Source organism: Heptranchias perlo, chromosome 12, assembly GCF_035084215.1.
Source record: "Heptranchias perlo isolate sHepPer1 chromosome 12, sHepPer1.hap1, whole genome shotgun sequence".
NCBI lineage: Eukaryota > Metazoa > Chordata > Chondrichthyes > Hexanchiformes > Hexanchidae > Heptranchias > Heptranchias perlo.
In genome coordinates, this window is record NC_090336.1 from 51,143,592 (window position 1) to 51,204,539 (window position 60,948).

Genomic DNA, 60,948 nt, shown 5'->3' on the forward strand with positions numbered 1-60,948 from the left:
TAAAAATGGACAAGTTTCAATTCCCATGTTCTCCCCCGGCTGCTGACGCAAGACTAATGCCTGGCATTCACTCTTAGACTTGAATGGATGTGGGTTTCATTCTTCTCTTTATACTGTTGATTTATTGAATACGCACGAAGACTACAGCACACGTACATGGCCTCTTCCTATATAACAAAAAAAATCAAGATCATATATTTTGCAAAGGTAAGAATACCCTTACGCAACGCAGCACATTATACAACTGATCCAACAGTTCGATTGCCTTAATTGAAATAGTAGCTTTCAGATATTCAGAGTTAGCCCGGTGAGACCAATATACTGATATACACGACCTGCCATTTAAAAAAAAATCAGTAGGAACTTAAGATTTTAGTCCATTTTTTAATTATAAAAGTATGATTTTGCATTCGAATGATTTTATAAAAAATCTATGACTTTAAATGCAACCATAAGATCAAACATGTTGTAGCACCAATTAACACCAATTGGTTGATTGAAAGCTAACTCTTTGTGGTCCACGTCTCCGCCTGGTGGCTCACCCTGACACTGCTCAGACTCACAACATATATTAGAAGCAGATTGGGAAGAAATGCTATGGTGGAATGAAACCTGAGCTGATTTTTATATCAGATTTTTTTTAAATCAGATTGCGATATAATTCAATTTTTGACATTAATTTGCTGAAATCCATTAGCTCAGGAAAGAAACCTAGCACCTTCTAATTTGCATGGCTTCGTACTACCCATGTGGTGCCTTTACACACCAGGATCTCAGGGGCGAGTGCTAAGATTCTTGTTGATGGCTCCACAATGAAGCCATCAAGCCCATTGGATTACAAGAGACCATAAGAGTCCTGAATAAATATGGGGATAATATTCATTTTGGATTTTTCATTCAGTTTTAAGGTAAAACTGATCATATTCTACATAAGCATTTTAAAATGACAGTTACAATTTATGTAGGGTGGAGGCTGACTAGTAGACTGTTAGTGAATTCAAGTCTTGAGGTGTTAAAGATATGGATCATGGGTTCAGCAATGCTGGGGGATAGGGGTGAAGAGGTAGGAGCAGAAAGTGGATAATATTGCAGAGGAGGAAAAAAGTGGTCTTGGTGATGGATGAATGGATGTGGTGGAAGAAATATAGCTCAATGTTGATCAGTATATTGAGGACCCATTCGGTGGTACCAGAAAAGTTGATGCTGTTAAGGCCTGAATCATGGAGGTGGGGGCAAGAGCCGAAGATGATGGTTTCTGTTTTGTTAAAAATAAACAAGGAAATTTTGGCTTATCGAGTCATAAGGTTAGGCAGGCGGGGAAAGCGTAGGAACAGCCAATGGACCTATGGAGGAAGTGAAGAATTAAAGCTGGGTGTCATTAGCAAATATGTGGAATCTAACCCATTGTTCCCCAGTGATGTCACCAAGGAGCAGCATATCAATGATAAAGAGATAAAAGCCCACTGGAAGAGATGACTGTGCAGGCAAGTGAAAATAAACCATTTCAGTGCCTTTTTTATGATAAATGTAAGGAATCTTACAACACCAGGTTATAGTCCAACAAATTTATTTTAAAATCACAAGCTTTCGGAGATTATCTCCTTCGTCAGATGAATGAATGATAGGCATGAGTGGAACCAGAAGAGGGGAGGGGGGGGGGGGGGGCGGGGGAGTGCCATGGAGGTAGTCTGCAGAGAGAAATGTTGGAGAAGGAAGGAATGCAACAGAAAGGTCAAGGTCAATGGGAGACAGTGAATCACACTTGCTACTGTACGGCATATAATATGTGACATTGACCAGTGCTATGGGTGATGTGAAAGCAGAATAGAGTTCTCTCAAACAAGGAGTGATGGGAAAGATTGCAGATGGAGCTGAAATTACATCAATATAAGTGCATTTTTTTTATCTGAGCGTCACTATGGCTAGTTGTTTAAAGGTTGTTCAACTTATCCTGTAATTCTGAACAAATTAGTTTACATTTACAGTAATGGACATCAAAACATATCCTTCACTGACAGTGTTCCAGGCACGTAAGATTCAATCTAAGCTTTGCCCACAAAAATAGACAAGATTGTCATTTATAGAAGTACTAGTATGTTTTGATTTTAATGTGGGAGGCTAAAACAAAACCCTAGTTTTTGGCACATTCTGAGTACTGATTCTAAATTTATGATGCTGTACTGCCAGCATTGGCACCTGTACAGTTTTGGATCAGAGTGTCTAGTTTTTGATTGAGTGGTTCAGAGTTTTCTAAAATGTAAACTGTATACCAAAAAAGTTATATTTTTAAATAACTTATTACCCCCATTTATTTCTACTTTGTTACAGTTACTCACATAATAATCACTGCACTTCAAAGTCATGCTGTTACACTAAACTAAATTTGAAAATTTGTAATTGTAACATATTTTGTATATCAAATGTGGTCAGTTAGGATGAGAGACAGGTAAGCAAGCTAAAGAATGCCATACTGGAGCATTGAACCAAATTTGGGCACCCCATGTCAGAATAAAGCACTCAAACTTAAAATAGAGCACAGACCAGATCCAGTTTAAAGGGCCCTCTAATCTGCCATACTTGCCTTAATTACAACCATAGAGAAGCACCCCTATTGCACCATTTCTATTTTCCACGATTCTTATGCGTTTTCTGACAGATTGCCAATTTAGTGCTTCGATATTAGGAGTTTTGTGCTATGGGCAGAAACAACTAGGAACTGGGTTGAGACTGGTCAAATATTTCATGCATGATCTTTACAACTAGCAAAAAGATTCTTTCTTCCCCTCACTCTTGACTAGATTTTAATTCATGATGAATAGGTGAAAGGGTGGTGCACTAATGCCATTTTAACCACTCTCCTACTCCCTAAGTTGAATTTTCTAACCACGTCAATTCCATTTCCCTCTCTCTGTAGCTCTCAAAAGGCAGACAGGCCATATAACACATACCGTTCTTGTTTCCTTAAGGCCGTCTTATTGATTGTACTCATCAGTCTAACTTTTTTTTGTTGCTGTCCATATTGCACACTTTCTGGTCTCTGAAACAAACAACTATAACTGGTCTCCACCTGTGGAGTGACCCATTCCCTGAGAATAGCATTCATTCAAAGTTACTTCAGCTTCATGGTATGCATCTTACAAGAATCACCACATTTATGGTCACATGTAACTAACAGTTATTATTTTTCCAAAACATGTGTCAGGGAACAGAAGTTTCTTTATTTCTTCTATGAAAATGAAGTATATTACTGCTACACAGAACACAAGTTAAGGACCATTAAGCCATCCTTTCCATTAGCCACTGCTTAATGCTGAAGCAATAGCAGCCTTCAATGGAGATGACAAATTGGATCTGTCTAGCACAGCAGAATTTAGATTCAGAAAACACTGGGTAGAGTATTGAGCAAAACTGCTACATTTAAAATAAGTGCAGCAGAGATCCTTTAGAATCATAGAATGTTATGGCTTAGAAGGAGGCCAATCAGCCCATTGTGTCTGTGCCAGCCGAAAAAGAGCTATCCAGCTTAATCCCACTATCTAGCACTTGGTCCCGAGCCCTGTAGGTTACGGCACTTCAAGTGGTCATCCAACTACTTTTTAAATGAGTTGAGGGTTTCTGCCTCTACCACCCTTTCAGGCAGTGAGTTCCAGACCCCCACCACCCTCTGGGTGAAAAATATTCTCCTCAGCTCCCCTCTAATCCTTCTGCCAATTACTTTAAATCTATGCCCCCTGGTCACCGACCTTTCTGCAAGGGAAATAGGTCCTCTCTATCCACTCTGTCTAGTCCCATCATATTTTTATATACCTCAATTAAATCTCCCCTCAGCCTCCTTTATTCCAAAGAAAACAACCCCAGCCCATCCAATCTTTTCTAATAGCTAAAATTCTCCAGCCCTGGCAACATCTTTGTAAATCTCCTCTGTGCTCTCTCAAGTGCAATCACACCTTTCCTGTAATGTGGTGACCAGAACAGTACGCAGTATTCAAGCTGTGACCTAACCAATGTTTTATACAGTTCTAGCATAACCTCCCACCTCTTATATTCTATGCCGCGGCTAATGAAGAAAAGTATCCCATATGCCTTTTTAACCACCTTATCTACCTGTTCTGCTGCCTTCCGAGATCTGTAGACATGCACTCCACGGTCCCTTTGTTCCCCTACACCTCTGTCTCCTCCCATTTGTTGTGTACTCCCTTGCCTTATCTAACCTCCCCAAATGCATTACCTCACACTTAGAATCATAGAAAGGTTACAGCATGGAAGGAGGCCATTCGGCCCATCAAGTCCGCACCGGATCTATACAAGAGCAATCCAGCTGGTCCCACTGCCCTGCCATATCCCAGTAGCCCTGCAAATTTTTTCCTTTCAAGTACTTATCCAATTCCCTTTTGAAGGCCAAGGTTGAATCTGCCTCCACCACCCACTCGGGGCAGTGCATTCCAGATCCTAACCACTCGCTGTGTAAAGAAGATTTTCCTCATGACACCTTTGGTTCTTTTGCTAATCACCTTAAATCTTAGTCCACTGGTTCTTGACCCTTCCACCAATGGGAACAGTTTCTCTCTATCTATTCTGTGTAGACCATCATGATTTTGAATACTTCTATCAAATCTCCTCGCAACCGTCTCTGTACCAAGGAGAACTACCCCAGCTTCTCCAGTCTATCCACATAACTAAAGTCCCTCATCCCTGGAATCATTCTAGTAAATCTCTTCTGTACCCTCTCAGGCCTTCACATCTTTCCTAAAGTGCAGTGTCCAGAACTGGACACAATACTCTAGTGATGCTGAAACAGTGTTTTATAAAGGTTCCTCATGACTTCCTTGCTTTTGTACTCTATGCCTCTATTTATAAAGCACAGGATCCCGTATGCTTTTTTAACCACATTCTCAACCTGCTCTGCCACCTTCAACGATTTGTGCACATATACCCCCAGATCTCTCTGTTCCTGTACCCCTTTTAGAGTTGTGCCCTCTAGTTTATATTACCTCTCCTCGTTCTTCCGACCCAAATGTATCACTTTGCATTTTTTTGCATTAAATTTCATCTGCCATGTGTTCGCCTATGCCACTAGCCTCTTTATATTCTCTTGAAATCTATCACTGTCCTCCTCACTGTTCACTACCCTTCCAAGTTTCCTACCACTTCTCTGGATTGAATTCCATTTGCTACTTTTCTGCCCACCTGACCAGTCCATTGATATCTTCCTGCAGTCTACAGCTTTTCTCCTCACTATCAACCAAATGACCAATTTTTGTATCATTTGCAAACTTCTTGATGAAGCCCCCCATATTCAAATCCAAATAATCAATATATACCATAAAAAGCAAGGGACCCAATAGTGAGCCTTGCGGAACCTCACTGGAAACAGCCTTCCAGTCGCAAAAACACCCATCAACCTTTGCTTTCTGCCACTGAGCCAATTTTGGATCCAACCAGCGACTTTCCCTTGGATCCCATGGGCATTAACTTTTTTTTAAACCATAATGCCACGTGGGGCCTTGTCAAAAGCCTTGCTAAAATTGATGGACACTACGTCAAATGCATTACCCTTACCGACCCTCGTTACCTCCTTAAAAAATTAAATCAAGTCAGACACGACCTTCCGTTAACAAATCCATGCTAACTATCATTGATTAACCCATACCTTTCTAAGTGATGATTTATGCTGTCCCTCAGAATTGATTCCAATAATTTGCCCACCACCAAGGTTAGACTGACTGGCCTATAATTACTCGGTTTATCTCCATCACTTTTTAACCAACGGTACAATGTTAGCAGTCCTCCAATCCTCTGGCACCACGCCTGTAGCCAGGGAGGATTGGAAAATGATGGTCAGAGCCTCCACTATTTCCTCCCTTGCTTCTTTTAACAGCCTGGGATACAATTCATCCGGACTTGGCGATTTATCTTTCAAAGATGCTAAATCCCTTAATAATGCCTCTCACTATGTTTATCCTATCCAATATTTCACACTCCTCCTCCTCAACTACAATCTCTGCATCATCTCCCTGTTTTGTGAAGACAGACACAAAGCATTCATTAAGAACCATACCCACATCTTCCGCTTCCACACATAGGTTACCTTTTTGGTCCCTAATAGGACCTATTCTTTCCTTAGTTATCCTCTTGCTCTTTATATATTTATAAAACATTTTTGGGTTTTCCTTAATTTTACCTGCCAGTACTTTTTTCATGCGCTATCTTTGCTTTCCTAATTTCCTTTTTAGTTTCACCCCTGCACTTTCTATACTCCTCTAGGCTTTCTGCAGTACTGAGCTCTCAGTGTTTGACATAAGTTTCCCTTTTTTGCCTTGTCTTACCCTATATGCTCCTAGTCATCCACAGGGCTCTAGATTTGGCAGTCCCACCCTTTTTCTTTGTGGGAACATGTTTACTCTGAACCCCTTGAATGTCTCCCACTCCTCAGACATTGATTTACCTTCAAATAGCTGTTTCCAGTCCACTTTTGCTAAATCACTTCTCAGCTTAGTAAAATTCACCTTTCCCCAATTTAGAATTTTTACTCCTGTTCTGTCTTTGTCCTTTTCCACAACTATGCTAAATCTAACTGAATTAAGATCACTACCAAAATGCTCTCCCACTGATCCTCCTTCCACCTGCGCAGTTTCATTCCCGAAAACTAAATCCAGAACTGCACCCCCTGCCCCACCCCCCTCTTGTTGGGCTTGCTGGCTAAAAAAGTTCCCCTGAATGCAATTTAAGAGTTCTGCACCCTCTATCCTTTTTGCACTGATTGTATCCGAGTTAATATTAGGGTGGTTGAAATCCCCTATTACTGTCCCATTGTTTTTGCACTTCAGAAATTTGCCTACATATTTGCTCTTCTATCTCTGACTGTTTGGGGGTGTATAGTATACTCCCAGCAGTGTAACTGCCCCTTTTTTGTTCTTTATCTCAACCCATACAGCCTCATTTGATGATCCTTCCAACATATCATCCCTCCTCGCAGCCTTAATTGTTTAACCAGTATTGCCACCCTGAACCTTTTTATCCCCCTATCTATCTCATCTGAAAACTCTAACCAGGAATGTTGAGCTGCCATTCCTGCCCATTTAAGCCTTGTTTCAGTAATAGCTAAGATATCGTACTTCCACATGTCTATGTGTCCTTATTCACTATACTCCTTGCATTGAGGTATATACCATTAAGCACTGCCAAACTCCTCTTGTCTAGTTTCTAACCTTTGTTTCCTCTGCCTTCCAAACTCACTTACTAATTTTCTGCCTTCCATTTCCAGCTGCTTCTCTCCCTTCTGAATCTAATCACTGAACTTTAATTACTTTTTAATTATAACTGATTTATGCGTTTTAACTGATGAAGATTATGATGGCAGATGAGAGAAAGCTAGTTGATATATTTTCAAAATGCCATTGATAAAGTGCTGCACAAATGTCCTCTAAGAAGGCTGCATTGTGTGGGATGAGTGGGCATATATTAGGCTGGATAAAAAATTGGTTGCATTCATGCAAACTGATGGTAGCAGCTCTGCATGGTGACCAGTCACAAGTCGAATTTCACAGGCATGTGCTACTAATCTAGACAAGGGCATTGGAGGAACAATTTTCATGCTTATGGATGACACAAAGATAGGTGCAGATGTTAGGAGTTCAGATGAAAAAATATGTTGCAGGTGAATCTAGGTACAAAGAGCCAGTGTCTGGAAAATGTTGTAATATGGACAAGTACAGCGTAATGCATTTGGGCAGGGGCAATTCTTAGCACACATACATCATGCAGTGTTGCACACTGAAGGCTGATGAGCAGCAAAAGAAACTAGGGTTATTGTTCATGAATCATTGCAGGTCCATGACCAGTGTTGCAGGACTGTTACAAAAGTAAATAAGGTGTTAGGATGTACAGCCTGGATAATTAAATATAAAAGTTAGAAGTACAATACTTTTCTTGCACAAGGCCTTGGTCCAGTGGTGTCGAGTTTTGGTCCCCTCACACCCTGGAAGATGAGGGTCATTCAATTGCCACCCAGCTATTAGGACAGATTTTAGAGAGCTGGGATTTTTTTTTTACTTTGGAAAAACAGCCCTTAAGAAAATACGATTGGGGTCTTTAATAATGAAAGGATTAGATTCTGTCCATGTGCATAGATTACTTGATAGGCAGGAGAGAAATCGGGGACCGAAGCACAAATTACAAAAACAGTTAGATATTAGAAAGTACTTCTTTTTGCAGAGAGCCATCTACTTCGAAGACATCAAGTTAAAAGGTGGTAGGTGGGTTAACAAGAAATAGTGATCTCAGTCACAATGAGCTCTTGGAGCTTTTTCAATTGGCTACAGGGGTCAGAAAGGAAATTTGCCAGAGTTGTTTTTTTTCTAAATTGGCCTAAGATTTTTTTCTCTTCCCAAGATATTGCTGAACTGCTGGGTGGGAGGAGGAGAGAAGGTGTAAGAGAAGATGGGTTTTGTGGTAGGGGGTAGCGTGCACCATTTCTAGACAGGACAGACTTGATAGACCAGCTGGTCTTTTCCTGTCCTTTTTCATTATTCTTCTGTTTTGATATTGGGCCGGAACTTGCTGGAACAGGGCATCTCAGGGCATGCCCAGTTAGTTAGACTTTTTCCTGCACCCTTCAGCTCAAAAAATTTTTGCGCCCTAATTTGAGGGAAATGAGAGCTGAAAATGGCACGGCGAGGGCAATGGGGCATCTGGAATCATGAATCTTGGTGAATGGCGGAACCAACAGTCTATCTCCTTAACCAGTGAGATTTAAGGATTGAGAATTAAACAGAGGAATGACTGAAGGAGGGTGAATTAGAATCAAATCAGGTACAGAAAGATATAAAGAGAGATATAAAAAGAGAGGGAAAGAAAGATTGGATTGAGAGAAAAGAGCCAGAAAGTAAAAGAAAAAAATTTAAAATTTAAAAATTTAAATCTCCAACAATGCACTCTCAAAGAATGAGACTTGAGTTTAAATTGTTCACTTTCTGGGCCAGAGAAGCTGATGGGCAGTCATCAACAATGATCACATCGTTAAAAGGGTACTTACGCTATTAATTACTAGACTTAACTTTCCATGGTGAGTTTAATAGGCAATTAATGTGCAAATCCAGCAGGTTCTTAAAAATAACGGGGAGGCTCAGGGCGAGATGCGGCGTAAATCGACCAGCATGTTCTGGAGATTCGCAACTCACGGCGTATCTCTTCATCCCCTGAATTTGCCGGCCGATTTGCACATTAACAACGATGTGCGTTGTTCACACGCCATTATTTTTTCAAGCAAGTTCTAGCATAAAATGACAGTAATATTAATCTGCATAAAATGACCAGCCTTATTAGTCAATTTTCAAATGGAATAATTATAGATTGAAACACTAGCATTTAGTATGAATGGAAAGTTTAATTTGAAAAATTAAAAGTACATACAATTTACAAACAAAATCCTTCTGGTGCTTTACGATAAGATGCTAAATGCATTCCTTACAGAATCTATTGGTCATTTGGCAAGATATAGTATAAAAACAGACTTACACAAACATACATGAACATGTGCACTTGTTTAGCTACCATATTTCAAGTTTGCATTCGCTTCTTCTGTACTGTTTTAAGCCTGATCAAAGAATTCTGTATTCATAAAGATTCCTTTAAATGTACAAAAGCCATTGTGATTGGCATTAAAAAATCTAAGTGATGCAATACCATATGTTCCAAAAAGAGTTCTGCTTTATCCCATTTAAAGAACATACATTAATATAGCGCCTTTCAAGATCGCAATGTCTCAAAGCACTTTACAGCCATTAAGCACTTGTGAAGTTTACCACCACATTATCCATTGTTAACAATTTTACACTGGAATGGGTGTGCTTTTAATTGGAAACAGACTCCAAGAAACCTGAACTAAAATAAAAACAGAAAATGCTGGAAACAGACAGCACCAATAAAAAGAAAAGCAAGCCTAACTTTTCAGGTACAGAACCTCCAAAACTTTCATCTGTCTTTTCCCACTTTAGCTGCCAACTGACCCGTGTGTTTCCAGCAACTTCAGATTTAATTTCCAGAGTTCTAAATTTTGTAGTGTTTTTTTCCCTTCATTTTACAGAACTGAAATGTTGTTAGGCTATCTAAAGTGCAACCAGAGAGAAACCAGATGAGTGCACGCACATTGTGCAGTCTTCAAAGAGAATGCTGCACTGGGATGTTGATCATGGAAACGTGGGTGGTGAGGCAGCACCTCCAAGGGAGCGAAGATGAAAAGCACAAATCTCAAGTTGTTTATCAACATCCGAAGCCTCAGGTGGAATCATTCCATTATATGTTATTATTTCTTGGCAATGAAGTAACTATCACTCAATACAACTGATGTAAATCCTTAAAGTAGCTAATGTTCAGCACTGTTGACACTAGAACATTCTTCTAGTCTACAGCCACCATTGACTAGACAAAAAAAACACAACTAATCTCCATTACCTACAACACAGATTGTAAAAAAAGAAGGCACATGGGATTGTAAAGGCAGAAATCGCAAGTGAAGATCAGATGATAGTTGTTAATTGATCTAGTATTAATTTCACAATAACTGATATTAACTGAATGCTGACTGCCTTACAAATCACTGCCAATACTGGTAACAAGTTATCTTGCATTATGTAGGCATAATTCAGTAATTTACAAAAATTCATTAGTTCCTGATTCAGTTGGGATGCTACTACTATTGCTGAGAGGGAAAGAGAGAGAGGAAAAGAGAGATATGAGAAGAGGAATGAACAAGTGGTCTGGTATTTCTGTAGAATCTATGGTAGCTGACAAAGTTATTGGCCCAGATTTTCCTGTCAAAATAACGGTGAGACTAATGGAACTCCCTGTTATTTATGTGCGAATGGTACAATTTCAGGCAGGCGGCAGATATGTGATTAAACTCAAATATTCAAAGCTGCTGTCCGTGATGCGCCGCTCCGCCATTAGCTTTGCAAAAACGGTATCTCACTGTCTGCCTCACCACTGAAATGCATTGAATGGCTTGAAATTGCTGTATTTGCAAGGTAGATATGAACTAAACTCGCTACACAAAGTCTTGTCCATTCCAGTCCAAGTACCTTTTTAATGATATGGTAAGTATTAATTACTACCAATCAACTGCTCTGGCACTGAAAATTAACTATTAAAAGTGTGGAGTCTCATTCCTTCAGGTTAATTGTTGTTGGAGATTTTAAAAAGGTAAAAAATTTAAGAAATTTTGTTCTTACTTTTCCATTGTCTCTTTTTTGTCTCTCTTAATCCAATCTTTCTTTCCCTCTCTTTATTTCTCTTTCTGTACTTGATTTGACATTGAATTCACCCATTCTAATTTACACTTCCTTCTCAGTCCTTGCACTGTTTATTTCACAATCCTTCAATCTGATTGGTTAAGGAGATACATAGATGCTTGCTCTGTTCACTCAGGTCCCAGATGCCCTGTTTCCCTCTGTGATGTTATCAGCTCGCACTTTCAGCAACTTGCCACGCAAAAAATTTTAAAACCTAAACGTGAAAGGGCAAGTCTAACTAATGGCAGACACTGTTAGATGCCCTGCTACAGGAAAATCTGGGCCATTATAATACTTCCTTAAAGCAACAACTTATGAGTAAAGTCAGTAATCAGAATTGTGAACTAGTGCAAAATGGTATAATAGCTGTCAAGGACATCAGATATGAACAACAGCATCACAACAACATTGCATTTTTCTGTAGATTACATACAGGAACATGTTGCAAGGAGCAACACAGTGCACAGATGAAGAATCACAAAAGCAAAGCCACTTCTTTGAACATTGAGAGGTATTACTTCCTGAAAATGTGTCAATCTATACAATATATACAGAAGTACTTACAAATCTACTGAAAATCTACAAGTAATCTGTTGGATAAGAGTATCGAGGAATATGGAACAAATGATGTCGAGGTACAGATCAGCCATGATCTAACTGAATGGTGGAAAAGGCTTGAGGAGCTGAATAGCCAACTCCTGTTGCTAGGTGCAGAGTTTGCTACTTTAGTTCTCTACCAGTTTTTGTTAATGGCACAAATAATTTCTTCCAGCAACAATGGTTCAGAAAACAGGAATTATCATCTAAGGTAAAGGAATTCATTTGCACAATTTCTAATCTTCCAAGAAACATTCATCCATTTTCAAAATAGCATTCAGGAGTAGCCCATGCAAACAAAGCAAGTTCAATAGTGCAAATTAACACTCTCGTCTCAGCGAGAGGTCATAGATACCAGTTCTGGAGTTCAGGTTCTTTTTTCGGTGTTGACAGCAAGTCTCATCTCAGTTATTAGGCAGCTAAAATGTATTTTTCTTGGGATATGGGTGAAAGGAAGAAAACAATCAATTTGCTTCATCTGCTGTTGGCTACGACTTGAATTCCACCTCCTCGCTCCCTCACACAAAAACAAGAGGTATTTTGCATTCTCTGCTCAATTGATAACAATGTGATAAAACTCTCAAATAGCACAAAAATAATTCCTTGCATCAAGATACACTAAAAACAAAAGTGATAGGGAACGGGGTTACACAGTGGGTTAGACACTGGCCTCTCACTTCTGGGACAGAGTATAAATCCAGTCTAGACTGATAGGGTGAAAGTGATTTGTGCCTGCCTGCTAGAAGGGTCGTATGCAAAATCAGTTTGGGCAGTCATGTATAGGTCCCCTCAACAGAAGGTTGCTGGATAGCGAGCAAGGTGGAAAGACTGGCCAATATGCCTGACTGTCATCTAAGGGCACTGAACCAATTATACCTTCACTAACATCCCAATCGAGATCTGTGAACTCAGCACAGGCCAGATAAACTTGTTAAGTCATCTGAAAATACAGAACTAAGTGATATAGTAAATACTGGTGTGCAAGTCACACCCTGACAGATGTTGATTTTTTTTTAATAACGAGTTTTTGAACAAGCAGAAAAATCAAATCCAATGAAACTAAAGTATTTCACAGCAATTGTTATTTTACATTACATTTACATAAAAGACCCCAAAATAGTATGAAGCTGTACAAATCAGATGTAAACAGCAAAAAGGTTGCACTTCTATTCAGTACAATTAAGTTAAATTTTAGACTAGCACTGTAAAAATGGGTGTTAGTAAAGTGCACACGTTTATAATTTTATCTAAAGCTGTGCTAATGTTTTAGTAAAAGAATATTGAAGAATTAATATCCCTTGCCCTTTAAATGAAATGTTAAACAATTTAAAACACAGCTATGAAACATTGCTTCTCACTTTATTCAGTTGAATCTCCTTTCTAATCCTATGCACACACAACAAAACACAGATACTTAGTACCTCTTCTCAAAACTTTAAATTCAATAAATATAACTCATGGCTTCAGAATTGTGGAAATATCACAATCGTCCATTTTCAAATCCAGTAGGAAAAAAAACTGAAGAAATTTTTCTCCCTCATTTATAAGGAGGGAAAACTCTCAACTTTGGTGTTCAGATATCACAGTTTGCTGTTCAGGTGTCATACAGTTTTGATCCACTGAATGCCACCCAAGATCCTTGGCTGCATATTTCACATAGGCCAGGTTAGGCAAGAGATCAGCCTGAGTAAATTGATGTATGAAACGCTACTGCAAAGTTAACTGTCATTTTGATACAAGCCATTTACATACTTGAATGACAACGTTTGCAACATACAAGTGATATCCAACGAGAGTTCTAAAATTGTAAATTTTCAGACTCCTCCAAAACAGATGCCATAGGATACTCTATTTTAAAACTTGCAAGATCTAAGGATAACACACTTCTCCATTTTGAAGAGTAGTTAGTGTGGAACTCTGCATCATTAATGTGGGAAAAACAATATAGAAATGAAGGGCAAACATGCACACAAAAGCAAAACTCAAAAGCTTCAAATGAGTCATATCTCGGGTGGCTGTAAGAGAGGCGTTCGTTCTCCACATGCTGGATTTCTTCTCCTCTTCCATTTGTTGTATGGACAAGGTGGAAAATATAATCTATTTCTCTCCAAAACAAACTGCAGTGTTATACCGCTAACAAACAACAATGCCCATATAAATGTCAGAATGTAATCTGGAGAAGAAAGAATTAAAATATTAATGGGTTTCATCAGTTTAAAAAAGTCAGTGGGGTTTATAACAGATAAATAGGTATAAGCAAATATTCAATTAGTGTACTTACTTATGCATTTAAAAATACAGTATCATGTCCTATTTCCATTTCTGTAATCACTGCAGCAAACTGTCTTTACTAAGGTTATAGTGCAGCAGATTACCAGTGTTCCCAGAATTAAAACTGCTCAAGATCACTGTCACCGATTCTTACTTTATGAAAGTAAGTGGGCTTTGACAGACAGAACAGTGCTTCAGTATCTCAGTGATTTAACTCACTACTGTCAGTTAATGAAGTAATAAATTAGTATTCACACCATACACAAAAATAGAACAGCACTTATTTGTCCTTCAATCCCAAGATGAAGATTTTACTTAACAGAAAAACATACCTGTACGCTGGAAAGGGGCATCGCTATACACCTTTGCAAAATCTGGGTGTACTGCCCTCTTGATGACGTTTAGAATTATGTAAGTCAGGCTGGTGTAGACATATACCCCAACTGCAGTAATTACAGCATAAGAGCCAACCAGTGCACACGTGATGATGTTCAGCTTAAAAAAAAAATACATACACACTATTAGATGCAATATATTTAATACTTATTCTACAAAATCCAGCCCCGCTTCCCTTTACCATTTCTGAAATCAAGAAGATTACTTATGCACGTATGAAATTCAGAAGTGGAGAATCCATCTAGGTCTCAGACAGAGGAAACATCTCAACATGTACAGTTTGATGATTGCAAGCATTAGATCCACTGAAACTCAAACCACCACATCAGTACCTTCACAACTATGACAAGAAAGGAAAAATAAGAAAAATGCAAAAGAAAGTACTTGAATTTATATAACATCTTTGACGTCCTCTTGAATTCCTTTTGAAATATAGTCACTTTTGTAGGCAAACGCAGCAGCCAATTTGTGCACAGCCGTCTCAGATAGCAATGAGGTAAATCACAGAATGATACAGCACAGAAGGCAGCCGTTCGGCCCATCGTGCCTATACTGGCTCTTTGAAAGAGCCAGTACAATTAGTCCCACTCCCCTGCTCTTTCCTCATAGCCCTGCAAATTTTTCCACTTCAAGTATTTATCCAACTCCCTTTTCAAAGTTATTATTGAATCTGCTTCCACCACCCTTTCAGGCAGTGCATTCCAGATCATAACAACTCGCTGCTTAAAAAAAATGTTTCCTCATGTCCCCTCTGATTCTTTTGCCAATTACCTTAAATCTGTGTCCTCTGGTTACTGACCCTTCTGCCACTGGAAACAGTTTCTCCTTATTTACTCCATCAAGACAGTTCATTATTTTGAACATCTTTATCAAATCTCCCCTTAATCTTCTTTGCCCTAAGGAGAACAACCTCAGTTTCTCCACATAACTGAAGTATTTCATCTCTGGCACCATTCTAGTCAATCTCCTCTGCACCGTCTCTAAGGCCTTGGTAATACTCCAGCTGGGGCCTAACCAGTGTTTGATAAAAGGTCAGCTAACTTCCCAGCTTTTGTACTCTACGTCTATTTATCAAACCAAGGATCCCGTATGCCTTTTTAACAGTGTTCTCAACTTGTCCTGCCACCTCCAAAGATTTGTGTACATACACCCTCAGGTCTCTCTGGTCCTGCACCCCCTTTAAAATTTAGTTTATATTGCCTCTCCTCATTCCTGTGACCAAAATGAGTCACTTCACACTTGGTCATTCACACTTCAAATGACCAGTTAATCTGTTTTTGGAGATGTTGACTTGAGGGATGAATGTTGGCCAGGACACCAGGAGAACTCCCCTGCTCTTGCAGTGCTTTTGGATGTTTTACATCCACTGGAACAGACTGACGGGGCTCACTTTAATGTCTCATCTGAACAACGGGCCTGATAAAAAGATGTGCATTTCCATTTCAATGTACATAATGAAGAAAGGAGCGGATTTATACTTAACATCAGGAGATTCCCACAAAATGGTACTAATTTTAGAAAAAAAATTTCTATTAGAATATATTGTTATGCTGCTTACTTTTCAAAAGGGTTCTTCCACTACTGCTGCAGAAAACCTATGAACTGGTATAGATATGTGTTTTTCAAAAATAAAGTATTAAATACTAGTACTTACTGTCCTTGCAAATGGAATCAGAACTGTAGGTACCACCAGTGTAACACAGACAAACACCATCCAGAAGTTGAAGTCATTGCGGAATAAAGTAAAATTTGCTGTTAGGGAAGAACAGGCAAATGTAATTAGCCATCAAGAACAAATTCAACATAAACATGGCACAAATCTTTAGTGCAAACAAATGACATTGTTTTGTCACCACATACACACGGACAGGGAATATTAGATTTTTTGACCACATTCCAAAACAAGTCGCTTTACACAATTTTTTTAAAATGCTGGACATACAGACATTGACTGACCTGCAGTATAAAGAGAAAAGATAGCTTTTGAATGATGCAGGGTAGCCACCCAAAACGTCATAACTTGTCTTTTCTCTTTGCAGATACTGCGTATTTCCACCATTTTCTGTTTTAATTTCTCATTTCCAGCATTTGCAGTTTTAACTATTTATTGAAGTGACTTGCACTTTGCATTCAATTTTCATCCACTTTATTATTTTCCATTGTGCAGACAATCTGGTGACATAATCTCTATTATATCAGAAGGCAAATACTGCATTTAGAAGCTGGCAGTACTGCTACCTTCCATAGAAGCAGGAAAGTTCTCTTATCTCATGCATATACATTAGTGATGTGGTGTTACCACTTCCTCTTCAATTTTTTTTAAAATATAATTTTATTAGTTGGTGCATTTTATCCATTTGCCCTCCTGTATTAAGATTTAAAAAATCAATGAAATAGAATTAGAGATAGTGGTAATTTGGACTAATACAAAATAATTGCCTTGTTCCAAGTGGTTTAAAACAGTTTGCATAATGTATCATCATTATCACTGGGAAGCTAAAATGGTAAATAAACCTGTAAAAACTAAACACCTAACCACAGTATTTATACATCAATGTGCTGTACAAAATACATTGCAGACTGGTGATTTGTAGAAAATGAACCCGATGGGCCACCAGAACAGGTGCTGATTCATACAGCTTGCACCATTCTCATTTTATTCCACTTCTCTCCTCCTCCCTGCCCTTATCAGTCCTAGATACATATCTGCTGAGCAACTGCACCTGTGGAGTGCAAATTAATATAAAGGACCCCGCTAAGGACTTACTGCACTGTTAGTTTTGGAAGATACAACTTGCCAAAAAAATACAAAAGAAAGTGTTAAAGCATCTTCATGAATCAGAAACCAGTCATAGTAACAAGGTTCTTAAGAAAACTTAAAAAAACAACACTAAGCAGAAACTGGCAGAACAAAGATGGCAGCAAATCACTACAGGCCCACAAGACCTTTGAAACCAGCCCAATCTCCTGGTCTAAAATCTCCTCTGCTAATAGCAGGAATAGTGAAGTAACCGAAGCATTGCTAACTTGATGGGAGAGGTGGGACGGGTGGAAAAAGAAAAAAAAAAGACATACTTGGGCAATATGAAAGTACAAATAAGTCCAGTGCTTTGTTCCTCTAAAATGATAGCATTATAGTCAAGACATAGTTGAAAACAGATAACATTTATTTCTACAAAATTAACCTGTTTATTGATTTTCTCCTTTGGCTTACCAAGTGGAGTAAAGAAAATGATCGCTGCCACCAAAAATCCCAGCACCAATCCCACGAACACTACACAGGGCACAGGAATACCAAACCTCCATCTCACCAGGGACACTCCCATACCACCCAGCAGTCCTGCTGCTACTGAAATGGCCAACCGTCCTGTAAAAGAATGTGGCAAATCTTAAGGGATAGCAAATGATTTCATAAAACTAGCAAAATAGAAAGATGTTTAGGAGGTGCACAATGAGCCTTTAGGCCAACATATTTCAAATTTAGTACATCAACAAAATATCCAAAAGTATATTTTTTTGTACAACTCTCATTTCCTGAGCTGCAAAATCTCTTTCAATACTAAATTGGACTTGCCACTCTGGCTGTGGTAGGATTCTCAACGCTGTTCTCTATGAAGTTTCCAAAAGAGCTTCCAACCTAGTCAACCAATCCACCAAAGTTTAATCCAGTAAGTTAAGTTGGAATCTAAAGGTCACAGCTACCTACTGCATGTGCTTCAGACACATTTGTTTGTAGCCAGTAATGGGAGTTATTCCAGCCTGCTCATTGTGAGGAGCCTAACTCTTCAGTGGGTAGGCCCAGCAAGCACTGAACTGGGTCCCCTGGAACTGCAAGGCCAGCCATGGTCCTTGTGGTTTCCTGGACTGCTGTCCAGAATGGCTGAATGTAGAAGCAGGACCAGAATATGTTTTATTTATGTACGTATATTTAATTGAAAAAAAAAGCACTGGTCATCATTATGCAATGACGTGGAGAGTTGGATGAATGTATACATTCTGCAGCATGGTTATGGAAGCATGAAGATTTGTTCGTGGGGACGGGTGGTGGGGTCAAAGCTTATTTTTCTTCTTGTTGCTTTATTGCAAAAAGCTCCGTTAGCAGCTTTGTGTATCAATGAGTGGCACAAATTTATATCACTGCACACAGTGAAAACCCTGCAAGAAAATACACTCAGAATAAAACACACACTTGGCATAATATTTATTACCGACATCAGCTTCCATTCATTGACATTTTTATTGCACTTTTCAAAGCATTTCCTTGCCTAATCAGATAGAATTTGTTCCAATACTCTCCAAGTGTGCAATGCAATTTAAATGTTAGTTGAGAGAACCAGTGTGATTATGAGAGCTCATTTTGAAGATAACAAAGAAGAAAAATTACATAACATTGAAGAGGCACAAGTATTGTCAAGTATTTGGTTGGACAAATTGGAAACTAAAGAATATTCTGTATTTGGGTTTCTTATTCCACACTTACTGATGAAGTCGAGTGCAGAGAATCGTGTTACCAACACAAAGCTTAGGAATCCGAAGATCAAAAATCCAAAGAAGAGAAATTCTATAAAGAGTTTAAAAAAACAAGTTAGTCTGGTTTAAAAATCCAATCCGGTAGAGGAAGCATCACTTTATCCATCGACAACCATAATGTCACAGCACCGTATTTTGAGATGGTGCAATGTGCACAATACAAAATGCAGTATGCGATACCATGAAAGCTAGGTTATGTGGGACCTGAACATGTACTCAATTGACTTCACTTAATAGCAGCTACATTAGAAGCAATGCAAAAAAAAACTGGAAAGGTACAGCAGCTCTCAAGCAGGCCAACATTTGGATTACATAGAATTTTACAGCACAGAAACAGGCCATTCAGCCCAAAAGGTCAATGCTGGTGTATATGCTCCACACAAGCCTCCTCGCACCTTACTTCATCTCACCTTATCAACATATCCTTCTATTCTTTTCTCCCTCATGTACTTATTTAGCTTCCCCTTAAAAGCATCTATGCTACTTGCCTCAACCACTCCATGTGGTAGCGAGTTCTACATTCTTGCCAATCTTTACTCACTTATTGGATTTATTAATAACTATTAAATTTATAGCCCCTAGTTTTAGACTCCACCATAAGTGAAAACATCTTCTCTACATCTACCGTATCGAACTCCTTCATAATTTTAAAGACCTCTATCAGGTCACCTCTCAGTCTTCTCTTGCCTCGAGAAAAGAGCACCAGCCTGTATAGCCTTTCCTGAATGTGGCACCCTCTCAACCTTGTAAATTTCTTTTTGCACTTTCTCCAGTGCTTCTACATCCTTTTTGTAATATGGAAGCCAGAACTGTGCCAGTACTCCAAGTGTGTGATAAACAGGGTTTTATACAAGTTTAACATAACTTCTCTGCTTTTGAATTCTATTCCTTTAGAAATGAACCCCAGTGCTTTATTTGCACTTTTTAAATGGATTGAGACCTTTAGGTGCACAACCTGAAGCATGGATTTTCCACCCTTCTTTTCAGATGTTAACGTTCAGGTGTGTATCCCCAGTATTTTTTATTTTATTTCAGATTCTCAGCATCTGCAGTTTCTCTTTTTATCTCCACTAACAGAATTCAACAGCACTTGGCCTATATACAAATTGCTTCCCTTTTAAACTGGTAGCACTAACTTTCAGCGAATATACGTAGCAGACCAGCTCGCTTATTAACAAATCTCCTCCTCCTCCTCTCTCTCCACCCCCACCATGCTTTAGGAATGCGGTCAACTGTACACTTTCCATTATCTGCAGTATAGACGTTGGTCGCACAAACACGCCCTCCGGCAATACTAGACACACGCGGACCTTCTTGGTTACGACAGACAGACATACAGACATAAAGTGTGACCGGATAAGCGAAACCCATTACTACTTGCTCTGGGTATGTCAAGTATCCTCTTCATCCCGTATTGTTATGATTTTTTTTTAAAAAAGGGAACATTTTCCTGAAATCAATTCTACAATTTACAATCGACATGATTTTTATTGTAGGGAGGGAGACTAAAGGAAGGCGGCAGGAGAGGGGATTTTCATGTTACATAAATATTACGTTACAATATGGACTCTTAACGAACAATATTTTAAGATATTATTAAATACTTTACCTGCTTCAAAAATTCTATGCCCAACCAAGCAGAGTAATAAGCCATAGACTCCAATTAGTGTGCACAGAATCTGTATATAGATTAAAGATCTGTCTGCAAAACAGAAAAAAAAACATCATTTGCTTTGGATAGAATACAGACCTGTTAATCCCTGATTAACAATATCCTAAATGAAGGTTTTCAGCGATCCTGGTCAATATCAAATCAAAAAAAAAGTTAACACTAGTAGGCTTGCTTCACCATTGAAGTGTCAATTTGACATCCTGGTCAATATAGCTGGTAGCAAAATTGTGCTTCCATCAACAATTTTACATTTTTATATCATTCCCCATATAGTGAGATATCTCAAAAGAATCATTTAGTCGTTCCTTGCTTTTTATGCAGACAGCTTTATTTAATAACCATACTTTCTGGGGGGAGGGGGGGGCGGGGAAGTTACAAAATTAAAAAGGTGAATTATTAGTTTGCTGAACAATGTGATGTGTGATTTGAGAAAAAAAGCAGTCAATGAAAATATTACAAATGGTTCCTATATAGTCTAGGATAAGATGTACCTAAATTATTAAATCAGCTTTGATCAATAGGTAATGTCTACTCCATAAGTCAAAACAATGAAAATGGGGAACAGGTTGTTACCAGTTTAAATACAACTTAATAATTTACATACCTGGACCACTAGCATTAAAAGCTAGCTTGCAAATGCAGTGATCAAAAATGCAAACAGGAAGCTGGGATGTGACACAAAAATGACAAGAAAGTTCAGCTGCAGTTACACAGTACTGGTCAAATGCCATTTGGAATACTGCATGAATTTTGTGCCCTCCTCCTTAGGAAGGAAATAATGCTGTTGGTGAATTGTCACTGGACTTTCTCTAAGATAAAGAGATTTAGTTATGATGGGACTGAGTAAATTTGGGTATATTCCCTGATGTTGAGAAGGTTAAGGGTGATCTGATTGAGGTGTTTAAAATAATGAAGGGATTGAAAGGATAAGTGGGGGGAATAAGCCTGCTCTTTAGTAGGCAATCTAGGACAAAATTTGATTTGAAAATGAATTCATAAAAATATTTCTTTACACAAAAGGGTTGTGATATTATGGAATACACTGGACTCGAAAATCAGATACATAATTAACTGGATGCTTAAAAAGGGAGGTAGATATTTACTTGGGAAGTCCAGAGATTAAGAGATATGGAGAAAGGGCAGAGAGCTGGGATTAAAGTTAGATCTGCCATGGCTCACAAAATGGCACAGCAAGCTTAATTGGGGCAATTGGCCTATCCCTGCACCTCTGTTCCCATTCTTCCAGTTTTAGCCACTAGTTTAAATTGGCAAATTTAACTGTTGCACATGTTTTGCAGTAGTATACACTTACATGAGTATCATGTATACTCTCATACATTGTAAGGATAAGATTGCTAAATTTTACATTTGTACTTAACACTTTCGGATCTCCATAGATGAAATAGTGTAACCACATGGGAGATGAAATGCTGAGATAGTGCAGATCTACTGGAAACTTGTCAAGTTCTGGTGAAACCTCCAGTGACCTGCGTTTCTTCTAACAGAGGTGCTCACATATCAATTACAGCATTTCCAGAAAGTACTGTGAAGATTAGATTTAATAACAAAGACGTCAGATGTACCAGAAAACCATATCTGGACTTGGATGCTAAAGCTTGTCGATAAATTGGAACATTACAAAAGGAAGAACTTCAATATGGTTTAGGTTGCCTGTGAAAGAGCTGGAATATCAATTTTAAGACTAACCGGAGCACGCACATATGCATTTAAAAAAAAAAATTAAATGTGGAAGAAAAAAAATTGATTTGGAAATTTTATTTCTCGCAATTTAAAAAACACTTTAAACACAGAGCTGCCTCTAAGGTGGCTATGTATTAGTCAGGATCATCTGAGCTGGTCAATTCCCACTTAAACTGCCTGAGAATCTCCTTTTTCTCTGTGGGTCTGGACACAATTCAGAATTATATTTTAAACTATGTTCCTGCCTTACCTGAATGCTTACACACGTATCCTTCGGAGGACAAACTGCAGGCATAGGTGGACACAGGGGCATAAGATGCAGAGGTCTTCAATTGAGGGTCCCGGACAACAACATTGTATATCACTCCAGTGCCAATGTAGGAGTTTCCAAAGACTACAGTCAGCTGCGATGAACTTATTGTAGTAATCTATGGTTGTAAGAGAAAGTACATTTAGTCTTCAAGTATACCATTTAACTAAACTAAAATACAAGAGATTAGTGGATCTTACTTCTCTAGACCTCAATATAAATGGCCCATAATTTGCTGTCAAAGTAACGGTGAGGCTAATGGCGCTCCCTGTTATTTATGCACAAATGTTACAGCAACTTCAGGCAAGGGGCAGATGCGCGATTAAACTCAAATTTTTTTTTATTATTCGTTCATGGGATGTGGGTGTCGATGGCGAGGCCAACATTTATTGCCCATCCCTAATTGCCCTTGAGAAGGTGGTGGTGAGCAGCCTTCTTGAACCACTGTAGTCCGTGTGGTGACGGTTCTCCCACAGTGCTGTTAGGAAGGGAGTTCCAGGATTTTGACCCAGCGACGATGAAGGAACAGCGATATATTTCCAGGTCGGGATGGTATGTGACTTGGAGGGGAACATGCAGGTGGTGCTGTTCCCATGTGCCTGCTGCTCTTGTTCTTCTAGGTGGTAGAGGTCGCAGGTTTGGGAGGTGCTGTCGAAGAAGCCTTGGCGAGTTGCTGCAGTGCATCCTGCAGCCACAGTGTGTTGGTGAAGGGAGTGAATGTTTCGGGTGGTGGATGGGGTGCCAATCAAGCAGGCTGCTTTATCCTGGATGGTGTCGAGCTTCTTGAGTGTTGTTGAAGCTGCACTCATCCAGGCAAGTGGAGAGTATTCCATCACACTCCTGACTTGTGCCTTGTTGATGGTGGAAAGGCTTTGGGAAGTCAGGAGGTGAGTCACTCGCCGCAGAATACCCAGCCTCTGACCTGCTCTTGTAGCCACAATATTTATATGGCTGGTCCAGTTAAGTTTCTGGTCAATGGTGATCCCCAGGATGTTGATGGTGGGGGATTCGGCGATGGTAATGCCGTTGAATGTTAAGGGGAGGTAGTTAGACCCTGTCTTGTTGGAGATGGTCATTGCCTGGCACGAATGTTACTTGCCACTAATCAGCCCAAGCCTGGATGTTGTCCAGGTCTTGCTGCATGCGGGCTTGGACTGCTTCGTTATCTGAGGGGTTGCGAATGGAACTGAACACTGTGCAATCATCAGCGAACATCCCCATTTCTGAGCTTATGATGGAGAGAAGGTCATTGATGAAGCAGCTGAAGATGGTTGGGCCTAGGACACTGCCCTGAGGAATTCCTGCAGCAAGGCCCTGGGGCTGAGATGATTGGCCTCCAACAACCACTACCATCTTCCTTTGTGCTAGGTATGACTCCAGCCACTGGAGAGTTTTCCCCGATTCCCATTTTACTAGGGCTCCTTGGTGCCACACTCGGTCAAATGCTGCCTTGATGTCAAGGGCAGTCACTCTCACCTCACCTCTGGAATTCAGCTCTTTTGTCCATGTTTGGACCAAGGCTGTAATGAGGTCTGGAGCCAAGTGGTCCTGGCGGAACCCAAACTGAGCATCGGTGAGCAGGTTATTGGTGAGTAAGTGCCGCTTGATAGCACTGTCGACGACACCTTCCATCACTTTGCTGATGATTGAGAGTAGACTGATGGGGCAGTAATTGGCTGGATTGGATTTGTCCTGCTTTTTGTGGACAGGACATACCTGGGCAATTTTCCACATTGTCGGGTAGATGCCAGTGTTGTAGCTGTACTGGAACAGCTTGGCTAGAGGCACGGCTAGTTCTGGAGCATAAGTCTTCAGCACTATAACCAGGATGTTGTCGGGGCCCATAGCCTTTGTTGTATCCAGTGCACTCAGCCGTTTCTTGATATCACGTGGAGTGAATCGAATTGGCTGAAGACTGGTTTCTGTGATCGTGGGGATATCGGGAGGAGGCTGAAATTATCCAAAAGTTGCTGTCCAAGTTGCGCCGCTCCACCGTTAGCTTCATGAAAACTGTATCTCGCTGACTACCTCACCACTGAAATACAGTGAACGGAGTGAAGCTGCTGTATTTGGGCTGTAAATACAAACTGAACTCGCCACAGAAAGTTAAGTCTTATCCATTCCTGTCTAAGTACCCTTTTAACAACATGATAAATGTCAGGAACTGCCATTCAACCTAACTGGCACTGAAAATTAACTATTCCAAATGTGATGTCTCATTCCTGTAGGTTTTAATTTTTGGTGGAGATTTAAAAATGTAAAATTTTAAATTTCTTAAAAAACTTTTCCTTTTGGTCTTTTTTTTTCCTTCTCTTACTCCAATCTTTCTTGCCCTCTTTCTTTTTCTGTACCTGATTTGACATTGAATTCACCCTCTCTAATTTACACTTCCTTCTCAGTCCTTGCACTGTTAATTTCGCAATCCTTAAATCTGATTGGTTAAGGAGATACACAGTTGCTTGCCCTGTTCATTCAGGTCCCAGATGCCCTGTTTCCCTCGCTGTGACGTTATCAGCTCGCACTTTCAGCAACTTGCCACGCAAATAATTTAAAAACCTTATTGTGCAAGGGCAAATCTAACTAACGAATGCTGTTAGATGCCCTGCTACAGCAAATTATGGCCCATTGTTAATTCTTTTTACTCCATTTAGGATGGGAGGTTGCTACCAACAGCAGTTAGTGGTAAGTATTGTTAAAATGGTGGCACACACCAAAGTTGGTGGTGTTTAGCCGCACTTCTGACAGCAATACAAATACCATGTAGTGTGTTATCGGAAGCAGGTAAATTAATGGCCGCCTGGAACCTAAGGTAGCCCGCAATCTCTGTACAGACCAGTGAAGCAGTTTTGCCATCACTGGCCTATACAGACCTCACTCATCCAGTAGGAAAGATACTAGCATCAGTAAGACTGATTTGGTCATTTAGTCATTTATCTCATTGCTGTTTGTGTGTAAATTGGCTGCTGCATTTCCTACATTACAACAGTGACCAAACTTCCAAAGTATTTCATTGGCTGTAAAGCATTTTGGGACATCCTGAGGTGGTGAAAGGCTCTATATAAAATGCAAATTCTTTCATTAAGACAACTTGAAAACTTAAACATGAAAATAACTGCACATATATAAACTTGCACACGTACAAGTGCATCTTGTGAAGAAACTGCTCGGCAAAATAAAACCGAGTGGGTTAAATAGCACCAGAACTGGGAACCAGTATTGGAGGGTTACATCACTAAGCAGTTCTTCAATATAAATATGACATTAAATGGTGACAAACAGTATTCATTAGTGTGAAATTCATCTGTTCAGGATGAATGAATCTACTGGTTCTGCATCCAATTTTACAATCTATTTCCAAACACATTTTTTTCCATTAAAGATTAACTTACTTTCTAAAAGGGGAAAAAATAAATAAAACAAGCCATCAGGTGTAGCAATCAGATGCAAAATTGTGGTGTCATACAAAGAGAATGAAACAGACAAAAGAACTCTGAACACTATTTAAAGCAGTGCTACTGAATATAGATACATGGGAATTCCTTAGAAGCTGCAGAGGTTAAGTGAACATGCCAGTAAAATAGCATTTAAGTTTATCCATCAAATATCTGCTGGGTCTCTAGAGTGTTTCATGATGAATTCCTGCATGGCAGCATAGAGGTTCCAGTAACACTAAAAGCAGTCCACTCCTTACCTCAACCAAGAGTGAAGCACAGAGAGACTATGTGAGGAGTAAAACAATGGGAGAGAGAGAGATATATATAAGCTGTACAGCTATTGATAAAATAGACTGCCTAGTGATTACTGTGTAGGATACCTAACAAATAGTTTCAGATTTGGTACATTTTCCTGATTTTGAAAAACATGCAAGCTAAATGTGCTCGAAAAACCTATCTATATGATTTTATGTCCCACTTTTACAAGGCCTTCCTTACCCAAACTCAGTCAGGAAAAGCAATCTGCTCACAGATTTCTACCAATGAATTGTTTATTCAGGCACTAGGAGGTGGAAATCAAGAACTTGGGCAAAATGTTGAATTTTTTTTAAGCACCCCTGTGGGATTGGCCAACATTGCCATCTGCTTCCCAAGGTGTGGCTCAGATAGGAAAGTGGCCATGCGTGTTGTACCATGAACATGCTGTACTATGCAACCGTAACTATAAAAGTGCTTTGAAATGTGCTAATGACAAACATAATAAAAGTTTTGATTGCAAAACTATTCTGCAATTATCCAACTTAACCTTTTACACTTTGACTCATTTCAGGTCAATCTTGTCAAATTCAACTCAAGTACCCGATATTTAAAACTTTAGATGACCGCCAAAAAGCACTGAAGTGATGTGCTAAATTTACATATCAGAATTCGATTTTCTCTTGCTGCTACTCTAAACTTTAATTTGTGTCTTTCTGACGCTGATTTGTGCGTGCAAGTCTGCACAGCATTCTCCAAATTGAAAACAAGTGAAATCAACATACAATTTTTCCAGATCACAAAGCCTCCTGCGGAAAAGGGGGAGAGGAAGAAAGGGGCCAGGAAAGTCTCTTCCAAAAAAGGAAATGAAGCAACATTTTTAGTATATTTTAATAACTACAAAGATACTCTTCCCCAGGCTTTCCTATTACTCATCAGTTCCTAGTAATTTAGTTTCTAACTTGGCCTCCATTATAAGCCAAAAAAGCACAGCCAAGACCTTTTTTCTTTCTAGCATTACAAAGAGATACTAATTTCTTAAAAAAGATGATCAAATTATGATAAATACCTACACGTTTATAAAAGATTGAGACTTCAAGATGAGAACATCCAATTCTGTGCAGGTTCCAAGTACATCCAATTTGTACTTGAACATTAAACAGAACTTTTTTAAAACAAACTTGTGCTCCTAAAATGAATGCAGCAGATTGGAAGCATTGCAGCATACAAGTGTCTGAGATCAGTGCATTTAAAATAAAAATCAAGAACTATCCTTTTTAAATGTATTTTCCACCCAGTTTTATAATAGAATAGCTCAAAATGAGTTCTCAGCTTCACATGTGATAAAGTACCACAAAATAGACTTATTAGCAAAATTAAAGCCCATGGGATTAAAGGAACAGTGGCAGTGTGGATACAAAATTGGCTAGGGGACAGAAAGCAGAGAGTAGTGGTGAATGGTTGTTTTTCAAACTGGAGGGAGGTATACAGTGGGGTTCCCCAGGTATCATCATTAGGACAACAGTTCTTTTTGATTTTGAAAAATATATATTAAACAAACAGGTATAGAGGGTAAAATTTCAAAGTTTGCAGATGACACAAAACTCAAATGTAGTAAACAATGTGGAGGATAGCAACAGGCTTCAGCAGGACAGACAGGCTGGTGAAATGGGCAGACGACACATGGCAGATGAAATTTAATGCAGAGAAGTGTGAATTGATGCATTTTGGAAGGATGAAGAGAGGCAATATAAACAAAATGGTACAATTTTAAAGGGGGTGCAGGAACAGAGACACTTGGGGGTGCATATACATAAATCTTTGAAGGTGGCAGGACAGGTTGAGAAGGCTATTAAAAAAGCATTTGGGATCCTGGGCTTTATTAATAGAGGCATAGAGTACAAAAGCAAGGAAGTTACGCTAAAACTTTATAAAACACTGGTTAGGCCGCAGCTGGAGTATTGTGATGAATACTGGGCACCACACTTTTAGAAAGGATGTGAAGGCCTGAGAGAGGGTGCAGAAGAGATTTACTAGAATGGTACCAGGGATGAAGGACTTCAGTTATGTGGAGAAGCTGAGGTTGTTCTCCTTAAAACAGAGAAGGTTAAAGGGAGATTTGACAGAGGTGTTCAAAATCATGAACAGTTTTGACAGAGTACATAAGGAGAAACTGTTTCCAGTGGCAGAAAGGTCAATAACCAGAGGACACAGATCTACGGTGAGCAGCAAAAGAGCCAGAGGCAACACAAGGAAGTGTGTTTTTTTACGCAGTGAATTGTAAAGATCTGGAATGCACTGCCTGAAAGGGTGGTGGAAGCAGATTCAATAGCAATTTTCAAAAGGGTATTGGATAAATACTTGAAGGGAAAAAATTTACAGGGCTATGGGGAAAGAGCAGGGGAATGGGGCTAAACGGATAGCTCTTTCAAAGAGCCGGTACAGACACGATGGGCCGAACGGCCTCTTCCTGTGCTGTACCTACAATGATACGATGACTCATTCCAACACATACCCTTTATCATTCCTTCTAAATCATATTCTGCTACAACTGATCTATATCAAATAAGTAGAAAATACAATACGTAGCACCTAACATTTTGTTAGTTCAAAGCCAAATAAAACTGTGATTTGACAGCAGTAACACATTTTTCCATTATACCTTTAATGAATTTAGCTCAAGGTTACAAATTGAAAGTATTTTTCGAGTTAGATTTACTGTTCATGATCAGTGGACACAAAAACTAGCCTTTAGTGACCTGGATAATATTTTCATAAACTCAACAGTCAAAGACATGGAAAAAAAATTGTATGCTGGATAAAGCGGCATTACTTGATGATTTAGTTGAAACTTTTTTTAAAAAAACACTTCAAAATATTCCAAAACCTCACCAATATGTTAAGCAATTAGTTTGAAAAATCATACGCTTTACTGAGACAATGTCACATCATTAGAATAGGACATGTGTATGCAGTCCTTGAAACCAGTTATTTTGCGAAACTTTGTGTAGGTGACTGCTTAGAGTATATCTGAACTAGATCCAATAATCAGACTCTTAAAAAGGTCATTGTTAGTATCGTTTTTGTTTTATAAAAAAAGTTATAATGAGGTCTTTTCTCAGAAGGGCATTTTAAATGGATTTTATATTACAGAAAGAGCCATCAACAGATGAAGAGGATTTGGAATACTCGAGTGAAGGTTTAATGAACCAGATTTAGGTGACACTTGACTGTAGCCTTGCTGTAACCGTACTCTTAAAGCTATTGTGTGGAGTCACATGGGTCTCATGCTACAATACAGAATAATAATTAAAAAGCAGCTGGCATTTAAAATTGAGGTCCTATTCCAGTAGAGGAAGTACAATCATGTTAACCATTAGTAGATGGCCCACTTAGAAATGTAATCATTTTCCGAGAACATAGGAACGCTAGAGATTAGTGTACGTTTACCAAGTCCGACCACTAAAATGTATCATTTTTTTCAAAAAAGGGGAAAAAAAATCTATGGTAAGCAAAAGTAAATTCTAGGTTTAGTCATTTCTAGCAAGTGTATGGTACAGTTTTACCTTACTGTATCTGTTACAATCTAGGGAGAACTTTGAAGTATTAAAAGCAAAGATCTTGAATTTATCACATCCTCAGAATGCCTCCAAAGTACTTTGCAGCCAATGAATTACTTTTTGAATTGCAGTCACTTATTTTGTAGGCCAACATGGCAACCAATTTACACACAGCATACGGGATAACTAACTGGTTAAAATGAAGATTTGACTATTTTAAAAAGGATGAACTACTAAAGGGAAAATACATAGTTGGATACTTTTGAGGTCACAAGTGACAAACATTTTATGGCATGTGAGTGGATTTCAGCCAAAGTCAAAAGTGGAAACCCTGAGGTTCATTTCATCCTACACCATATATATATATATTCAATTACCTTCACTCCATTCTTTTCTATGTTTTGTACTGATGACATTTTACTCATTCCTTTCGATAGGCTTTCCATGGTGAGGTCATTCTCGGGTAGAAAATACTGGTAAATATCATAGGTCAGCCTCCATCTGGTGTGAGCATCTGTCTTAACATCACAAGCAGGAGGCAGCATTCCTCTATAAAATGCAAGCACACGAAAAATATTTCTCTGAACATTAAGTTACCAGTCAGTTTAACCAAACCACATGCTTTCAGTACAAATATGCCTTTGAAAAAATGGTTTTGAATATTTAAACTTTAGGCCCATATTAAAAAACTGAGCAGCATCATATTTTTCTATTTCTTCCCCTGCCCCTTTTGGAAGTTGCAAGCCAGAAAACACAAACTGCATTCCTCTTATTGCAAACCAATATAACCATTGGCTTCACCAAACAGCAATTCCACGAGTGAGCAACCAGTAAGTGCATCAAACCCATTACCTCCACCACCTAGAAGGACAAGAGCAGCAGGCACATAGGAACACCATCAAGTTCCCCTCCAAGTCACACACCATCCTAACTTGGACATATAATCGCCGTTCCTTCATCAACACCGGCTCATAGCCCTGGAACACTCTACCTAACAACACTGTGGGAGTACCTTCACCACACGGACTGCAGCGATTCAAGGCGGCGACTCAAGGGCAACTAGGGATGGACAATAAATGCTGGCCTTGCTAACAACGCCCATGTCCCAAGAATGAATTTTTTTTAAAATTACCATATGCAAATAGTCAACACAGTTCTAAAAACTCCACATTATGTGACAAAACCTCTCTCAAAAGTCTCAAAACACTGGAATATTTAAAATCATGCAAGTCAAAAAGCATATTTTAAGGAGCACATTTACACAGCTTAAAAGCACAGTATCACCATCGCATGAGTTAGTAGCTATTAGTGAATGGCAACAATTTCTCTCTTCCAATTGCAAAAACAACAAAAAAATTCCAGTCACATTAGAAACAAAAGGTACTGGAAGAAACTACAGTGACCGAAAGTCTCAGAAAACCAGGATTATTTTCAGTAAACACTTCAAAGCCATTATCTATGTTAGTTGCTGACTGTCCGCCATGTTGCTGGCTTACCTCACTGTGCCCAGGTTAGCTGGTGCAAATAGAACAGCAGTTTCATAAATATTGTACATCAAGTGCAGATTTGGGTCATTTTCTAAGACAAACTCTGTGTTGCAGGCACCAGGTACAGGATCTGAGGGGAAGAGGAAAAATGATGAATCAGTACTATTATTCTATAAAGAGAATATCTGTTCAATTTTTTTTTTAAATTCACATTCCTCAAACACTGGGGGTGAAATTCAACTTCAGCAGGGATACAAAACAGGCAATAGCGTATCGGCCACCCATTATACATCCGGTCAGATTTTCCTTTCCATTGGCATCAGTCAAGGCTGTATAATGGGCAGACGATCGGCTATTGCCTGTTTTGCGCCCCTAAGTTGAAATTCACTCCATCGTCTTTTTACTTTCAAAGAACAGCAAGTTTACGAGTAAACCAATGTCCTATTTCATCCCACTGTGCAGTACAAGGACCTCCCTGAGCAGACTGGAAGGCATTCCCATTTGAAGTCACAATGCGACAAGGTATTTCAAATTATCATCAGACCTCAATGACTGCGGACTTGCAGGTAACTTATATTCACAGGACGTTCCTGACAAAAAAAAAGTACATTTATAATCGCACTTTTAATGTAGCAAAACATCCCAATGCACTACGAAAATTAGAGAAGGTGGCTGAAGGCACAGTTAAAGAGGTGGGTTTAAGGAGGCTTTTGAAGGTGGAGTGGAATGTTACATAGCGAAGCGATTTTAAGAGTGTGAGCAAGATAACTGAAGGCTGTGCTACCAACAGTGGAGTGGGAAGAATGGGGAACACTCAGCAAACTAAAGGTGCAGAATGGGATGCCGTGCTGGAGAAGGATGGAGAGGTAGGGTGGAGCGAGACCATGGAGGGATTTGAAGAGCAAGGATTTCCAAGATGCTGGCATTGCCTAGTGTGAGCTCTGGAAGCTGATTATAAGCAAGTCACCATGCTTCATCACCCAAGGAGAAAGGTGTAGTACCACCACAGAGTTAATCACAGATTTAATGAATATTGGCTCTACATGCACAACTAATCATAGAACCTGGATTAACAATACAAGTAATTTATAATCACCCCCCTGCAAGGGACCACTTTCACTCACATAATGACATCACGTGGGGGGGGGGGGGGCGGGGGCGGGAAAAATTAGAAAGAGAGCAATCGAAAATTTGCATTAGTGGCAATCTAATTGTATTAAAAATGTACACTTTGGAGGGTGGGAGGTAAACTAAAATATATAAATCCTTGTAAAAGAGAGTCAAACATTATCTTCAAATGCTCTTACACAATAGTTCCACATCTTCAAACACAGCAGTGACCTCAGGCAGTTGCACAATTGACACCAGCACCAAAACTGGCATTTATGAATTGCCTAAGATATGTGCAGCCTTTTCCAGACCACGACCCTGATTTTACCCCAGCCCAGCAGGCAGGAACAGGGTGGGGAGAGCGGTTAAAATCACAAAAGATCGACTTACCATCCCCCTCCCGCTGGAAACTCACCGACCGCCATTTTAACTCCAGAGCTGACTAAGGTGACAAACGCACCCACTGGAAACACAAGGCTGCCTCATTATTAAATTGCAAATTGGGGTTCTATAGTATTATTAGGACCCCGATGCGAGTTTAACTGGACGGGTCACAAGCCTCGCCCAGCATCAAACCCACTGAATAAAACCTAGTGGGATTGGCTTCACAAACCGACTGACATGACTGGATGTTGAATTTAAAGGGGCAACCAGGTCATTAGGATCTATATGATATTAAGACTAGTGGGTTTCCAAAGCAGTTCTGAGCTTCCAGTTTGCTTCTTTCTGACTCTCCCCGTACCCTTACTTACCCTGATTAAGCAATTTACTGCTCATCATGGGTGCCATTTTTTGCTTATTTCCTTTGGATGAAGAAGCAGTTGGAGCAAGAGGAGCAGAAATAGCAGCAGCCTCAACAACCAAGACAAGTAGCTGCTGGGCCTGTTAGAAGACAGGTGAGGAGATCTGCTCGCAGAAGGCCTCACCCAGCCCAGAGTCAATGTCTGGAGATATCCGAAGCTGCCCTTCAGAAGGCAGGCTGTTGCTGATCAACGCAGCCTGTTACAACAGGAGTTGCTGCCTGCTTGATCGGGGACCATGCTTTGCCGGTGTTGCTCACTTTAAGAGATGCATTCCCACTTTAATTAGGCCACTGGCTGACCTGCTGCAAATTGCATTGACAAAGTGGGTGGGTTTCCCATTGAGTCAGCGAATCGGGTGGGAAACCCACCCGTGAGATTATAAAGAGGCCCGGGAGTTAAAATACCCCAGGCCCATTTTCTGATGCAGCGGGTGAGTTTCTATCACCATGGTACCCACCCGCCCAAAACCTTCCTGGAGTTAATATCGGGGCCCACATTCTCTTTTTTTAAATCACTTCACAATTTTTTCTGCAGGTGCAGTTATGCATTGCAGAGTAGTTTTCCCTTTGCAAGGACACAAAAGTAACAGTGCTAATCAGGAGTGCTGCAAGGCCCCCGAAGAAGGCAATCTCACATCACTTAGAATACATCCCCGCAACCCACACACTTTATAAACTAATCCAAAAGTTGTGTATAATGGTTAATGTCTCAGACTGGTTGCGATGGTATCAACACTTCCAGTGTTTAACCTGTCGTTGAACATTAACAAACACATTTCCCAACATGCTTGCACTGTATCATTTTGAAGCAGGAAAAAAATCTGAGGAACTAGTATTCATCAGAAAGAGAAAAAAAAAATCAGACCGAGGTTTTGCTGCTGGCCAGTGTGTGACTCACAGTACAACAGTTGTGCAATCTATCAGCGACTTCTTTTCATGTTTCTCTTTACACAGAAGCACTGCAAGATTCTTTCAAAAACCAGCACTCTACTCCTTCTCCTGAAAACTACTGTACTTTTATTATACAGCTTTCATTCTGTTCAATGAAACCAACTTGAAATGCCTTTTTCCACCCACAATCCCGATCGGACAGATATCTGCACTGAGATTAAAATTGGCAGATGAACTGCTTAACATTAAATTGACATTTTATATGTTTCGCCACAAGTCCAGCAGGAGTACCCAAGCCTTCAGCCCGTGGCTCCAAGGCCCTGGCAACTTTGTCCTATTTGTATTTATGGGGGAAGAAATTCCATTTGCACCCAAGACAGTGTAAAGTCAGCGGAGCAACTGCTCAGCACGCTGCTCCGTTCCAGCCTGAGGCCCCAGCCAAATGTGACTTTGGGCTTCATTTAAATGCCGCCGGTAAGCAGTGGGCATCAAATGGACACACCACTGCAGGTCACCAGTCGGGGAGAGAAGGAAATCGACTCCTACACTGAGGCAGGTCAGATCAGTTGGGGGCCGATCAGGGGGAGGGCCTTGAACAGGCCAGCGATTTTTTTTCTGGGGGCAGGAGGACGACTTCTCTGGGCCCACAAAAATAAACACTCAAAATTTCTTGGGCCTTGTTTTTATATAAACAGCCTCCCGCAGTCCCCGACTGCTGGTCAGGCCACAAGGCCTGACACAGGAGGTGGAGTGTGCATGGCGCGTTCTTCGTTCATTCTTACCTGAAATTTGCAATCGGCATCCTACAACTGGCACAGTGCCCCAATTTGCATATTTAAGCAGCTGTGCAGGTCTTTTTCAGGCTGACAGATTGCTCGCCCATTTACAGGCCTCGCCTGAATATGGCAGCGATTAGGCCTTGCATGTCAATGGGGTGGCCCAGGCACATATGACACCCATTAAAACAAAAAGCTTGGACAGTCCTGCACCACAGTTTTTTTTAATAATGAAGGCAAGAAAGCTATACCAGTTTATATACCTAGAGCTGTGTAGGGTAGAGCAAACAGAACTGCTGACACCATTTCCTCTCCAGCTCTAACGTAGAATGTCGCCTTATCAGCAGATGGCTTCAACATCATCACTACCCCAGCACTGGAGCTTGTATAGGATGAGTCTGCAGAAAAGGACTGAGGCACACAGGAAAATGTGTCAATTCCCTTAACATGTATCACTAATAGTTGAGATTGCAAGTCTGCCTAAAATATCAAAAGGTTACAGTGGAACAGGAATCGCACGCTGGGTAACCACCACTGCTAGTTGCTTAAATTAAAATATTCTTAAACTCAGATGTTCAGTGCAACTCAAACTGTCCCCAACAAATCTGGATAGCAATCATAGCTACCAAAAAACTCGAGGATACAAATGATAATACACTGGTTGACAGTTTTGGTTTGTATTCAGAAATCTCTTCTGCTTCTCCGAAGTGTAGACCCAAACCTAATCTTATCAAACTGTCTTGCATTCCAACTGGCTCAAATTTCTGCTCAATTTTATAGTTTCTTTGTAAAGCAAGCAAAGTGGCTCCTCGTCTTCAATTCACAAGTTCAACAACCTAGGTTCATCTAAATATTGTTTCATTTTTTAAAATTAACGTTATTTTGTTTCATTATTGGCACAAAATTTTAGACAATGGACTTTCCAAACTGCAGTACAAAATTGATCATTTTAAAATATGGAGTATCAGTATTTTGCTTCACCTGGTCACCTGTTCAACTCGTATTAATTAAGCGTCAATGCCATTGAGCCCAGTTGGAATAAACCTTTTTTGTTAAAATAAAAATGTAGCTGTACTGATTACTGTTTTTTTTTTAAAAACTAATAGTCAAATTAGTTTGAAGACAAGAAAATCAGGATCCCCACTGAAATAGAGTCCAGAAAAAAAGTTTAGGCAGCAATCTTTTCAACTGCAAGGTGTCTCCCACATATTTTGTAATTATACTATACAATAAGAACACATTACATAAACTTTTATTTCAATAATGGTCTTAAAGGGAAAGCCAAAAACTATAAAAAGCAGATAATTCACGTTGTCATCTCTACTTGGCGGTTATTCATACAAATTAAAGATCAGAAAGACAAGTACAAGTACAGGTGAGGGAGGCCCTTCTAACTTGCTCACCCATAGAGCCGGCGCAGACTTGATGGGCTGAATGACCTCCTTCTGTGCTGTAACCTTCTATATAACTCATCCTTTCATAGACACATTTACTTACCTTAGAGAGTGAGACCGTCACATTCTGTTCGTGAGAGTATACCTGGGTAACCACAGAGGCAGCCTGGTGACTTATGTTTGCAACCACTACTTGTTTACATTCATTAGGTTCCAAACGGACAGAAACAGGCTCCAAAAGAGGAATTTCAATGCGATCTATAGCAAGAGAATTAGAAACAAAATCACATCGCTGCTACTATTTTAAATGAAACATTTTCTCAAGACATACTGCAACAATAAGCAAGATTTCTTCATACAACACATGCAGAGTCATTCAAGTTGGATTATACCTCTACTGCTTGGCACACTGCCAGCAAGAACAAGCTGACACTTTATGTACTTAACAAGCCGAGAGGTGCTGAAGGTAATTTATATAATCTAACAGCTGAATACAGCAAACATGATCCATGACTGCTTGCTTTCAATTGCATCTTAAAATGGATCCTCCAAAGACTATCATGCACTCTTTCCTTAAAAAAAACTTAGCACAAACAGCCTAAAATTCAGTGGAGAGTGTTCAAGCTACAATTTTTGAACTTTTTCAGAAGATTATACTCCAACCAGAGGAGGTTGCCATTTCTCTTGCCATCGTAAGGTCAACTCAGCATAAAAATGCAGCAGAACCAGAAAGAACTTGTCGTGAAAACTTATTTTATTTAAGAAGTAACTTTTTCTTTATCTCAAAATAAATACATAGATGATGGGAAAGAGGGAGAAGACAAAATCAGTAGTTTACAGAAAATATCACTCAACAGATTAGAACCACAGCACCTTAGAGCATAAAATGGACTGAGAGCTCAATTTTCATTTGACCAGGTTTTAAATCTCATAGTATCAAACAAAATGGCTGTGCTAGTCTTGTGTGTGTAGGGATTATGATTGATGCTACATGGTGTGACAAGTGATCATAGTCTTAGAAAATTAAATTCAAGCTACTTAAGCAGGGTACATTTGAGCCTTATAGGAAAAACAGGGAATTATAAAGATGCCAGTGATAAGAGGAAGACATTTTGTGTAGGATTATTATTACAGGATCACTGATAACTATACATGCAAGGGAATAGCTTGTTACATGTTTTAACACAGACAACTACACATATTAAAAATTACCATGCACATTACAAATAACAGGAAATTTCTTGAAAGAATTTCTACAATCAAGTTTACTACCAACTTAATGATGAGCTGATGGTTGAAGTGTGGAAATAAAATGAATATTGCATTAAAAAAAATCAAACCGACAGCAGCTGGGAAGAAACAAGGTGAAAGCCCAAGTTCCACACCTCAAACGCAGACAAGCACTAATTTAGAAAAATCAGCCACTCCAAATTTGTAAGAAAAACTTGCATCAATTACTCAACAAGTCTGAACAAGAACAAAACAGGACAGACATAAAAATTTACTACAAAAGAAATTGTAACACTGTTGAGCGTGTACTTTTATTCTTGTGCAAGTTCATTTCTATTGAAGCATACTGTTAGCGTAAAATTTGGGCTGTTGGGTTAAAGGCAACGATGAAGTGACTATTGGGTACATGGCGGTGGTCTTTACCCTGAAACCACACCGAAATGCGCTTTGTGTAGATTAGACTAACCCTAATTAAAAGCTTAAATATAATGCTTGACTACTAACAAAATGGATTCTGTGACTGTGGGAAAGACAGTTAGAAGCGCTGAGTTTGTACATTCCAAAACTGGCTTACAGTCTGGGAATACAAAAGACATTTCACAACGAACTGATAAAACTATAGAACCAGACTGCGTGAAACAAAGGCATACTGTCTTAAGGCGATAACAGTTGTTCGAACTTAATTGGTTAATGTGTAAGCAGTCCGTTGTTGCCATGTGGGCTTAATTGGTTAATGTGTGTAATCAAGATTAATGATGTAAAAGCTACTGAAAATCCATATTTCAAAGGTATAAAAAAGCATGACAACCATTTTAAAGTTGAGAAAGGTGACTGCGTACACTGCGGAGTGTCCAGCGGTTCTCCCAAAGCTTTGTCCAATAAACTGCATGTTGAATCTTTAAGTCTGACTCTGAGTGGTGATTTTTCCCACAACACATACACAAGGCCAGACTCATCAATGTGCAAACCTAGTGAACAGAACTTGACTTGAAAGTAAAGCTTCAACTGTATTATGTTTATAGGTGTGGATGCAAAGATGGGTTAACAAGCTGAAGCTGTTTCTACGATACCGATTTCAGCCTTGACGCATTAGTAGTGCTCGCACGTCAAATGGTCGTGGCTTCAAGTTCCACTCCAGAGACTTCAGCACATAATCTGGGCCGGCACTTCAATACAGTACTGAGGGAGTGCTGCACTGCAATGTCGGAGGTGCAGTCTTTCAGGTAAGACTTTAAACAGAGGCCCTCTCAGGTGAATGTAAGAGATCATATTACACTATTCAAAGAAGAGCAGGGGAGTTCTCCCAGTATGGCAGCCAACATTTATCTCTCAATCACCATCAATAAAACTAATTAATGTGGTCATTTATCTCTCAGCTGTTTGTGGGATCTCACTGTACACAAAGTTGTTACATTACCCTCCATTACAATAGTGTCTACACTTAAATATTTTATTAGCTATGAAGCATGTTAGAACAGCCTGCCAATGTGAAAGTCACGATATAAATGCAAGTTCTTTCTTTCTAAGTCACTAATATATATTTTAAAAAGTTAAATGAAAGTCACGACCACACACAATTGACGGAAGAAAGTGAAAGGACTGAAGTCGGTCAACAAAAGCTGCAAAAGAAACACAAAGTTCGAGATCCAACAAGTTAAAAAGTTCACAGCCCGTGAGGGGAGCTGCTAACAAGGGGAAACCCACTAACTTCAGGGTGGATTTAAAATGCATAACAAATCTTAGCACCGACTGGAGAGGGGAGAAGGAGGGAGGAAGAGGAGGGAGGGAGAGGGAAGAGGAGGGAGGACGGAGGCTGGGTATCAGCCAAAGCGGATGAGCAGTCCAGACGGGCTCCAACGCGTCCATTGCAGCGTCCAGTAACCTCACCTGGAAGGGGAGTCTGACCCAGGCTCGGCACATCCCCCGGCAGCAGACGGTGAGTGCGGCTCCGGCTCCGGGCAGCCAGCGCTCCGCTCAGAGCGAGCAGCAGCAGCCCCAGACCCGGCACACAGCGCACCCGCATCGTCCGCTCTCGCCGCCGCCCGCCTGTCAATCAAACCTCCGCCCATTCACCAAGGACCGACGTCACATCCCCAGATTTGCATATCGCCCGCCACTGTCACGTCACGTGGTTCCTGGTGAAGAGCTTTCTCTTTCAATCGTGATTTGGTCATTACGGTTTAGGGCCACGTCCCCCAGGTTCAGCTGTTGAATTTGCAGAGGATAAGATGCACTTTCAGAGCCAAAGAGTGATTCATTGGGGTACCCATGATGTGGAGATGACGGTGATGGACTGGGGTTGACAATTGTAAACAATTTTACAACACCAAGTTATAGTCCAGCAATTTTATTTTAAATTCACAAGCTTTCGGATCGACACTCCTCATTGAACCAGGGTTGATCCCCTGGCTTGTTGGTAATGATAGTGAGGGATATGCTGGGCCATGAGGTTACAGATTGTGCTGGAATACAATTCTGCTGCTTCATGGATGCCCAGTTTTGAGCTGCTAAATCTGTCCTGAATCTATCCCATATAGCACGGTGGTAGTGCCACACAACACGTTGGATGGTGTCCTCAGTGCGAAGAGAGGACTTCGTCTCCACGAGGACTGTGCGGTGGTCACTCCTACCAATACTGTCATGGACAGATGCATTTGCGACTGGTAGATTGGTGAGGACGAGGTCAAGTAGGTTTTTCCCTCGTGTTGTGTTCGCTCACCACCTGGTTCACCTGAGGAAGGAGGAAGCCTCCGAAAGCTTGTGAATTTAAAATAAAATTGCTGGACTATAACTTGGTGTTGTAAAATTGTTTACAATCATTAGGGTACGGGAGCATAGTGGTGATGTTACTGGTTTAGTAATCCAGAGGCCTGGAGTTATGAGTTCATATCCCACCACAGCAGCTGGGGAATTTTAATTTTTTTTCTATTAGGCCCCCCTTTTGTGTGCTTAAGAACTAAAACCCAAAGAAACCAAAACCAAGTGTTCAAATTAAAACTTTATTATCCTCGTCCAGGATGCATTCCAGCCCCTGCGGTGCCCACCGGTCGCGGAAAGCCTCAAGCGTACCGGCAGACACCGCGTGCTCCATCTCCAGGGCCACCCGGGCGCGGAGCAACCCACGAAAGAGAGGCAGACAGGCCGAGCGACCGCCCCCACGGACCGCGAGCATCCTGGACCTGTGGATAGCCACCTTGGACAGGCCCAGGAGCAGGCCCACGAGGACGTCCACCGACCTGCCCGCCCCCCTCCTCACCGGGCGGCCAAAGATCAGGAGCGTGGGACTGAAATGCAGCCAGAACTTGAGGAGCAGCCCCTCCAAATAATGGAACAGGGGCTGCAGTCTCGCAACAGTGTACATATGGAACATGGACTCCTCCAGGCCGCAGAAATCACAAGCGGCCCGGGTGTCCGTGAAATGGCGTAACCGCCGGTTGCACGCGACTGCTCCGTGCACCACCCTCCACCCCAGATCCCCAAAGTAACACGGGAGGACCCCTGTATAGAGAGCCCCCCACTGGGGACCCCCGTCTCCGCTGGACGGCAGGATGGCACACCAGGGCGTGTCCGGGCGAGAGACGAGGGCGAGGAAGTGGATGGTGTGCAGGAGCAGCCCGTACAGGAAATCCCTCCGCGCGGTGTGAAACGGCACGGAGGGAATTTCCGAGAGACGGCTCAAGTTGTGAGGCGCGGCCCTCCGAGGGAGGTTCCGGGGTTTGGCGCCGAGGAGGAATTCCGTCCGAACGGGGGTCAGGTCGGACGGGATGGCTCCGCACGCTTGAGCCACCTCCACACCCCCAGTGGAGTCAGGGCCGAGCGCCGATTTCAATGCCTGGATGGCGGCGGCCGCGTCCCCGGCACGCCACGAAGACATGCGAGCGGCGAGCGCCCACGGCTCGAGCCAACCCGACCCACCGCCATCCAGGACGTCCCTGACTCTGGTCACCCGACCGGCCGGGAATTTAAATTCAATTAATTAAATAAAATCTGGTCTTAAAAAAATTAGTATCAGTAATGGTGACCATGAAACTACCAGGATTGTTGTAGACCCACAGCAATGTGGTTGATTCTTAATTGCCTTTTGAAATGGCCAGCAAGCCACTCAGTTGCACAAACATGCTACAAAAAGTCACAATAAGAATAAAACCAGACGGACCACTAGGCACCGGACACAACAAAGGCAAACCAAGCCCAGTCAACCCCTGCAAATTCGTCCTCACTAACATCTGGGGACTTATGCTTAAATTGGGAGAGCTTCCCACAGACTAGTCAAGCAACAGCCTGACATAGCCATACTCACAGAATCATACCTTTCAGCCAACGTCCCAGACTCTTCCATCACCATCCCTGGGTATGTTCTGTCCCACCGGCAGGACAGGCCCACCAGACGTGGCAGTACAGTGATATACAGTCAGGAGGGAGCGGCCCTGGGAGTACTCAACATTGACTCCAGACCCCATGAAATCTCATGGCATCAGGTTAAAAATTGGGCAAGGAAACCTCCTGCTGATTACCTCCCTCAGCTGATGAATCAGTCCTCCTCCATGTTGAGCACCAGTTGGAGGAAGCACTGAGGGTAGCAAGGGCAGAGAATGTACTCTGGGTGGGGGACTTCAATGTCCATCACCAAGAGTGGCTCGGTAGCACCACTACTGACCAAGCTGGCCGAGTCCTGAAGGACATAGCTGCCAGACTGGGCCTGCGGCAGGTGGTGAGCGAACACAACACGAGGGAAAAACCTACTTGACCTCGTCCTCACCAATCTACCAGTCGCAAATGCATCTGTCCATGACAGTATTGTTAGGAGTGACTACCGCACAGTCCTCGTGGAGACGAAGTCCTCTCTTCGCACTGAGGACACCATCCAACGTGTTGTGTGGCACTATCACCGTGTTAAATGGGATAGATTCAGAACAGATCTAGCCGCTCAAAACTGGGCATCCATGAAGCAGCAGAATTGTATTCCAGCACAATCTGTTACCTCATGGCCCAGCATATTCCTCACTATCATTACCAACAAGCCAGGGGATCAACCCTGGTTCAATGAGGAGTGTAGAAGAGTATGCCAGGAGCAGCACCAGGCGTACCTAAAAATGAGGTGCCAACCTGGTGAAGCTACAACTCAGGACTACATGCATGCTAAACAGTGGAAGCAACGTGCTATAGACAGAGCTAAGCGATTCCACAACCAACGGATCAGATCAAAGCTCTGCAATCCTGCCACGTCCAGTCATGAATGATGGTGGACAATTAAACAACTAACGGGAGGAGGAGGCTCTGTAAACATTCCCATCTTCAATGAAGGTGGAGTTCAGCACGTGAGTGCAAAAGGCTGAAGCATTTGCAACCATCTTCAGCCAGAAGTGCGGAGTGGATGATCCATTTCGGCCTCCTCTCAACATCCCCACCACCACAGAAGCCAGTCTTCAGCCAATTCGATTCACTCCACGTGGTATCAAGAAACGGCTGAGTGCACTGGATACAGCAAAGGCTATGGACCCCAACAACATCCCAGCTGCAGTGCTGAAGACTTGTGCTCCAGAACTAGCTGCGCCTCTAGCCAAGCTGTTCCAGTACAGCCAAAACACTGGCATCTACCCGACAATGTGGAAAATTGCCCAGGTATGTCCTGTCCACAATAAAGCAGGACAAATCCAATCCAGCCAATTACCGCTCCGTCAGTCTGCTCTCAATCATCAGCAAAGTGATGGAAGGTGTCGTCGACAGTGCTATCAAGCGGCACTTACCAATAACCTGCTCACCGATGCTCAGTTTGGATTCCGCCAGGACCACTCGGCTCCAGATCTCATTGCAGCCTTGGTCCAAACATGGACAAAAGAGCTGAATTCCAGAGGTGAGGTGAGAGTGACTGCCCTTGACATCAAGGCAGCATTTGACAGAGTGTGGCACCAAGGAGCCCTAGTAAAATTGAAGTCAATGGGAATCGGGGGGAAAACTCTCCAGTGGCTGGAGTCATACCTAGCACAAAGGAAGATGGTAGTGGTCGTTGGAGGCCAATCATCTTAGGCCCAGGATATTGCTGCAGGAGTTCCTCAGGGCAGTGTCCTGGGCCCAACCATCTTCAGCTGCTTCATCAATGACCTTCCCTTCATCATAAGGTCAGAAATGGGGATGTTCACTGATGATTGCACAGTGTTCAGTTGCATTCTCAACCCCTCAACATCCAGGCTTGGGCTGATAAGTGGCAGGTAACATTTGCGCCAGACTAGTGCCAGGCATTGACCATCTCCAACAAGAGAGAGTCTAACCACCTTCCCTTGACATTCAATTGCATTACCATCGCCGAATCCCCCACCATCAACATCCTGGGGGGTCACCGTTGACCAGAAACTCAACTGGACCAGCCACATAAATACTGTGGCTGCAATAGCAGGTCAGAGGCTGGGTATTCTGCGGCGAGTGATTCACCTCCTGACTCCCCAAAGCCTTTCCACCATCTACAAGGCACAAGTCAGGAGTGTGATGGAATACTCTCCACTTGCCTGGATGAGTGCAGCTCCAACAACACTCAAGAAGCTTGACACCATCCAGGACAAAGCAGCCCGCTTGATTGGCAGCCCATCCACCACCCTAAACATTCACTCCCTTCACCACTGGCGCACTGTGGCTGCAGTGTGTACCATCCACAGGATGCACTGCAGCAACTCGCCAAGGCTTCTTCGACTGCACCTCCCAAACCCGCGACCTCTACCACCTAGAAGGACAAGGGCAGCAGGCGCATGGGAACAACACCACCTGCACGTTCCCCTCCAAGTCACGCACCATCCCGACTTGGAAATATATCGCCGTTCATTCATCATCGCTGGGTCAAAGTCCTGGAACTCCCTCCCTAACAGCACTGTGGGAGAACCTTCACCACATGGACAGCAGCGGTTCAAGAAGGCGGCTCACCACCACATCTCAAGGGCAATTAGGGATGGGCAATAAATGCTGGCCTCATCAGCGATGCCCACATCCCCTGAACAAATGAAAAAAAATACAGCATAGGAGGAGGCCATTCGGCCCATCGTGCCTGTGCCAGGTTAATTGATATCATTATTAATCTAGATTGCTTTCGTTTTAGCTTTGTTGTGTCAATTCAGTTCTCTTGTACTGCTAGGCTCAGTAACTCATCCAAGTCATGCTTTGATGTCAATATTCAATGTTTCAAGAAAAAAAACCTGCTGGAAAAGATGAAAAGGATGTTGAAGTTGACCCCAATTTTTTTAATTTTGCTGACTTTTAAAACAGGCCCCAATGATGAAGTTCCTGACATACAGTGGACAATTGCATGCATGTTGCTATAAACATTGCAAAATTAACTTTATGTAATTTTGAATCAATTGCTGTTCAATTACAAGTACTGCAGATTTAGGACAATGAAATCAGTACAGTGTCTCTAATTAGAATTTTTGCTACATATTTACTCGGTGTCTTCGTCTATTCCAATTACACCCCAAGCTACACCTGTTCTGTGGTTTCCTGATTCAAAACTCTCCTTATCATTACCTTTGCTCAGGTCATCTTCCGTCTCATGAACAACTATAATAGGTCCAAGAATTGAATGCTTTCCTGATAGGCACCGTTCACATAGTTATTGCCCTAAGGCACTTTAGAGAGGAGAAAGAGATGCCAAATAGTAATAGAAAGAAACAATAGACTCTAATAACACCACCTTCACTGGACAGCTGCTCTAACTAGAACCTTCAATCCGCCTCCTCAACAGGTATCAATCTAGCTCCTTCTTTAAGGTTATAATTGACCTGGATGATAATCCGGGGATTTATTATCCTTTTTATTTCTTTTCCAGCTCCCAGCATTAAATTACTTTCTTTTTTCCATCGTCTTTCACCTGCAAACGTGAGCTCTGGTACTTGATAGGCAAACATGCTCAAATGTATCGCTTATATACACAAACTAATTTATATATATATTTTTAAGAAGTGAGGATATTGCACAGTGAGATCCGATCCATGTGCTGCCGTCATGAGTGAATAGCCTAGGGCCTGGTCATTACAAGGACAATGTTGAAGGAAAAAGGACCACCTTCAAGGTTGGTGTTAAATGTAGCAAGGACCAACTTTCCAATGTTGACACAAGATAAATAATAGTACAATACAGTTTTAATTTATGGCTTCCAATTTCTAAGTAGAATCCAAAGGAAAGAACTTGCATTTATATAGCAACTTTCACAACCTCAGGACATCCCAAAGTGCTTTACAGCCAATGAAGTACTTTTTGAAATGTAGTCACGGTTGTAATATAGGAAACGCAGCAGCCAATTTGCCCACAGTAAGGTGCCACAACCAGCAATGAGATAATGACCAGATCATCTATTTTAGTGATGTTGGTTGAGGGATAAATATTGGCCAGGACACTGGGAGAATTCCCCTGGTCTTGTTCGAAATAGTGCCATGGGATCTTTTACATCCACCCGAGAGGGCTGACAGCGTCTCGGTTGAGCGTCTCATCCGAAAGAAAGCACTCCCTCAGTACTGCACTGGAGTGTCAGGCTGGATTACTAGATTACGTTCTACCACTGAACCATGGCAGACACCTAAATCCAACATCCAGACGATTTTAAAAGCACAGGTAATGGAACAAGAAAACTAAATGAGTTTCAAGAAGGTACTGGACAGGTTCATATCAATAAATGGGATTCAGGGTTATGAGAAATGCACCAAGGGTGTACTGTGGATAGGTGGGCTGGATGGATCAAAGATCTGCAACCGTTTCTGTGATATCCAACAGGTTCACTAATGTCATTTAGGGAAGGAAACCTGTCGTCTTTACTTGGTCTGGGCCTATATGTGACTCCAGCCCCACACCAAAGTGGCTGACTCTTAACTGCCCTCTAAAGTGGCGTAGCAAGCTGCTACACTGCGGAGGTTCAAGAAGAAGCCCACCATCACCTTCTCAGGGCCACTAGGGATGAGCAATAAATGCCGGCCTTGCCAGTGATGCCCACATCCTGAGAATGAATTTTTTAAAAGTCACGGATTGCATGATTCCTTGTGTTCAGTTACAGACAACAGATTTTATAAAAAGAGCCCAGGAATGTCAGTAGACAAGTTCTTTCAACAGTGACTGAATAAATAAGGTCATTATTGTTCACCTCACACTACTGCATTAATGAACCATGTCTGACAAATTTGCTTGAGTTCTTTGAGGACATAACGTACAGGGTGGATAAAAGGGAACCAGTGGACGTAGTGTATTTAGACTTCCAGAAGGCATTCGACAAGGTGCCACATAAAAGATTATTGCTCAAGATAAAGAATCACTGGATTGGGGGTAATATTCTGGCATGGGTGGAGGATTGGTTATCTAACAGGAAGCAGAGAGTTGGGATAAACGGTTCATTCTTGGACTGGCAACCAGTAGCCAGTGGTGTTCCGCAGGGGTCGGTGCTGGGTCCCCAACTCTTTACAATCTATATTAACGATTTGGAGGAGGGGACCGAGTGTAACGTATCAAAGTTTGCAGATGATACAAAGATGGGAGGGAAAGTAGAGAGTGAGGAGGACATAAAAAACCTACAAGGGGATATAGACAGGCTGGGTGAGTGGGCAGAGATTTGGCAAATGCAATACAATATTGGAAAATGTGAGGTTATGCACTTTGGCAGGAAAAATCAGAGAGCAAGTTATTATCTTAATGGCGAGAAACTAGAAAGTACTGCAGTACAAAGGGATCTGGGGGTCCTGGTGCAAGAAAATCAAAAAGTTAGTATGCAGGTGCAGCAGGTGATCAAGAAGGCCAACGGAATGTTGGCTTTTATTGCTAGGGGGATAGAATATAAAAACAGGGAGGTATTGCTGCAGTTATATAAGGTATTGGTGAGACCGCACCTGGAATACTGCATACAGTTTTGGTGTCCATACTTAAGAAAAGACATACTTGCTCTCGAGGCAGTACAAAGAAGGTTCACTCGGTTAATCCCGGGGATGAGTGGGCGGACATATGAGGAGAGGTTGAGTAGATTGGGACTCTACTCATTGGAGTTCAGAAGAATGAGAGGCGATCTTATTGAAACATATAAGATTGTGAAGGGGCTTGATCGGGTGGATGCGGTAAGGATGTTCCCAAGGATGGGTGAAACTAGAACTAGGGGGCATAATCTTAGAATAAGGGGCTGCTCTTTCAAAACTGAGATGAGGAGAAACTTCTTCACTCAGAGGGTGGTAGGTCTGTGGAATTTGCTGCCCCAGGAAGCTGTGGAAGCTACATCATCAAATAAATTTAAAACAGAAATAGACAATTTCCTAGAAGTAAAGGGAATTAGGGGTTACGGGGAGCGGGCAGGAAATTGGACATGAATTTAGATTTGAGGTTAGGATCAGATCAGCCATGATCTTATTGAATGGCAGAGCAGGCTCGAGGGGCCGATTGGCCTACTCCTGCTCCTATTTCTTATGTTCTTATGTAACCTCTGCATGTAACCCTTCCTCAAAAATATCAAACTAAAATGCAGTCAGTGGCCTCAACAAGTGTGAAGGATATTTGCACACTTATTGGAGGGATCACAAATACACAGCTTATGACTTCCGGTGAAATGTAAAGCATCACTCCCTCTCCAATTGATCCCCTCCTCTCCTTGCTTGAAGCTAAAAACTCATCCTGCACAGTATGGTTCCACCACTAAAAAAATAGAAATACTTGCAATTATAAAGCACCTTTCATGTGCTCAGGACATCCATTACTTTATAGTCAATAAAACACTTTTGAAATGTACTCACTGTTGTAATGTAGCAAACGTGGCAACCAATTTGTACACAGCAAGGTCCCCCCATCAGCAATGTGATGACGACCAGAAAATCTGTGTTAATGATGTTGGTTGAGGGATAAATATTGGTTAGCACACTAGGGAGAACTCTCCTGCTCTTCTTCTAAATAGTGCCATGGGATCGTTTACGTCCACATGAGAGGGCAGGTGGGGCCTCAGTTTAACATCTCATCCGAAAGGTGGCACCTCCGACAGCGCAGCACTCCCTCAGCACTGTACTAGGGTGTCAGCTAGATTACGTGCTCAAATGTCTGGAGTGGGACTTGAACACACAACCATCTGACCCACTAAATTAACTCAGTGCAGACCAAGGATCGAACCCAAGTCCTTCCTGGACAGTACGGCTCAATACCACATCAAATGGTGCAGTCACTCACTTAGCCACTGGAGGAGCCCTAAGTGGTGGAATACAAAAAAACAGACCAAGCTGAATTTTCTTCTACCTCATTCACAATTTTCTCGCAGTGTCAGTTGTTGGCCTGTTTAAATTAAATTACTTATTGGTTTGATGCAAGATTTGTTAAACACTGTGTAATCAGAACACTATGCTTTTCATACTGCGTTCCTTTGATTGTAAGTGAATGCAGGAGTAGAACCAGAGGGATATAGTCCCCTCCCCTCCCCTGCCTTGATTTGCTACAAACTCTTTCCTGCACCACCCCCCCCGACCCCCCCCAAATACCTCATTTTGTGTGTGTGTATGTGTATATACTCGTACCAAGGCCTGTACAACCATTACCCCTTTGCTTGCTCTCAGTCCGGCAACACCTCGATTTTAAAATTCTCATCCTTGTTTTCAAATACCTCCACAGCCTCGCCTCTCCCTATCTCTGTAGCCTCCTCCAGCCTCCGAGATCCCTATGTGCTCCTCTATTTCTGGCCTCGATTATCATTGCTTCACCAATGGCGGTCGTTCCTTCAGCTGCTTAGGCCCTAAGGTCTGGAATTCCCTCCCTAAATCTCTCCACCTCTCGACCTCTCTCTGTCCTCTTTAAGTCGCTGTTTAAAACTTACCTCTTTGACCAAGGTTTGGTCACCTATCCTAATATCTCCTTATGTGGTTCGGCATCAAATTTTGTTTGATAATCGCTCCTGTGAAGCACCTTGGGATGTTTTTACTACATCAAAAGCGCTGTATAAATGCAAGATGTTGTTATATATGTTAAGGTACCGTGGGAGAGAAACTGGTCTACACTGGTAGCACGAAATGAGCTCATCGCGAATCACCAACTGCACCCGGTTTTCTTTTCCGTTCTGCCATGGTATAAAAGGGGCTGTCGTTTTGGCGATGAGGCTGAGGGATGGAGACGGATTTTGCCCCAGCGGTGGGGGTAGAGATTAGCCTTGGCCAGTTGGGTAAAACAGGCAATAGTGAATTGACAGCACCGTTTTGATTTTTGACTTCAATGGAAAAGAAAATCAAGCAGAGTGTGAAAACTGGCGACCGATTCACTATTGCCTGTTTTACACTACAGCCCTGGACCAATTTCTACCCCATTATCTGTGCAAATGTCATTTAGAGGTGAAGGAAGCTCTTAAAGGTGGGCTCAGTTCACGCAGTGGACTATTTTGCTTTTATCTTGTTTAATCTTTAAACTGGCAATAGGAAAGTCTGTGTAATAGTGTTCAATTTCCATTGTTTGTTCTTAATAATTTAAGAAACATGAGTAATTAAAATAATCACTTTTACTCTGTTCCACCGTGCTTCTGTGTAGTGTATGTGGCAGAGTTAAAAATACCAAAATGAAACCTACTGGGTCACATTCTGCTGCAGTAGGGCACCGAAAGGTGTCTGCCGTTACTGGTTTAGACTTGCCCTTGTTGGTTTAGGTTTTTAAATTTTTTGCATGGCAAGTTGCTGAAAGTGCGAGCTGATAACATCGCAGCGAGGGAAACAGGGCATCTGGGACCTGAGTGAACAGGGCAAACATCTGTGTATCTTCTTAAACAATTAGAGTGAAGGATTGTCAAATAAACAGTGCAAGGACTGAGAACGAAGTACAAATTGGAGTGTATGAATTCAATGTCAAGTCAGGTACAGAAAGAGAAATAAAGAGATGGATTGAAAGATTGGATTTGGAGAGAGAGAAAAAGAGACCGAAAAGAAGAGTTAAAAAATGTTTTAATTTTAAATTTAAAATGTTTAAAATTTCCAACAGCAGCGTACACAGCATCTGGAATAAAACCAGGGAACTGAAGGGAATAACCCAAAGTGAGCAATCAGATGCAGTAGGAATAATTGAAACATGGCTGCATAAAGAACAGGATTGGCAATTAAATATTGCAGGTTATAACTTAATCAGAAAGGATAGGGAAGGAAGAAGGTGGGGTGTGAACTAATTAGGGACAACATAATGGCAGTAGAAAAAAGGGACATAACTAACAGAAGGATAAAAACAGGATCCATATGGATTGAAATAAAAGATAAGAAGGGATCAATCACACTAATAGTGGTATACTACAGACCACATAATAGTGGAAAGGAGATAGAGGAAGAAATATGAAAGCAAATATGTGAAATGAGTAAAGGGCATAGATTAATAATCATCATCGAAGATTATAACTACCCCCAAATAAACTGGCAAGGAGAGGTTTTACAATGTGTGCAGAAGTCATTTCTCACCCAGTATTTTAAAAGCCCAACAAGAGAGGAAGCACTGCCAGAACAAAAAAAAGAGAAGTAAGCAGAGGGGAACATCCACGCATTAGTGATCAAAACATAATAAGGTTTAAGATAAAGATTGAGAAGGAAATACGTAAGACCAAGACCAAAGTAATAAATTGGAAAATGGCTGATTTTGAGGGGATGAGAATGGAACTAGAAAAAATAAACGGGAAAAATTTACTGACAAACAAAGAAATAGAACAACAGTGGGAAACATTAAAAACTGTGATCCATGGAGTCTAGGAGAAATATATCCCACTAAAAAGGAAGAACAAACTAGTCAGTAATGACATACCATGGATGAATAAAGAAATAAGGGCAAAATTGAAACTAAAGGAAAAAGCCATACACTAAGTACATAGACAACAAAGGAAAGGATGACAAAAGGGAGTACAAAAAGGTTAGGAAAGAAGTTTAAAAAAAACAATTAGGGAAGCAAAAAGAGAACACAAAATTAAATTATCAAGGAACATCAAAACAAATAGCAAAGTATTCTACAGACACATAAAAAAACAAAAGAAAAATCAGGATAGGGATCGGGCCACCATGGGATACACACAATAAACTCAGACAATTACAGCGAAATGGCAGAAATATTAAATAATTACTTTGCTTCAGTATTTACCAGGGAGACTAATATGGTGGGGCATGACATTAGAAGAAGAGATCAAAAAGATGTAAAGACATTTAGGATAGAAACCGGGACAATAATTGATAAACTAATCAAACTTAGAGAGGATAAAACTCCAGGTCCAGATGGATTGCTTCCGTGCATATAAAAGAAGTTAGGGAAGAGATAGCAGAGGCACTAATACTTATATATATATATATATAAATTCATTAGGAAAAGGGAATAGTGCCAGAGGACTGGTGGACTGCTAATGTGATTCCTATATTTAAAAAGGGAGATAGAACAAATCCAGGGAACTATAGACCAATTAGCTTAACATCGGTGGCTGGAAAGATAATGGAATGCATACTCAAAGATGTAATACAGAAACATCTGGAAACCGAAAATATAATAAAGTGTGATGGCTAAGGTCAGAGCATGTGGAGTCACGGGATAGGCAGAATGGATAACAAGCTGGCTACAAAACAGAAAACAGAGAGTACGGGTTAATGGTAGTTACTCAAACTGGCAAAAGATAGGAAGTGGTGTTCCATAAGAATCGGTGCTGGGACCACTGCATATCACCATATACAGAAATGATTTGGACTCAGGAATCAGAAGTACAATTTCAAAATTTGAGGACAACACCAAATTAGGGGGTATAGTTAATACTCAGGAGGAATGCAAAATACAGGATGACATTAATAAACTTGCAGGATGGGCATGAAATTGGCAAATGAATTTCAATATAGATAAGTGTGAGATGGAACATTTTGGTAGGAATAATGAGGCCTCGTACTCCTTGGAAAATAAGAGACCAAACGGTAAAGGAGCAGAGAGATTTAGGGGTACAGATACACAAATCACTAAAAGTAGCTACGCAGATTAATAAGACCATGAAAAAAGCAAACCAAGCACTGGGGTTCACTTCTTGACCGATAGAATTGAAAAACAGAGAAGTTAGGCAAAATTTGTACAGAACTTTAACTTTCCCAACATTGACTGGGACAGCCACAGCATTAGGGGCTTGGATGGAGATAAATTTGTTGAGTGTATTCAGGAGGAATTTCTCATTCAGTATGTGGATGGCTTGACTAGAGAGGGGGCAAAACTTGACCTCCTCTTGGGAAATAAGGAAGGGCAGGTGACAGAAGTGTTAGTGAGGGATCACTTTGGGACCAGTGATCATAATTCCATTAGTTTTAAGATAGCTATGGAGAATGATAGGTCTGGCCCAAAAGTTAAAATTCTAAATTGGGGAAAGGCCAATTTTGATGGTATTGGACAGGAACTTTCAGAAGTTGATTGGGAGAGTCTGTTGGCAGGCAAAGGGACGTCTGGTAAGCGGGAGGCTTTCAAAAGTGTGTTAACCAGGGTTCAGGGTAAGCACATTCCTTATAAAGTGAAGGGCAAGGCTGGTAGAAGTAGGGAACCTTGGATGACTCGGGAGATTGAGGCCCTAGTCAAAAAGAAGAAGGAGGCATATGACATGCATAGGCAGCTGGGATCAAGTGGATCCCTTGAAGAGTATAGAGATTGCCGGAGTAGAGTTAAGAGAGAAATCAGGAGGGCAAAAAGGGGACATGAGATTGCTTTAGCAGATAAGGCAAAGGAGAATCCAAAGAGCTTCTACAAATACATAAAGGGCAAAAGAGTAACTAGGGAGAGAGTAGGGCCTCTTAAGGATCAACAAGGTCATCTATGTGCGGAACCACAAGAGATGGGTGAGATCCTAAATGAATATTTTGCATCGGTATTTACGGTTGAGAAAGGCATGGATGTTAGGGAACTTGGGGAAATAAATAGTGATGTCTTGAGGAGTGTACATATTACAGAGAGGGAGGTGCTGGAAGTCTTAATGCGCATCAAGGTAGATAAATCTCCGGGACCTGATGAAATGTATCCCAGGACATTATGGGAGGTTAGGGAGGAAATTGCGAGTCCCCTAGCAGAGATATTTGAATCATCGACAGCTACAGGTGAGGTGCCTGAAGATTGGAGGGTAGCAAATGTTGTGCCTTTGTTTAAGAAGGGCGGCAGGGAAAAGCCTGGGAACTACAGACCGGTGAGCCTGATATCTGTAGTGGGTAAGTTGTTAGAGGGTATTCTGAGAGACAGGATCTACAGGCATTTGGAGAGGCAGGGACTGATTAGGAACAGTCAGCATGGTTTTGTGAGAGGAAAATCATGTCTCACGAATTTGATTGAGTTTTTTGAAGGGGTAACCAAGAAGATAGATGAGGGCTGTGCAGTAGACGTGGTCTACATGGACTTTAGCAAAGCCTTTGACAAGGTACCGCATGGTAGGTTGTTACATAAGGTTAAATCTCACTGGATCCAAGGTGAGGTAGCCAATTGGATACAAAATTGGATTGACGACAGAAGACAGAGGGTGGTTGTAGAGGGTTGTTTTTCAAACTGGAGGCCTGTGACCAGCAGTGTGCCTCAGGGATCGGTGCTGGGTCCGCTGTTATTTGTTATGTATATTAATGATTTGGATGAGAATTTAGGAGGCATGGTTAGTAAGTTTGCAGATGACACCAAGATTGGTGGCATTGTGGACAGTGAAGAAGGTTATCTAGGATTGCAACGGGATCTTGATAAATTGGGCCAGTGGACCGATGAATGGCAGATGGAGTTTAATTTAGATAAATGTGAGGTGATGCATTTTGGTAGATCGAATCGGGCCAGGACCTACTCCGTTAATGGTAGGGCGTTGGGGAGAGTTATAGAACAAAGAGATCTAGGAGTACAGGTTCATAGCTCCTTGAAAGTGGAGTCACAGGTGGATAGGGTGGTGAAGAAGGCATTCAGCATGCTTGGTTTCATTGGTCAGAACATTGAATACAGGAGTTGGGATGTCTTGTTGAAGTTGTACAAGACATTAGTAAGGCCACACTTGGAATACTGTGTACAGTTCTGGTCACCCTACTATAGAAAGGATATTATTAAACTAGAAAGAGTGCAGAAAAGATTTACTAGGATGCTACTGGGACTTGATGGTTTGACTTATAGGGAGAGGTTGGATAGACTGAGACTTTTTCCCTGAAGAGTAGGAGGTTTAGGGGTGATCTTATAGAAGTCTATAAAATAATGAGGGGCATAGATAAGGTAGATAGTCAAAATCTTTTCCCAAAGGTAGGGGAGTCTATAACGAGGGGGCATAGATTTAAGGTGAGAGGGGAGAGATACAAAAGGGTCCAGAGGGGCAATTTTTTCACTCAAAGGGTGGTGAGTGTCTGGAACGAGCTGCCAGAGGCAGTAGTAGAGGCGGGTACAATTTTGTCTTTTAAAAAGCATTTGGACAGTTACATGGGTAAGATGGGTATAGAGGGATATGGGCCAAGTGCAGGCAATTGGGACTAGCTTAGTGGTATAAACTGGGCGACATGGACATGTTGGGCCGAAGGGCCTGTTTCCATGTTGTAAACTTCTATGATTCTATGATTCTAATCTTGGTTAGGCCACACTTGGAGTACTGTGGACAGTTCTGGTCTCCCCACCATAAAAAGGATACAGAGGCATTGGAGAAGGTGCAAAAAATATTTACTAGCTTGATACCAGAAATGAGAGGTTATGCGTATCAGGAAAGATTGAATAAGCTGGGGCTCCTTTCTCTAGAAAAGAGGTGACCTGATAGAAGTCTTTAAGATTATGAAAGGGTTTGATGGGGTGGACATAGAGTTTCCACTTGTGGGGAGACCTGAACTAGGGGACATAAAAATAAAATAGTCACTAATAAATCCAGTAGGGAATTAAAGAGAAACTTCTTTGCCCAGAGAGTGCAAAGAACGTGGAACTCAATAACACAAGGCTACTATAATAGATGCATTAAAGAGGAAGCTAAATAAAGACATAATTGAGAAGGGTATAGAAGGATATGTTGATCGGGTTAGATGAAGAAGGGTGGGAGGAGGCTCGTGTGGAGCATAAACACTGGCGTGGACCTGTTGGGCTGAATGGCCTGTTCCTGTGCTGTATATTCTTTGTAATTCTTTGTAAAAAAAAACCTGAAGGAATGAGACTCAGTGCCAGAGAGGATGATTAGGTTAATACTTATCATGTCATTAAAAGGGTACGTGAATTTGAAATGACTTGACTTAACCTTCTGTGACGAGTTTAGTGTGTATCTACCGCGCAATTTCAGCAACTTCACGCCATTCAATGCATTTCAATAGTGAGTCAGACAGCGAAATGCCGTTTTCGCGAAGCTAATGGTGGAGGGGCGCATCTCAGACAGTAACTTTTGGATATTTGTGTTTAACTGCGCATCTGCCCCTCACCTGAAGTTGCTGTAGCTTTTGCACATAAATAACGATGAGTGCCATTAGCCTCACCATTTCTTTGACAGCAAATTCTGTGCCATTAATGTGCAGCCTTTCTGTTCGTTAAACTGTTATTTACACCCACTTGTGCCTTAGTAGTCAGTCATTACTCAACAGAGTTCACATTCTGCATGTTTGATTTGTGCCACCCATAATTATCAATTTGTATTATTCTTCTTTTACTTTGTCATAACATATAAATGACATGAGTGACACAACTAGGAATACCAACTCTGGATGGATGTATTCCTGGAGGTTTCAACACATGGCCTCCTGCCTCCAACCGCCATGCCCGGACAAACAGCCTTTCTCCCTGCATCTCCAATATTTTTATAACTAATAAATGAAAGCGTACAAAGAAAATAGAAAAAAAAACTTTTTTTTAATGCCCCTATGATTTATTTCCCGGGTTGTTCACAACAGTGTCCAGGAGATTAATCTTTAATTCCTGGAGACTCCAGGACAATCTCGAAGGATTGGAAACCCTGCACTCAACTCTGCCTCTTAATACATGGTTGGGTAAGGATGCCAGTCTTGTGTTGTTTCCCCCACTCAATTCTTCACCTCCTAACCCCTTCCCCCTAGTATTTTTTTTCTACCAATTCACAACTTTTTTTTTTATAATCACACTTTGGAGGTGCTCCTTGCTGTGACCTGAGACTTTGGAAGTGCCATTGGTCCTTTGGTGACTGAATCAGCCAAATTCAGTTTTTATTGACATGGGACTTGGCGATTAAGTGACTGGAACTTTGGGGATCACATTACAGAATTCCATCTACTGTAACTTTCAAAATGGAATTGGATAAATACTTGAAAAGGAAAAAAATTGTAGTGCAAAGGGGAAAGAGCAGGGGAGTGGGACTAATTGAATAGCTCTTTCAAAGAGCTGGCGCAGGCACGATGGGCCGAGTAGCCTCCTTCTGTGCTGTATGGTTCTATGACTTATCACGGAGTCATCACCCTCTGGAACAAACGTACGCAACATGTGAGCGTGAGGTCACTACAGTCCTTTAAAGAGGAACTGACAAGTTCCTGAGAGGACATTGACAGTTACAGGGAGTTAGTGGTTAGTTTAGATTGTGATGTTCAGGAGCAGAGAGTTGCAGAGCAATTGCCCAGAGGTTTTTTCTGATTTGCCTACATTTCTTCTGTCTGTTTCAGGAGACAGTGTTACTATGAGGTGGGACAGCAGCATGCGAGGTTATACTGTCTACTGGATTGGGTGAGCTTGATGGGCCTGACAGTCTTTACTTGCCCTTCTTTTTGTATGTTGTATGTGCAGACTGGGGATTGTCTCTGGGCCCTGCCTGGTGTGTGGCTCAGAGAGTTCACCCAGTCAGTAGCCAAGCCCAGGTACAATCACCCATCTGCAATCCCCCATCGGAGAACTCATCTCTTCCCCTTTCTGTTCTTTGCTATGACCCATGCAAAAATCAGAAAACACACAGTAAGTTTGTTAATTTTCCTTCCAAGTTTATTTCCAGATGTTAAAAGTCTCACATTTAAGTTGTTAACAGGAAATGACGCACTGGTCCAACCAGCCTGTTCCACACAACAGTGCATCACAATATAAACACTCCCCGCCCCACCCAAGACCATGTGATCTCCTGGAAGAGACTAAAAAACAGATTAAAAACCCAGGCCAATTTGGGAAAAAAAATCTGGGAAATTACTCTCCGACCCCCCTTAGGCGATCGAAACTAGTCCAGGAGATCAGTCTGGCCCAACAAGGACATGTATTTCAAGGAGATTGCTTTCCCACTTCTACTTTGCTGACACCATCTGAACGCAGTTGCCTTGGAGCCTGGTATCCAATGATCACCAGTCCAGCTCTGTACCAGCAGACACTCCCCCTGAACATTCACCCATGATTTGAAACTGATCGGTAGCTTGTCCAGAGTACCCACTTCTGTCTCGTTACACTTGAACAAAAACTGTCCCAATCTATTTTTTTAAATGCTAACTGTAACATCCTTTAATTCGCTTTTTTCACACACCCCAGACTCAGTTTGTTGACACCCAAAGGCAACCCAGAATGTGGAAAAGACATAGATCAAACACTCCCCAAAAGACCCAAGAGACAAACAGATGGGCGGAAAATGCCATGTTACTTGAAGAAGGAAGAGTACCGTACAAGGGAGCAGCTTACAAAGGATCAGCTTACAAGGGAGCTGATGGTCATTCAGGCATTCTTCACACACTGCTGGGGACAAACCAAGTAGTACTGAGGACAAGGAAAATGGAGGTATTTGTTTGGGAACAGAAACTTAAGTGACCAGGACAGACATGATAAAGTGACCATTACCCATGGATGCCACACTGCTGGTGCACCCTAATCTGACAGGCATTCCATCTCAACAGCCAGGCCATCAATCAAAAGCTGGCAGGATCCAGATCCAGACCCTGACGCTTCAGCTTACTGTTTGGATCTTGCACCCATGAATCACACTCACTTTCACCTATTTGTCCTGGGAGCTGGATTCTGTTCCCTGGCAAGGTCCACCCTGCTCACCCTGAGCACCAATTGGATAGTGTCCAGCAGTGTGTGGAGGATGTCGTAATGAAGCATAAAGATTCCCGAAAAAAAGTAGGGACGACTTAATTCTTCAAATGACTTGGCATTCTCCCCTGGGCTCCTCAAGTCAGACTGGCAGCATTCAACACCGGGGTAACTAAGAAGCACGGTTTGTGAGGCCACTAAATGGGTAACCAGAACAACCTTCTGCTGCAATTTTCTGTAGCATCCTGGAGATCAGGCAACCCTGAGCAACAGAATCTAGAAACAAAAGAATGAAAGACTGTCCCAGCCTCCACCTTGACTGCCTGAGGTCCTCGAGCAGATTGGTGATTGTCCGGTGATGCGAGCAAGTCGATCGATCTGGTCACCCCCCAAGTCCTGAAGATATTCTGGACGACCTCAGTGTGGATCATTCACTCGTCAGGGTGGACTACAGAGCAGCTGAGTGTGCCGACTGTTGTGTTGTCCACGCCGGCCAAATGTGGCACCAAGAGTGTCACCCCGTCGTTCAAGCACCAATGGGAAGCAACGTGTCATCTTGACAGAAGGACCCAGGAGGGTGTCCCACTCTGTTTGAAAACAAACCGGACTACTGTCATATTGTCTGTCTGGAGACACACTGACTTACCCCACACCAAGTCTGAAAGTGGATAATGTCCTATTGCACCATTCACACCTCGAGCCTGTGGAAATGACAAGTGAACACATACATGTCCACTGGCCTAGAAACCCATTCATCCAGGATGTCCCCTCCACCCATAAGTCAGAGCATTAGCTGAAGAACCTGATGGCTGAAGCACCAACTCTAGTTCAGATGCTGTGACAATGGAGACCTGTGGAAACATCACTGGCGGAGCAAGGCTCACCTGGAGAAAAATCCCAACAGATGAGCCTTCTGGATGACTATCACTCACTCACTCTCAGTGTGGATGGCAGATGACCATGCTGTCTCCTGCCAGTATGCCCACCAGTAGATGGTTCCTCTGATGGTCAAACCAAACCATGTTGTGAAAAACATGGAGGATCAAGATGCAAATGCAAAAGATACTCACTACTCCTGGTCTCCTGGACCCAAGTGTCCAGATGTGCGGAAAATGCCATGTTACTTGAAGAATGAGGAGGACCTTACAAGGCAGCAGCATACAAAGGATTAGCTTACAAGTGAGCTGATCTTCATTCAGGCATTCTTTACAAACTGCTGGGGACGAACCAAGTAGTTCTGAGGACAAGGAGGATGGAGTTACTTGTATGGGAACAGAGACTTAAGTGATCAGGACAGATATGATAAAGTGAGCATTACCCATGAATGCCACACTGCTGGTGCACCCTAATCTGATAGGCATTCCATCTCAACAGCCAGGTCACCAATCAGAAGCTGGCAGGATCCAGATCCAGACCCTGATGCTTCAGCTTACTGTTTGGATCTTGCACCCATGAATCACACTCACTTTCACCTATTTGTCCTGAGAGCTGGATCCTGTTCCCTGGCAAGGTCCACCCTGCTCACCCTGAGCACCAATTGGATAGTGTCCAGCAGTGTGTGGAGGATGTCATAATGAAGCATAAAGATTCCCTAAAACAGTAGGGATGTCTTTATTCTTCAAATGACTTGGCTCTTTATTCTTCAAATCCTGTGGGCTCCTGAAGTCAGACTGGCAGCATTCAACTCTGGTGTATCTGAGAAGCACGGTTTGTGAGGCCAGTTAAAGGGTTAACCAGAACCACCTTCTGCTGCAATTTTCTGTAGCATCCTGGAGATCAGGCAATCCTGAGCAACAGAATCTAGAAACAAAAGAACGAAAGACTGTCCCAGCCTCCACCTTGACTGCCTGAGGTCCTTGAGCAGATTGGTGATTGTCCGGTGATGCGAGCAAGTCGATCGATCTGGTCACCCCCCCCCAAGTCCTGAAGATATTCTGGACGACCTCAGTGTGGATCATTCACTCGTCAGGGTGGACTACAGAGCAGCTGAGTGTGCCGACTGTAGTGTTGTCCACGCCGGCCAAATGTGGCACCAAGAGTGTCACCCCGTCGTTCAAGCACCAATGGGAAGCAAAGTGTCATCTTGACAGAAGGACCCAGGAGGGTATCCCACTCTTTTTGAAAACAAACCGGACTACTGTCATATTGTCGGTCTGGAGACACACTGACTTACCCCGCACCGAGTCTGAAAGTGGATAATGTCCAATTGTACCGTTCACATATCGAGCCTGTAGAAATGCCAAGTGAACCCATCCATGTCCACTGGCCTAGAAACCCATTCATCCTGAATGTAACCTCCACCCATGTCAGAGCATTAGCTGAAGAGCCTGATGGCCGTAGCACCAATCCCTGGAGAAC

General features: G+C 41.7%; 1 protein-coding gene across 1 annotated transcript; it reads right to left on the minus strand.

Annotated features, from left to right (window-relative positions):
- Positions 1 to 9,383: 9,383 nt before the first annotated feature.
- On the minus strand, positions 9,384 to 39,743 carry LOC137328026 (transmembrane 7 superfamily member 3-like). The gene is made up of 12 exons (XM_067994095.1): positions 39,592 to 39,743; positions 36,578 to 36,732; positions 35,344 to 35,491; positions 31,511 to 31,631; positions 30,392 to 30,563; positions 22,706 to 22,883; positions 20,692 to 20,784; positions 19,033 to 19,113; positions 17,767 to 17,919; positions 16,207 to 16,304; positions 14,489 to 14,651; positions 9,384 to 14,058 (listed from the first exon to the last, which is right to left on the minus strand). The coding sequence occupies exons 1-12, from the start codon at positions 39,725 to 39,727 to the stop codon at positions 13,886 to 13,888; spliced, it is 1,671 nt and encodes a 556-aa protein (XP_067850196.1). The 5' UTR covers positions 39,728 to 39,743; the 3' UTR covers positions 9,384 to 13,885.
- Between the last annotated feature and the right edge of the window lie 21,205 nt (positions 39,744 to 60,948).

Coding starts and splice junctions, on each gene's coding strand:
- LOC137328026 (XM_067994095.1), bottom strand. CDS start 39,727: ATGCGGGTGCGCTGTGTGCCGGGTCTGGGGCTGCTGCTGCTCGCTCTG. Junction 36,733..39,591: donor GGGTCAGACTCCCCTTCCAG/GTGAGGTTACTG, acceptor CTCTTGCTATAG/ATCGCATTGAAATTCCTCTT. Junction 30,564..31,510: donor GCTAACCTGGGCACAGTGAG/GTAAGCCAGCAA, acceptor TGCATTTTATAG/AGGAATGCTGCCTCCTGCTT.